We start from the raw sequence: 72089 nt of genomic DNA, 5'->3' as shown, positions 1-72089 counted from the left end.
CATTCCATGTCAGTTAATGGATCTACTATTTATCAAAAGTTTAGTTTTAAATGTTTTTTTCTTTTTTTAGGCCTCAGACTGCTATTAAATTGTATTTTATATTGGGAATCAGCACCATGACATCAAAATATAATCTTTCCAAGAAGGGTATGCAAGTTTTAAATATCATGATTGTTTGCTATCACATTTTACTAACACTCTAAACCTTTAAACAAAAAAGATGGACTTGACTTTTCTTTCCTTAAACGTTAATGGTTTAAATAGTCCAGGGAAAAGACTCAACCTATTAAAATACTTGAAATTAAATAAAGCACAAGTAATATTTTTTTACAAGAACCCCACTTCAAAATAAATGATAGCTTTAGCTGGGACCCAAATGAATACCTAAGATTATCCAACTCCTCATACACTAAAAAAAAAACAGAGGTGTTCTAACATTATGGAAGAAAAGCGTTATCTCCCCTCAAATGTTATACAATTAGGAAGATAAAGAAGGACTTCTGACAATAATAATAATAAAATTTAGAGACAGAATTTGGACACTGGTCAAGGCCTATTGGTTCCCGGGAATTGGGGTAACAACAATAAAAAAAACATTTAAAACTCATCACTAACAATTCTAAAGGTAGCCTGATTTTAGGGGGTATTTTCAACTGTTTACTAAATGTCCCAGAAATTACTAAATGTCTCAGAAATTACTAACAAGAGACCTTTTCGTATTACTCCTATAGGGAAAACTCTCAAAAAATGGGCAGAAAACTTACAGCTATATTATTTATTTTATCTCAGAAATGATAATTCATTAAAATTTTCCCACTTTGATTTTAGATGCAGGACTCAAACCAGAACTGATAACATTTTTATATCCCAAGACCTAAAAACAAAAATATCCCACTTTACAATTGTCACGTGCCCTATGTCTGATCACAATGCACTTATTTTTAATCTTTAAACAGATTTAAAAAAAAAAAACTTTCTCTCACTAAAAGAATACCAGCTTATATTACTAAATTGAAACAGTTCAAACCTTGGCTTGATAGAGAGATATAATTTTTCTTAGATACAAATCTAACCAGTGAAGTTTTGTTTGTGTCTTTCGGCTTTTCCTGGTTAGGGGCCACCACAGCAGAACTCCGGTCCGCTAATGATTGGCAGTAGATTTTTACATATTGGCTTGCCGGTCCTAATGCACAACCTTCAACGAAGGAACGCTCATTCACGCATGTTGCCACACAGAAGACGGTCTAACTGAAAATCGAATGGGCAACGTTTAACTGTGAGGTGACAACACTACCGCAGCACCACCACCGCAGATAGTAATTCTTTGGGATTCGTTGAAAGCCTATTTATATGGCAAAATTATTGCATGGTTTAATAATAAAATGAAGGAATGGGAGTCTGAATTATGTAATATACAAAAACAAATTGTATTAATTAATAAAGATAATGCTAAAATCATTTCACACAAGAAAAAGGAAACTGAATCCTTAAGAAATATAATGACATTTTAATTCATAAAACCAACTTGGCCCTAGAAAAATTAAAACCTAATTCTTTCTCTGTATCTCTAAAATATATACGTAATCTAACAGTGAGAGTGTAAAGAAACTCCATTGAAAGCAATATTGTAAATGTGCTCCATGAAGGGAGAAATAATAAAAAAGTTTCTGACATTAGTGATATCTTAGATGCCTTTAAGTATCACTTTTTGGAACAATACAAAAACAATGACTCTCAACATGAATTCACAGACCACAGTCTTGACTTCCCAGAATTTAAAAGTCTACCAGAGAGTTTGATTAATGAGATTCAGAAAGAAATCTCCCTAAAGGAAATTAATGAGAAAATTAAAGAAAGCAAAAGCAATAAATCATCGGGCATAGCTGGTATTATTAATGAAATATATAAGCTTTTAATATACTCTGCTATATCACTCTTACACAAAGCCCTGAATGAATCTTATTTACAAGGTATAATTCCACTCTCATGGAAATACTCATTAATTACTCCCATATTAAAAGAAAATAAAGATTCTCATATGTGTAAATCATATAGGCCAATTTCTCTGATTAACAATGACTATAAATTATTAATGTCTATTCTAGTTAACAGATTTAAGAAATCATTAGCCCATCTCATCTCGGAAGATCAAATGAGATTTATTTATAATAGACATACTCAAGATAACATTCAAAGAATTATAACTACCATAGATATCTTAAATAGGGATAATCAAGAGGCTCTTATAATCACTCTTGATATTGAGAAGGTCTTTGATTCATTAAACTGGAAATATCTTTTTAAAATTCTTGAATCATACAAATTCCCTACTCAATGTATTACTTTTATAAAAAATATTTATTATAACTATTTAGCATATGTAAAATTAGGTCCATTTATGTCAGAACCTATCGAAATTGCCCAATGTTTCCAATTTTATTCACTTTAGCAATATAACCCCTTTCTTTGGCAATTCAATCTGATCCTAAAATTATAGGCCCAAATATAAATAATCATTTTAATTCCAAAATAATGTTATTTCCAGATGATATCTTACTTACTTTAATAAACTCTGAAGAATCCTTACAGGAATTAGACTTACTAGTCAAAAAATTACTATATTTCTGGCCTAAAAATCAGTAGTTCTAAATCTAACCATATGCTTCTAAATAAAAAAAAATCTTAACGATAATACTAATTTGACTACTAATGAAATAATTGGGAAGCAGGTTTCTTCATTGAAGTACCTAGGGATTGACCGACCTAACTTTAAACACAAACTATAAAAACATTATAAGCACATTAAACATTTTCACAGAGAAATGGAATAAATTACATCTAAAATTTGAAGATAGATTACAATTAATTAAAATGATCTTATTGCCAAAAATAAATTACATAGCTCTTTCTATCCCTATATTACCCAGTAAAATCTTTTAAAAGAAATAAACAAAACTCTATTAAAATCTTTATGGTATCCTAAAAAACATAAGATAGCTCTAACTAATCATATTAGACCATGGGAACTTGCAGGAATAAATTTCCCAGATTTAGAATCCTACATTAAAGCCTCTAACCTCAGAACAATATTAAATTGGATAGACCCCAAATATTCCTCAGCTTGGAAATCGTTACATACAATTATTATCCTAAATGAAAATAAGCTAATAAAAAATTACAATTAAGCAAATTAAGTAACACACTTTGGTATGTACTCTGTATCAATATACAATACAATACTATTAAACGTACTAATCTAGATTATTTAAATCATATCTATAAATCCTTTAGAAGTTTTGTAAATAACAATATTGACATTAAACTATGGATCCAGCTTCTATTCCCCTTTAAAACTACAAAAAACTTTTTCGATAAAGTTAGCTTAGATACACTCAGCTACTGGGAAAGAAAAAAATATGTGCTGGTATCATTGCACAAAGAACCTAGTTGTACTAGATGCACACAATTTGATCAAAGAGTATGATCTACCATCATCAGACTGGCTAGTTCTCAATAGTCTGCTTCCATTCACAGAAGATTTGTGCAGAACAATACAGAGCTCTTCCTATAGCTCATCACCCAAATTTATAATTCTTATGTATGAAATACTGCATGGTGAACTTAAATGGAAAAACTTAATCTCAAAAATTTATAAAATTGTTATTACTTATAAAACTACTCCTAATCAAAAATTTTGGGATTTTGTTACTAAAGATTGCACATTGTCCCTATCTCCTACGAATAAATCAAAAATTTTACACTCTCTTAAATTAACCTCTAATTTATAAATATGGAAGATTTTTTCGGGAAATTTTTGCATAGAGGTTTGTACACTCCCAGTAAAATTGCTAAATTTAACTCCTCTGAACAGGTGATATGTTGGAGATGCTCTCTAGAATGTAACGCTGATTGGTCTCACATCTTTTATGATTGTTCTCACATTAAGAAATTTTGTAATGATATTGAAAATTTTCTCCAAGCCATCTTTACTGATTCCTTTATATTATCAAAACCTTTAATTTTTCTGAATGTAAATTAATCTATTGTATTGAATAACAAAAATAAATATCTTCTTTGGACAATTCTAGCAGTAGCCAAAAAATGTATTACAAGAAGATGGAAGTCATCCTTCACTCCAACCTTACAAGACCTCATGACCTTCTAGGTTGAAGTAGCGTCAATGGAAATAAAAGTTAAAGAATCAAGAATATACCCAAGAAAATGGACTAACAACCCTTGGACAAAAGTTCTATATCTTATTCAGTCATTGAATTCAGATATGTTTCCATCTAATTAGTCATATTGAAAGTATGAATGAATGAATATTGTACCCTACTTTACATTTTGTATCACTTGTTGTACCCTTTATTTTCCTTCTTTTTTTCTCCTTATACAGTGCTTGAGGCCTTTGTAAAAGTTTTATCATATTTTGTTGTTCAAATGATTATTATTGAAAAATCAATAAAAAAATAAAATAAAAAAAAGAGTTTGTTACCTTGTATGCCTCAAAGAAGCTGTATGGTAACATGGGACTTAAAAGATCTGTGAACTTCTCTAGCTACATTGCATAATCAGTTATCTGCATCAAGTCTATTTACTGTTGCATTCTTTAGATTTTCAGATACCTATCTTGAGCTTGTATATCTAAAATACATAGGTGGACACTACAAATATAAGCAATTATGAATCTTTCCTTGTTCTCTTCAACTTCCAAGTCATTTTGCGTGTGCAGATGTCTCATAATGTCCTTTGAGGACAGTTCCTATGAGAGTAAAGGTGCAAAGTCTGTGCATTTTTAGACCACCATAGTGATGTGGCATATCAATAATTTTGGGATCACAAGGTGATACTCCCTATACAGGCTAAGAATAAAAAGCAAGAGGAACTCATATAAGTTTAATAACATATGTGGTGTATATGTGAAAATGTGTTTTAGTACAATGTTAAGCTCTGAAGAATTTTATCTCAAAAGCTTTGCTATTAAACTTATTTTTACATCACTTTGTGAGTTCCTTTCGCATTTTATGCTTGGACTGTTTTGTAGAACTCTATACTAGGTGTTTACCAGTTTGTTTTTTTGCCCTGACTGCAGTGGTGGTGCAGTAGTAGCGTTGTCACCTCATAGCAAGATGTTGTCCCGTTTGATTCTCAGCTAGAGCGTCTTCTGTGTGGAGGCATACGTGAATGGGGTGTGCCTTCATAGAAGGTTGTGCGTCAGGGCTGGTAACCCGGTACGTAAAAATCCACTACCAATCATTAGCGGACCAGAGTTCCGCTGTGGCGACCCCTAACCGGGAAAAACCTGAAAGACACAAACAGGCTAGATATGAGCACTTGAGAGTCAGCACTTCAGCATTACTTAACCCTCCAATTGCATTACATTCTATCAGAGCAAAACATTTTGACGGATCTTCATTAATATAGTGTACATGAGTAGGTCTTCAGATATTGATCCAGTTCTGGGGAACACCTCAAACAAATCTTTTAGTCTCCTTTCCAAACAAGCAATGCATACTTTTTTGGTATTCCCTTGCAAGGGCATTCTCTTTATACATTCCACCCTTTCTATTGCTACCAAGAGTATTTAGAATGACTCCAAAAAATATGATAAATCCCTTTTGAACCAGGCAATATTGGTTCCCCCTTTTATGAAAGCAGCCAAAGGCAATTACTACAAGTTTCCTCACTATCTGGATCTACTCACAGAGCACAGTGGGAGTTTGACTCGCCCCGTTCTATTGCATCTTAAATTATCTGCCTGGGGTCTGATATCTTTTATGTACCTTTATTTTTGAGGACATGCAGCAGGTTCTAAAGGAGATAATAAATCTTGCTGCCAGAAAATCTTATATTGACATTCAGAAGACTTTTTCTGGTTGGTGCCTACCTAATTACCAGGGACCTGTCTGGATTTCTACTACTGGTTCTCTTGAATATTTGTGTGAGTTACTAGCCTTTAGGCTTTGTACCACTTTAAGGTACATCTTGTGACCAGTTCAGCATGCCTTCCCACATATACTTCTCTTTCCTCAGTGTTTTCTTTGTAAAACAATTTCTGATAGAAGTCTTTCACATGAGACCACATTGCCAACTAGTTGCTTCTTACTGGGATCTTAACTTTCTGCTGGAAGTGTTATCCACATTTCCATCTGAACTGGCACATCAGGCACCTTTAAGGTTCATTACATGGAAAACTATTCATTTATTTGCTCTGACATTTGCAAGACTGGCATCAGAGTTGCAAGCTCTCTTTGTGGGTAAACCCTACCTGGTCTGTGTTTGTGTTAGGATACCTGTAAAAATACATCCTTCATGCATATGCCCAAAGTTGTTTTAGAGTTTCTTTAAATCAGACCATCAATCACACTGTTTCTATCCTAACCCTCAGAACTATGGCGAAAGGAATCTTCATAGTATGGACATTTTCACTTTAGAAATGTCAGTTGGCTATTTATTTTCTATGTTGGGACTCAGGAAGGACAACCCATACCAAACAGACAATTTTCAGTTGGTTGCCCCTGGCTTTTGCCTTTTGTTGTGCCCACCACGATAAACTATTTCTAGGCAGTATTAAGGCAAACACTCCATGGGCCTTGACTTCTTTAATGGCATATTGGAAAGGCATGGACTCTAGAAACTTTCCTGAGGCAGCCATGTGGTCCTGTACATATATGTGTATATGGAATTATATACTGAATTGTTTATTTGGATCCAAGACTGGCTTTGCTAGGACCAACCTTTAGGGGTTCCTGGATCCATATCCTTCCTCCTCCAAGGTTGGATACGTTATGGTATTCTATCCATAGGCTACTGCAGCAGTGGGAATAATGAACATAGTACAGTTGTGTAAGCTTCGCTTACCCATAACAGTAGATGTAAAAATTCCAAATTGCTGCACCCACCCACCGTCTCCTTAGTAATTTATGGTGATATTCCTTTTTGGTTAGTTCTAGATGAGTATGCTACTTCCTATCTAATTGGCAAGAAAGTCCTAAAGATTTTCCATTCTGCTGATTTTCCCTCTTCACGGCTGGTCAATCGGCAAAGTGGATCTGTGGGAGGGAGGGATCCAGAGCTTTTTGTAGATGGCTGGTTGCTGTCTTGGGCAAGACATAACCAATACGTTATTACAGCAGAGAAGAAGTCAAGCATCTACTGTTGTAGGTAAGTAACTTATACGACTGTACTTTTTTCAGCACTGGAGAATGTTTTTGTCACACATTGAAACTTAAGCTGACAGCCATCCTGCTTGCCTCTAAGAAAGCAGATAGATTGTATAAAGATCCTTAATCTTATATTTTTATATAGTAATCCCAGATCACACCAGCAGCTATTGTTCTAGTGAAGCCAATTGCTGCTAAACATCTAGCTAATACCAATTCCTCGCCTTTTGACAAGGATGGGAATGATTTTGATAGATGTAGGGGAATGTGTCCTATTCTACAACACTTATATTTAGAATTCTCAACTGTCAATCTTGTATGTTTAAAGTTTATGTTTGCTTCTTTTGAGAGCTTGAAAAATATTGTGGCATCTCTTTCCTCTTCTGAGGGAAAATCGTTCTTATGTAACAGTATTGTTTCTGTCTCTCAATTGACTACCCACTGTTTGAAATGTGCTTATGGTTCTGCTGATGCCACTTCCAGGGCTGCTGCCACTGGAACTATCATGAGATTTGCTTGATTGATTAGTTATTCAGAAGATAGCAAAGCCAAAATTTTGAATTATTCCATAGATGGAAAGTTCGTTTTTTGACCATCTGCTGAAGAGGTCCTTAAAAACTGTGATGAGAGAAAGAGAGAGAAGTATATTTAGGTAATATTTCAGATTTTTCATCCTTCCTTCCCCAAGGTTACCATGGAATTTAATGCTACCCCTACAACCTTTTTCAAAAAAACAAAATAAACACAGCAAGTGACTGGTAAACAAACCTTTAAAAAGCAATAGCAGAGTGGTTCTAAAAAGAAAAAAGAATCCCAAAAACAAAGGATAGTCTAGTAAGTCTGAATGACTATTTACAAGACTCCCCCCTGTCTTCCTGTCCTAGCAAACCCTTAATTCTTCCAGAAAGTCTTAAAGTCCATTTTTCTCTCTTAGGTAACTGATAGTTTCAGACAGATGGCTTCTGAAAGAAATCCATCAACGTTACAGATGGCAGTGGGGGGTCTCTCCCTTTTTTTTGAATGATTCCCTCCTTCTGCCAGACCAAATACTCCTTTTCCCTCCTGTCATTCAGCATATGCTATCTCAGGGAATGATTGAAGTGGTCCTTCCTCCTCAGTTAGGAGTGTTTTTTTTCTCAAGAATGTATAGACCAGTTATGGACTTTTCCTTTCCAAAGCTGTTTGTGATAGTGCCCAACTTCAAGATGGTATCCCTTCAGAACTTCTAACCTCTCATTCCCCATTTGGGTTTTCTTGTGACCTTAGGTTTAAGAGATGCATATCATCATATTTCTATATATATCCAGATTTTGTATATTTTTTAAGGTTTTCTGTGACTAGATCACATTATTGGTTCTCTGCATTTACCCTTTGGTCTAACCACTACTCAAAGGTATTCACAAAGTTTCTTGCTCCTGTGCTAGCCTACTTCAGACTGCAAGGTATTTGCATTTTTCCTTATTCAAACAACTTGCTTATCTTTGCAGAGTCTTTTTCAAAGTGTCAGGAATCTCTCACTTGGATGATTGGGGTTCCTGAAGAACATATATAAGTTTTGTCTGACTCTTTCTCACAAGTTTGTTTGGCTGAGGTGTCTCCTAGATACCTCAGTTCAAAGCCATATTTTCTACAGGAAGAAGTAAATCTGTATCTGGAGCTATTCCTGAGCTTTTCTACTCAAACGTCTGTCTCAGCAGTGTAATTTCTCATGGTTCTGCATCTCATGGCTTCTGATTATCATGATTCATCTGGCATGACTTCACAAGAGAAAAAAAGCAGTGATACCTAAAATACGTTTTGTCCCAACATCAACATCCTCTGACATTTCTGAGTTTGTAAAAAAAGTAGATTTTTTAGTGGAGATACCAAATTTCTCAGAATCCAAATATCTGATTTCCCTTCCAGCTCCAGCACAGTCTGTAACAAGAGATGCCTTAGACTTTGCTTGGGGAGCAGTGTCTTTTGGAATAAAAGTGCAGGATCTTTGGGGAAAAAAAAGATCAAATATGTAAACGTAAAATAGATGTTGGCACGTAGAAATGCTCTCAATAAGTGTTTACTGACAACACCACAGTGATGTGGTACATAAACCAGGGGAACTCGACCTTATCCTCTGTCTAGACGAGCCATGGTAACCATGGATATGGCTCTTCATTACTGTCTCACGCTACAGACATCTTACATGCTACTGTCAGAGCAAAATTGTGTGGCAATCAAGCTGAGCAGGCCTAGACAGACAGATGGAAATTGAATCAGAGTATCTTCCAGGAACTGATCCAGCTGTGGGGAATAGTGTTCCATTGGCAAAAATCTACTTCAGGACCCCATGCAAGCAGGCCTGGAAGATGCATGCATTTTTCTTTGGATAAGAATGTTCCTGTATACTTTTATACTATTTCCCCTAATATCTGGGGTCATTCTGAAGATTCAGAATGGCTCTTCCAAGATCAGTGTAGTGACTTCCTTCTAGTCCGGGCAACAGTGGATCTCCCCTTTTTTTGGAAATTGCCAGGAGCAATTAGTTCCTCACAGACTGGACCTACTGACACAAGACAGAGCATTGGATACATCCTGACCACAAACAACTGCAACTGCTTGTATAATAGAATCTTAATACCTTTTAGACAGCTATTTTTTGAAAATGTGCAGTAGGTATTAAATGAGACAAGAAAGCCTGCTATTAGGAAATCATGTATTAATAAATGGAAAAGATCTTCTAGTTGGGGCAAAGACAGGAGCCAGTACCCTTTCATGACTAGTATTTCTATTATCTTCTGGCCTGTCTTAGTTCCTCCATCAGGATTCATTTGTTGACCATTTCAGCATGTCAGCCCTTGGATCCTCCTCTTTAAATGCAATCTCATATGAAATTGTTTTGAAAGGACTACTGCATAGTAACATTCCTAGAAAACAGGTGGTTCCTTCTTGGGATCGTATTTCTTTAAACACCTTTATTAAATTATCACCTAAGACATAGGCACACATACATCAGTAGAAAAGAAAACAAAGCATATTAACAATTTTTCCATTTACATACATTATACATTGCATATATATGTTTCTTTATAACTGCTGTCATTCAGTTCAACATTACATAAATTGCTGAATTCCTACCTTCCCTTAAACCTCACTCCTCCTGAACATTATTCTGCATATACTGTTCCCACAAATTCCATTTATTTCTATGTAATTTGCTCCTTCACTTCTCTAAAGATCCTTGTTCCAGTTCTTTTATCTTTATTGCAATATGCAATACTTCAAATACAATTGGCTTAGATTTTCTTGGGATCTTAATTTTGAGATGGGAAACTTTTTTAACACCTCTATTAAATTGTCACTTGTGACACAGGCAAACTTTCATCTATATAAAAGAAAGCAAGCTATATTAACATGTTTACAGATACAAACATTATGCATCACATATACTCTTCTTTCCAGTATACTCAATCCAACATTACAGAAATTGAACAATTCTTGTCTTCCATTAAACCTCATTCCTCTTCCAAATTTGTTTCTGCATGTGTTGTTCCCACAGTTTCCATTTTTTCTATGTAATTTGCTCCTACCCTTTTCTAAAAATCCCACTTCCAGTTCTTTTATCTCTCTTACAATATTCACTACTTCAAGTACGGTTGATTTAGACATTGATGTCCATTTTCTAGTAATTGTTTTTTGGCAGTTTCCAAGATTAAACTTAACAAGGCCTTACTATGTCTGGGCAATTCAGATTCTGTATCCCAGCTCAAAAAAAAAAGTGTTTTCCTTAGTTACACCCATTTGTTCGCTCAGTATTTTCTAGCAGAGTACTCTGTACAGATTTTTTAAAGTCTGCCAATTCATCATACTTTACAAATATATGTTCCCAGTTACCTCTTTCTTCCCCATCAAATCTTCAACAGTTGCCATCTACTTGAGGAAAAATATTTTGGAGTCTGCTTGGGGTATATAAATACTTATGGAAACACTTGCAAGCAAAACTCCTGTATCTTCTAGACTTTGTTGCATATTTGGGAGCCATACATATGTCCTCTTATTGTTTCTTTGTGAATTGCTTATCCAATTTCTCTTCCCAATTTTTTTCTAACATCAGCTGATTGATTCTTATATAGTGTAATATTTTATATGCCCTACCAGTTATCCCTTTTCAACTGCAGCTTGTGTTTTAGATTCAACTAAAAACTCTATAAGTGCAGGTCTTTCACTTAGGATTCACCTAGCCCATTCTGTTTGCCTATACTCTGATATCAATCCCTGATATGGAACTCAGTCTCTAGCCTGTAGTCCAAATGTCTTCTTGGTCTCTTCACATTCTATTACATTTTTCTCTCTAATTATTTGTTCCTAATACCTTGATTCCTTTGCCAGTTTCCTCCAACAAATTCCAGCCCCCTCTTCCCAATTCTCTACACCCCCAATTGCAGTCAACCCTATCAACAGAATCTCCTTTCTCCATCCCCATGCTGGCTTAATTCATAGAATACTTTCTGCTACTTTATGAATATAGTATTACATATAACTGTTGTTATCCTCCTTAAGAATCTGCATCCAAAATCCCACACTCTCATTTTTTTAAATTTCCCTCCTGCTTCATTATCATCTATTTCCACATTGAATTGTAACTTTTTAGCTGTATAGCTGTATAGCTGTAAGGAAAAACTAACTCTTGATTCATTTGAACCATCAGGCTGACTTGAGGTTCTTAACATGGAAAAGAGTGTTACTGATCACTCTGACCTCTGCAAAAAGAGTGTCTGAGTTGCAAGCTCTTATGGTGGGTCAGCCTTCTCTCATTTTCCTCAAAGATGGCGTTTCCTTGAGAACTAGTCCATTTATGCCGAAAGTGTCATCAGAGTTTACTTTGAGTCAGTTTATCCATCTTCCTTTCCTCTTCTTCCCAGAACCTAAAAATGAAGGATAAAGAATACTGCATACCTTGGATGTCCACAGGCAACTCAGGTACTATATTGACTGAACAAAATCTTTTAGGAACTCATATCAGTTGTTCATTTCTTGGTATGGTGAGAAAAAAGGACAACCTATCTGAAAGCAGACTATTTCCAAAACAGTTGTTTCATGCTATTACCTTGTGTTGTACCCACCACAGTAAGGCAATTCCAGGCAGGGTCACAGCAGTTGTTCTACCAGGGCTATAGCTTCATCAGTAGCTTTTTGGAAAGGATTGAATTTTAGAAGTATTCTATAAGTAGTAACTTAGTCCTCTGCATACAAAGCACTGTAAATTAGATTCCTTACATAGGTCTAGCACAGGCCTTGCCAGGACCATTCTCCAAGGACTCCTTGACCCTCATCCTTCCTCCTCCCATTCGGTCTAAGTTATGGAAATGAAAATATACCCATATGGCTAAGGTTACTGCACCACTGACCATTATAATCTGCAGAGTGTAGTGTAAGTAAACTTATAACAGTAAGTGCTCAAATGACCACTGTTGTACTAGCAGCTGCTTCCCTCCATCCCCCTTATTTTTGTGTTTTTATTGCCAAGGTGAAGATCTGCATTTTTACTTTTGTAACATTGACCTTTTCAAGGCTTTAACTTCCTTCTTTCAGTTGGCATGAAAGCTCTGAAAGGCTTTGTACCCAAACCTCTCTTTTTCTTCAGCTCATCCCGAAGTGAATAACTGTTTGGGCGCATGGAAGTTGCCCTAACGGTTTGGAAGTCGGCCAGTTGTTATATCCTGTGCAGGATACAACCTGTATTGCTAAGGGTACTGCAGCAATAATAATTTGAAAATACACTGTATCAGTAATTTTTCTTTACATAACTGTACTTTCTCCTGGTTATGTAACTATTAACAGGGAGGGTTTGCTGATTTTTTATTAAGCAGTTATTTTCTGCATTGAATGCTTTAAGTTCTGTGTCTTCTCTTGACTACTGGTTGTAAAAGAAAACAAATTCCTAGCACATTCTGACACTGATCACTGATATACAGTCAGAAGAGTGTTGTGGAATATTTTTCTTCAGTGTTTTCTCCTCTTACTGAAGATTTTGAGTCTGAGGAAGCTGTTGATTCAGTTTTCCACATGGAACATCTATCATTTTCTGAGTCCTTACTCAAGTGAAATATATTTTAACGAGAACAGATTAAAATGTTTTTCCCAGCAAAAGTAATATAACTTGTGTTTTGTTCACAGCCTACAGCTGTTCCTTTAGGTTTCTCAGCCTTAGAGGACTATTTTCTTAAAAGCCTGCAGCCTCTAAAAAGCAGGGGTGGCTCGTGCTATCGGACTGCCGGACTGCAGCCCTCCCACCTAGAAAAAAACAAAAAAAATCTGTAAAACAAAAAAACAAAAACAGAAGAAAAAAAAAATCACGAGTCCTGATTCTCTGCGCATGCACGGACAACTCAGACTGCCTTTATCAGCAGTCCGGATATGGACAAAGAGGTACCCAGCAATCATTGCTGTGAGATACCAGAAATTTGTGCAGTGATGACCGCTCAGAACAGAGGAGCTCCAGACTGCTTCAGCCACAGTCAGAACCAATGAGGAGAACTGAGCTGCTCTTGCGGGACTTTCAGTGCACAGGCTTCGTGGATTACTGCTGGACAAAGGCTTCAGGTAGGTGTTCAGATTGTGGGCTTGCTTTGTTCGCTGGATTTGGATGACTTCATGAAACCGGGTAGGTGTTCGTTCGGTCGCTGGTAGGTGAAGGCTTTATAAAGCTGGCTGGAGTTTGGGCTTTTATACTGCTGAACAATGGGTGTGTGTGTGAAATGCCCCTGTTACTATATACTGGTGGCTAGAGAGAACAAATGGTGGTGGGTAGAGATACTCAGGCTTGAACCCTTTTCCTTGTATGGTAGGTGTTAAGGACCTGAATTCCCTACCCTCCACCATTTGTAAAAAAAAATTGCAGATTTTTACCACATATTTGATCTGATCTGTTCCTCATAATATCTGTGGTTTCTAAATGTTGCAATGCTTGATATTTGATGGTGCAGTGGTAGCATTGTTGCCTCCCAGCTGCAGGTTCTCAGGTTTGATTCTTGGGTGGGGTGCCTTCTGTGTGGGGTCTGCATCTTCTCCCTGTGTTTGTGTGGGTTTGCTTTTGTGTCCTCCCGTGTTACAAAGACATGTCTGCATTATTTCTTCCCGGGCCTCTGCTAAAAATTGTTTTTTTGTTCCAAGTCAGACTTTCCTGATTAACAAATGTTAAATAAAATTGACAGGCATTTGAATTTCAGACTTCAGGTTTCTGAATGTTTAATTCCTTACATATTTGATGGTGCAGTGGTAGCATTGTTGCCTCCCAGCTATAGGTTTTTCTGGTTTGATTCTTGGCTGGGGTGCCTTTTGTGTGGAGTCTGCATCTCATCCCTCTGTTTGTGTGGATTTGTTCTGGTGTCCTGCCATCTTACAAAGACATGTGTCGGCAGTATTTCTACCTGGGCCTCTGCTGAAAATTGTTTTTGTTCCGTCAGAAGTAAAATTGACAGGCATTTGAATTTCAGACTTCATATTCTTCAGAAAATACATAGTAACACAACCTTTTATAGTTTCATAGTTTCATAGTATAGTACTAGGCTATCTGCCCTAGGGCATTTATAAGCCTAGCCATAGTGTATGTGGCTTTCGCCACCCCATGTAATGATACAAAAGTGTACAAATTAAATTTAGTTTACTGTGCCTCTGTCTAGTAATGACACAGAGATGACCCCTGGGGTAAACCTACGATTACCCATCCACTCATCAAGATTTCTCTTGAAGGGAGTCAGTGAGGGGCTCTGCCTAACATGGACTGGGATCCTGTTCCAGAGTGCGGAAAGCCTCTGGGTTATGAATCTGTCCCTCCAGCATGTCCTATTCATATTTGTGCTGAGATTTAGAGCTTTATCTCTCGTGGCTCTGATGGATTTGGATTTTTTGAGGTGGAGCATGTCCATTAATTCCGGATTGGACATGGCCTTGTACGTCAGGCACAGATCACCTCTGAGCAGGCGGTATGCTACTGAATAGAGCTGGAGCTTCTTTAGTCTGGCAGCATATAACATATGTTGGAGACCCTTGATCCTCTTGGTAAGGTACTTTTGCGGTCTCTCCAGCTGCTGCAGGTGCCGGGTGAGGTACATACCAAATGGGGCATTGTACTCAATCATAGGCCTGATAAGGGAGGAATATAGTGGTACAATGACATCCTTTGATCTGGATGTGAATCCCTTCATGATAAGGTGGTTAAGGTAGAAGGTCTTTCTAACCACTTTGGCGATGTGGGTGTCAAATGAGAGGTCACTGTCAACTTGGGTCCCCAGGTCCCTGATTATTTTTTCCGTACTTAATGGATTACCACCTATGTGGTAATTTGTGGGTACTTTGTTTTTCCCAAAGGGGATGACTATACATTTTTTGGCATTTAGTTTAAGGCCATGACTCTGGCACCAGTCGTCTGTTTCTGTAAGGCCCTTCTGAAGGATGCATGTGTCAGCTGGTGTATCGACTATGGCACCTAGTTTGCAGTCATCTGCAAACTTTGTCAGCCACAACCCCCCTATGTTTGCCTGCACGTCTGAGAAATAAATGCCAAACAAGAGGGGTCCCAAGACAGAGCCCTGTGGGACTCCACTTGTGACTGGCTTAGAATCTGACATAGCTCCAGCTATTCTAACTTTGTGGGTTCTGTCCTTTAGCCAGTTTGCAACCCATCTTGTGACATACGGGTTTACATTTAAGCTGTTGAGCTTGTCTATGATGCCTGAGTGGGGTATTGTGTTGAATGCTTTTGCCAGATCCAGGCAGGCTGTATGAACTGCTTTGCCTTCATCTATGGCTCTAGTGACTGTTTCAAAAAAGTCCACCTGGTTTAAAAGGCAGGATCTGCTTTTTACAAAGCCAAACTGGGTAGAGTCAATTGTCTGTAGGTCCCCAATGTCTTTGTTTATGAGTTCCATAATGATCCTTTCCATAGCTTTGCAGACCAGGCTGGTCAAGCGTATGGGGCGGTAGTTTCCAGGGTCTGTAGAGGCTCCTCCTTTGTAGAGTGGGACCACTGTTGCTGTACGCCAGTGTTCAGGACATATCCTGTAGTAAGGCTAAGATTAAACAGCATTCTTATGTGCGGGTTTAGCTCCTCTAGGAGTTCACGTAGCACGCAACCTGGGACACCATCTGGTCCCATGGATGCTGTATTTTTAGCTTTGCTGAGAGCAGCTCTCACCTGGACATCTGAGATGTCAGGGAGGTTGCATTCAGCTGGGATAAATATTTCATCTTTTGGGGGAGAGGGAGGGGAGAAATTTGCACTGAACCTGTCTGCCAGTATGTTGGCAGAATCTGTGGGTTCAGTGTATTTCTTGCCATTATGAACTAACTCTGAGCATATCTGAGGGTTTCCGCCCAGGTTTCTAACATAACTGAAGAAGGCCTTGTGGTTATCTTTAGTGTCCTAAGCGATTTTTCTCTCAAAGTTGGCCTTTGATGATTTTATGAGCAAACTTAGTTTTTTGCTAGTGCTGATCAGAGATGCCTTCCCTGTATGGGATTTTGCTCTGTCTTGCAGTAGCTTTTTTCTCTTGTTATAAAGTTTGTTTATGGCTGGGGTCCACCAGATAGGACACCTGCCTTTGGTGGAAAGAGTCTTGGTTTTATTTGGGATTGCATGATCCATGCATTCTTGGAGATGTCCATAGAAAGCATTTGTGAAGGATTCAGCAGTGTGGGATGTGGTTTCCACTGGCCCAGGGGGCTTGAAGGCACTATGGGGGTCGCAAGAGCCTTAGCCAATATCTGGCAGCCCAGTGGTGACAGGTGCAAGCCGTCCCTTGCGAAGCAGCGTGGCTTGTCCAGCATGTCATCCCAAGCAGACAGACATTGGATCCCCCTAGAATGACACAAGTAACTGAGCCAATTATTAAAGCTGATTATCTTGTCTTTGCATTGTGGCATCATTCTTGGTGAGGGCAAGATGGTGCACAGGGTCAGGGTCATACCGGCCTGAGCTACATAATCAGAGAGCTCCTCTATGTCTCTTTTCATGTAGTCCAAGGAGGTACATCTCAGGTCATTCATGCTGGCATGGACAATGACGGAGTCATATTTGTACTTGCTTTGGAGTGACCTGAGTGCTTGTGTTACGTGGCAGATCCTAGCACCCGACAGGCAGCTTACCATTACCCTCTCTTTGTTCAGCCTGGTAAGGGGAATGTCAGTGTGTCTGACTATAGAGTCACCTATTACTAGTGTATCAGTCATGGTGTTTCACCTTAAGGGCTGTGATTGTTTGGCACACTGACTTTGTGTACTATGTGTTGCATGTGCAGTGTTTTGAGGTGGTGTTTTCTTGGGTGTCTGCTTTGGGAGCCTCTGTTGTTTTGGTAAGTTTTTTATTAGAGCCTCCGAGTATGTCTTTGTGTTTTTATGTGTTTGGTTTGCAGTTGTGGTTGGTTTATGTGAGACTGGGTTTGTTGTGTGTGTGGTTACCTTCTCCTCATGTCTGGTCTTGCTAGTCCTGTGTTGAGAGAGTTCAGCCTCCAGTTTGGCTATATAGTTGCATCTCTCACATGTGTTTGTGTTTGTTGGGAGGAGGAGAGGGTTGTCTGTGTACATGAGACAGTTGTAACATTGTCTCAGGATTCCCAGATTAACCAGCTGAACTGGAGAGGACATCAGTAATATACCACTCGACATGCCAGAATAGTATAAGGGAGTGATGTGAAACTGGGTCAGAGAGGACTTTGGAGGGAAGTGGGTATTAACAAGGGTTGTATGTGGATGTAGTGCTTACGTTAGTTTAAGGGTGCTTCACTTGAAAGAAAGGTCTTAGGAGCAAGTGCTAGGCTTATAATATAGCGAATAGACTGATTTTGTTGAAAGTAGAGCTTTCTTAAGGGAAAAGCTGAAGTGCAGACTTGGCGGAACCAGGAATAGTTTAAGCCTGTTTAACTGGCGCGTATCTTGCAGAATCACAAATCGCGCAAACGCGGATTTTAAACAGGGAACTTCAAAAGAGCTGGAAATGGTCCAAAACGACCAATTACTACAAGCTCTTGTGCTGAGGTCACTCCTTCAGGGACAGATAGGGTGCTCAAGGCTCCCAACTCCCACTGATGAGCAAAGAAACTTCCCTCTATCCAAGAAAGGCAATGGACAACACAGGAACTACACCACAGTCCAGAATACAGCAAAGCCTGTATACTGGTCTAAACTAGTTGAGAAAAGGTGGGAAAACAAGGATATTATTTTGGGGGGGTTTTTTTGTTTTTTGGGTTAAAAACTACACAGAAATGCAGGAAAACAGTAATAAATCAATTACACAGGCTAGCGCACTTTAGTGGGCAGACTCAACAGTTAAATTTAACAAACAAACTTTCAACCAACTGTAACTTAAGTGCAGATAATGTACAATGCAAAAACAGGTAATAAAGCAGTTTAAACTTGTTCAAAGTAAGAAAAAGAAGGTCTCTCAGGTAAAAACAGCAAAAAAATACTTAGATCAGGAAAGTAGTCGCTTTTCTCAGTTCTCTGCTGCTAGCACCACTCTGCAGCACCACGAGGAGCTGTTTCTGAGAAGTATAGCCAGAAAAAATGCTCAGAGGAGGATTTTAAACAGGGATCTTCAAAAGAGCTGGAAATGGTCCAAAAGGACCAATTACCCCAAGCTCTTGTGCTGAGATCACTCCTTCAGGGACAGATAGGCTGGTCAAGGCTCCCCTCTCCCACTGGTGAGCAAAGAAACTTCCTTCTATCCAAGTAAGACAATGGACAACACAGGAACTACACCACAGTCCAGAATACAGCAAAGCCTGTATACTGGTCTAAACTAGTTGAGAAAAGGCGGGAAAACAAGGATTTTTTGGGGTTTTTTGTTTTTGTTTTTTGGGTTAAAAAGTACACAGAAATGCAGGAAAACAGCAATAAATCAATTACACAGGCTAGCGCACTTTAGTGGGCAGCCTCAACAGTTAAATTTAACAAACAAACTTTCGACAAACTGTAATTTAAGTGCAGATAATGTACAATGCAAAAACAGGTAATAAAGCAGTTTAAACTTGTTCAAAGTAAGAAAAAGAAGGTCTCTCAGGTAAAACAGCAAAAAAATACTTAGATCAGGAAAGTAGTCGCTTTTCTCAGTTCTCTGCTGCTAGCACCACTCTGCAGGACCACAAGGAGCTGTTTCTGAGTAGTATAGCCAGAAAAAATGCTCAGAGGCGGATTTTAAACAGGGAACTTCAAAAGAGCTGGAAATGGTCCAAAAGGACCAATTACTACAAGCTCTTGTGCTGAGGTCACTCATTCAGGGACAGATAGGCTGGTCAAGGCTCCCCTCTCCCACTGGTGAGCAAAGAAACTTCCTTCTATCCAAGTAAGGCAATGGACAACACAGGAACTACACCACAGTCCAGAATACAGCAAAGCCTGTATACTGATCTAAACTAGTCGAGAAAAGGTGGGAAAACAAGGATATTTGTTTTTTTTTTGTTTTTGTTTTTTTGGGTTAAAAACTACACAGAAATGCAGGAAAACAGTAATAAATCAATTACACAGGCTAGTGCACTTTAGTGGGCAGCCTCAACAGTTAAATGTAACAAACAAACTTTCAACCAACTGTAACTTAAGTGCAGATAATGTACAATGCAAAAACAGGTAATAAAGCAGTTTAAACTTGTTCAAAGTAAGAAAAAGAAGGTCTTTCAGGTAAAAACAGCAAAAAAATACTTAGATCAGGAAAGTAGTCGCTTTTCTCAGTTCTCTGCTGCTAGCACCACTCTGCAGAACCACGAGGAGCTGTTTCTGAGTAGTATAGCCAGAAAAAACGCTCAGAGGCGGATTTTAAACAGGGAACTTCAAAAGAGCTGGAAATGGTCCAAAAGGACCAATTACTACAAGCTCTTGTGCTGAGGTCACTCCTTCAGGGACAGATAGGCTGGTCAAGGCTTCCCTCTCCCACTGGTGAGCAAAGAAACTTCCTTCTATCCAAGTAAGGCAATGGAAAACACAGGAACTACACCACAGTCCAGAATACAGCAAAGCCTGTATACTGGTCTAAACTAGTCGAGAAAAGGCGGGAAAACAAGGATTTTTTTGGGGTTTTATTTTTGTTTTTTGGGTTACAAAGTACACAGAAATGCAGGAAAACAGCAATAAATCAATTACACAGGCTAGCGCACTTTAGTGGGCAGCCTCAACAGTTAAATTTAACAAACAAACTTTCGACCAACTGTAATTTAAGTGCAGATAATGTACAATGCAAAAACAGGTAATAAAGCAATTTAAACTTGTTCAAAGTAAGAAAAAGAATGTTTCTCAGGTAAAAACAGCAAAAAATACTTAGATCAGGAAAGTAGCCACTTTTCTCAGTTCTCTGCTGCTAGCACCACTCTGCAGCACCACGAGGAGCTGTTTCTGAGTAGTATAGCCAGAAAAAACGCTCAGAGTAGGATTTTAAACAAGGATCTTCAAAAGAGCTGGAAATGATCCAAAACGACCAATTACTACAAGCTCTTGTGCTGAGGTCACTCCTTCAGGGACAGATAGGCTGCTCAAGGCTCCCCACTCCCACTGGTGAGCAAAGAAACTTCCTTCTATCCAAGTAAGCCAATGGACAACACAGGAACTACACCACAGTCCAGAATACAGCAAAGCCTGTATACTGGTCTAAACTAATCGAGAAAAGGTGGGAAAACAAGGATATCTTTTTGGGGTTTTTTTTGTTTTTTGGGTTAAAAAGTACACAGAAATTCAGGAAAACAGTAATAAATCAATTACACAGGCTAGTGCACTTTAGTGGGCAGCCTCAACAGTTAAATTTAACAAACAAACTTTCGACCAACTGTAACTTAAGTGCAGATAATGTACAATGCAAAAACAGGTAATAAAGCAGTTTAAACTTGTTCAAAGTTAGAAAAAGAAGGTCTCTCAGGTAAAAACAGCAACAAGAAATACTTAGATCAGGAAAGTAGTCACTTTTCTCAGTTCTCAGCTGCTAGCACCACTCTGCAGGACCATGAGGAGCTGTTTCTGAGTAGTAAGTTTATAAGATGAATATTTGAAATTTGTCTTTATTTTTGGGACTGTATTACCCTATGTTTGGCTTTGTCCAGGTTTTTTCTGCTAAGGTTGACAGCTATGGCAAGAACTGAATTCACTGAATATGTTTGAGGGCTGTATTCCGTCATTACTGGGTTTGTCCAGGTTTTTTGTGCTAAGGGGATGACAGCTATGGTGAGAACTGAATTCATTAAATGATAGCCATTTAAGTTTCAGTCTTCCTCTCTTTCACAAAGCAGCTGATTTGGTGTAGCGGTATGTTGCTCTGTTTTGCACAGGGACCTTGGCAGTAAAATGTATGGTGGTAACACAGCATTTTATTCTAGCAACTTTCCAAGATTATACAAGCAATGTTTAATGTGTCCCTGGTTTTTAGCCTTTTGACCCCCCCCCCAATAAATTTGGCTTTTTCCAGATTTCTTGTGCTGCGAAGTTGAGATGCAGTTGAGTATTGAGTAGATTTTACAAGGAGCTGAGAGCTGCAGGGGAAGAGAAGTTTAGTGCTGCTTATGCTAAATCAGCTTGCATTGTTAATAGCACAACAGGTTGTGCACTTGCGTTTGTGCAGAAGGTTTTTGGTTCTACTCCCACAAGGGGTGAATGCTGCCGTACTGAAAAAGTTAAGATACTAACTATGAGCCTGTCATAAATGCCATCCATTTCCTATTGCAATATTACTAGCTTATCATTTTTAATGTAATATAGGCAATTTAGTCCTCAGGGGCATCAGACACTTTATTTTTCGATGAAACCATGAAATATAAAGGTGTTTGCTAGCAGCAACCTCTTCATTAGTTACAGATTTATTTAATGTGGAATTATTTAGATGACTTTTTTACTTCTTCAGAGACTGTGCATATTTACGGATAATGGTGGACTGTAGAATTGTGCATATTTACTGATAATGGTGGACTGTAGAATTGTGCATATTTACTGATAATGGTGGACTGTAGAAGTTTGAGTAGACTTTTATGATGGAAATGTCCTGAACTGGGCAGTTTTGTCATTATGGGTGCATGCATTTTGTTTCATTGTTTACTGGAAAGATGTTCTGAATTGGGCAGTTTTGTCATTATTTGTGCATGCGTTTTGTTTCATTGTTTACTTGAAAAATGTTCAAAACAATAGGAAGGTGTATCAAAGGGCACATGTATGTTTCATATGCAAGGGGCCTATGATTTGAAAACAGATCAGAATTAATCTTTATCTGCCATGGGTAAAATGTATTTTCTTTGAATGTGGGTTTCAATGCTGTTTCAATGAATGTGAGTTTCAAGGGCAGAGAAGTTTTAATGCTAAGTTTGTTTAGCAGATGTCTTAGTGTTTGTGCTGTAAAATGCAAAATAAAACTTTCAAATGAAGTCCAAATCATCATAGAAGTAAAGCAGTATGCACATTAGTGTTTATGGTAAATGGAGTGAAATAGCAAAGTAATGGATCATTGGAATGGCTGCAGGGGGAGGCTCCATTCAACCATGATTTTGTGAGGGGGAAGGGCAGCAAGCTTAAAGACAGCCCCAGCTGAACTATACCTCCCAAATGCCCAGATTTTCAAAGAATTAATAGATTTTTGCTTCTTATTTTTGGTTTGTTCCTCATAAAATGTGTGGTTTTCTGGCAAATCATTTAGGAATTAAGTCACTAAATAATGACACACTGAGTTTCAGACTTCATAACCTTCAGAAAAATGCATGCTAAAGTAAGACCTGTTGTTCTATCAACTGTCACAGTTTATACAAGAGCAATTTTAGTACTGTTTATATGTTCCCCCAATATATTTGGCCTTGTCCAGATTTATTGCATTAACAGGTTGAGAGGTACATGCAAATTGCTTTATAGAATTAGGCATAGCCAAACCTCTCAACTGTCCCTGATTTTGGCTCAAAATGTTGCTCTTCCCCCGAATAATCCCTCCGCAAAATAGCAATTTTGGAAGAAAACATGGAGGGTTTACAATTAAGAAATAACTGTAATAATCAGAGTTATAGATTACTTTTATTTCAGAAATGCATGTAGATTCTTTTATTTTGTCAGCTGCTCAAGTTAGCAGTACTAATATTAAAGTGTCCCTTCTTTGACAGGTTCCCAGCTGTATTGTGTGGCTATTTTATATTTTTACAACACATTTTTGGTCCATTTTTCATAAAATTGTGTTTTTTTGGCAAATTAGTGACAAATCATTGAAGACTGAAGTTAGAAAATAATGACAGACATTTGAGTTTCAGATTTCATACCATTCAGAAAATTCATACTAATGCAAGACCTATTCTATTATCTTTCTAAGTTTATAAGAGTAATATTTAAAAATTGTCCTTATTTTTGGGCCTTTGTCCCACTTCTTTGTATGGCTTTGTCCAGATTTCCTGCTCTGAGGTTGAGAGGTATGACAAATGTGTCAGGGCCATCACAGTCAGCCAGAGACATTTCAAATTGTGACATACTTGTTGCACCCCACTCCCCCATGTAGTGACTCTGAATGTGTCGAAGCAAGGCAAAGAGTAGTTATGCAGTGTAAATGTGCAGAGTATCCCCCCCATCCAAGGTAGACACAAGTACTAGAGTGTCTTTTCATCTGTCCTTGATTTTTGCAGAATGGTCTGGTTTCCTGTCATATTTTTTGTACTGTTGATTTATGCTTATTACTCAAAGTGCCTGTCGCTCTGTGTTTAAGTAGCAATACTTTAATGACCATCAGGTAAGCTTGGCTGAGATCGTAAGATGCAAGTAAGCTTTAATAAGCATACTGTTAAAGAATTGCCAACATTGAAAGCCTTTCTGTTGTTGCCATGAAGAGAATACTTAATTAGATAATGTATAAGCCTTGGGTACTGAAATGCATATGACAGTATTTGTAATAAAGGACAGGATTACATAATTTTAAGAAGCTCATTACACTTGGAGACTTCCAGTCATCTCTGCAGGCTTTACCCATAAACTAAACAGAATGCCAATCATGTGGTCCATAACCTGTACAGTAATCCTTTTAAGCAATGTATCTTGAGCTTATTTCTTGTTTGCTTTTCATTTTTTACTTTGATCATGTTTTCCCCATGAAACAAGTAGATAGTTGCCAGGCAGCAGGTCTTTTTTTTGATAAGAAACATTTTTACAAGTGGGGGCATCAAAGATTTCTACTTTCAGCATGTTACTTGGTACTTTAATAAAGCTGAATATAAATTATAATTAGAACTGCAGTGCAAGAAGTGGTTTGAGTTGAGTGCTGCTTGTTTTTCTTATACTTGATTTTGACTGACATTCCATTAATGTATTTAAAAAGTAATTTATTTTTTCATGCCTCACAACCTTTTTGTTTCCATCTAGATATTAAGTAAGCTGTCATGCAGCCAATGCACTGAAATATTTTTATTCTTCTACACTTCATTTTGTCTTGATTGGAATCTCATAATGATGGTTTGGCACCCAGGGCAGTGTATTCAGTTAGTTTTCTGGTTTTGAGCATAGCTCCTCCCGTTTCTAGTTGGTCACACCCCTTCCCATTGACCCCACCCATTCAGCTGTCTCCTGCAGCCCCCCTTTGATTTGGAGTCACCAGCCACCACTGCTAAAAAGTCTGTTAGGTTATGTAAAGTACCTCGGACTCATAAATTTCTGTTTTGTAATCCTAAAGTAGATTCTGCAGCTATTTCCTCATCTAAAATGTCTACTATTATACAGATTGCTAAGGTTATCTCATTTTCATCTTATAGGAATGTAAAAGCTTCTGATAGATTTTGAGAGAGAACTTATTTTTCTGCCAAAAGAATTTTGAACTGTCAGGTTTACATATCAAAACCTTTACTGATTTCCATTGAGAACACAATGAACTTTCATACAATTCCTTAATTGTGTCTGCTTCTCATGTAACATTTCACCAAAGCTGTTGCTTCTCGGTCAGCTATGAGAATGTTGAAACGTGATTTTTTTTTTTTTAATTTTCCTATTTTGCTAATTTTGCTAAGAAGGTTCTGCTGCTGAGATACTTCCACTCTGTTTCTATACAAGCACCCTTTGTCATAGTATTTTTAATACCAAGGTACTTACAAACTGCTTTTTAAAAAAACAATGGCAATGAGCCGCTCTGTAGTTAGGTACGACTTCCCAGAACCTTCAACAGTACATTTGGCCTATATGACTCTTTGCCTGTCCAGGTTGATCCCTCCCTGGCAGTCTATCTCTCAGTCCAGGCCGGCTGCTTTCCCAGTGACATCATATTATTTCAGTCAAATGGGTATTGAATAGCAGCTTAGAATACAGACAGCTATGGGAGGTTTTCAGGGGAGCCTTCATCCTTCTATAAACCAAGTCTCCCTGTTTCTACCTGTTTTGGAACAAAGATTGTCTTATTGGGTCATATAATTAGTGCCATCAGTTGTGATGGGCAAATGTTTTTATTTCAGGGTCCTTCTGTTGCTAACAGAGAGACAGAACTTGCTGTTCAGTGCTAGTCCTATCCATTCTCAAACTTTTTGTCAGGATTCCTACATTCAAGGTATTGTCCATGCAAAACCTTGATGTTCTTCATATTGATCACTACTGCAATAGCCTAAGCTATACTGGTTATATTCTTCATGGGACAGAACAGTCATCCAGCTTCCAAAATTTCAGGGTGACTTCTATACACCCAAACAGATAGTCAGCTCCAGCTGAACTGACTGAAAAGACAAGCTTGGGTGCCAAGCCTTTCAGAGCTTTCCTGTAATCAAAGAGAGCACTCCTTAATGGATTTCAGAGAACTGATGAATAAGAGATTCTTAATTCAAATGAACTGAGTGAGAATCTTGCCTCCAGAAGCTTGAGCTATAATCAATGACAACTTTTTCCTAGACCAGAGATTGACAGCTACAACCACAGGTAAGCCAGTAGACCAGGACCACCAGAAACCAAAGGCTGACAGGAAACCACCCACAGGAAGCTGGAAAAATAATAACCCAGGCCACCCACAAGGAATGAAGATCAAAGCAACCTAGAGAAAAAGACATCTACACTGACCCACAGACAAATTAACACTATTTTATGTCTTCTAACAAGGACGGTAAAACAGCTGATAAGTTTTGGGGAAAACGTGTATGCTTCTGCAACTTTAATTTTAGAATTTTAAATTGTCACGCTTGTATGTTAAAGTTTATTCTGGCTATATTTGAAAGTATGAGGGATATTTTACTAGCAGTTCTGTCTTGAGAGGAAAAATCTGCTGTATGTAGTTTAGTTTTTTTTCTATTTCTCAGGTCACTACTCATTGTTTAAAGTGTGTCTATGACTCTGTAGATACTACATCCAGGGCTGTTGCCACTAGTACTGTGTTGAGGAGGTTTGCTGAGCTGCATTTTCAAAACCTCCCAGAAAATGTAAAAAAAAAAAAAAAGATTTTGAATTCACCTTGGGATAGAGATTTAGTTTTTGGTCCCTCTATCGCAGAGGTTATCAAAAATGTGAGTAGAGGGATAAGCTGATACCGGGAATCTCTCAGATTTTCCTTATCTAATTTTTCCAAGGCTTTTTCTGCTTCTGTGTCCAATTTTGGTAAGAAGCAAAACAGTCTCAGCAAAATGCTGGTAAACAGACATTTAAAAATCAATGGCAGGGAGGTTCCACAAAGAAAGCAGGACCCACCCCCCAAGAAAAACAAATGACAGTCAAATAAGTCAGTATGTCTGTGTAAGGGATCTTGCCTCCCTTTCTCCTCACCCTGACAGTCCTTTCTCCCGTACAGAAAGTCTGAATCTCCTTTTCTTCCTTTTGCAACAGATTGTTTCAGTCAAATGGATTCTGAGATGACTGATTCAGCAGGGGTACAGATGGCAGTGGGAAGAAATTCCTCCTTTCTAGGCAATTATTTGACATCCACCAGATCAATCCCTCTGTTCCCCCTGTCCTATATCACATGCTTTTTAGAGGTTAATAAAAACATTTCCTTCTTCCCAGTCAGGAAGAGGTTTTCATTCAAGAATGTTTCTAGTGCCAAAGAAAGAAAATGCCTGGAGAACAGTTCTTGACATTTCATTCCTAAACCAGTTTGAGATAGTGCCCAAGTTTAAAATGCATTCATTTAATAATCTTTTTTCCTTTGTTCCTCATTTGAGTTTTTTTATACCTTTAGATTTAAAAAATGCTTATCACATTCCAGTCTTTTCATTTTATGTTTCTGGAGCACTTTACAGTCCTCTGGTTTACCCTTTGAGCTATCCACTGCTCCTGAAGTGTTCACAAAGTATCTAGCTCCAGGAATAGCATATTGCAGGCTACGGAGTACCACAGTTTTCCATATTTCAATGACTTGTTTATCTTTGCAGAGTCTTTTTCAAAGTGTCCGGTACCTCTCACTTGGATGAGAGATCTCCTATGGAGGATGTCATTCCAAGAGAACATTCAAAAGTCTTTTTGGCTCCATCACAAAGAACTGTGTTCCTGGAGTGTCTGGTAGACACCTCAGTACAAAGAGATTTTCTTCTGCAGGAAAAATACTCTTTACTTACATCTATTACAGGGGTTTTCCACTCAGACTTTGATCACTGCAAGGGAATACCTCAGTATTCCAGGTCTCATGGCATCTTTGTTTCTCATGATACTTCTTACAGAACTCCCCTTGAGACAGATACAATGGTATCTGACATTTGTTTGATTCCAGCACCAACACCCATTACCTTTTCAGATTCCAGTTCCAGGATTTGTGAGAAGAAAAATCACTTGCTGGTGACATCAAATATCCATGAATCTAGGTCTGTCCTTCTCCCCTCCTGCTCGAAAGTATTCATTCACCACAGATGCCTCACACTGCTTCTGGAGCAATGTCAAGAGGGGCAAATGTGCCAGGTATCTGGGCAATAGACAGATGCAAGCACATCTGGGCAATAAACAGATGCAAGCACCTGAATGTAAAACAGATGCTTGCCCTTATCAAGGCACTCAAATATCTGAATCATCTTTGGTCCCCAGGACCACTTCAAGTTGTTATAGACAATACAACAGTATTGTGGTATATAAACATGCACAGGAGAACTAGTTCTTACTACCGTAAAGATTAGCCATGTTAGCATGGGATATAGCTTTACAGCATAATTTTATTCTGCAGGCTTCCTACATTCTGTCATATCAAAATTTGTGTGGCAGATAAGTTTTACTGGACAAAGGCAGATTCTCAAGAATGGAAACGAGATCAGGTGATCTTCCAAAATTTGCCCATCTGTGGGAGTTACTCAAACAGACCTTTACTTCTCCTAGCTGAACAAGTGGTTGGCAAAATTCTGCTTAAGGACTCCATGAAAGAAGGCTTAGAAGTTAGATGCCTTTTCTTTTCTTTGAACAGGAATGCCCCTGAATGCTTTTCTACCCTTCCCACTGATAGCCAGTGTACTTCTGAAGATTCAGATGGAATCCCCAAGATCTTTGTAATGATTCCCTTCTGACCCAGGCAACAGTGAGTTTTACTTCTTTTGGAATTGGCCAGGAGAAATTACCACAAGCTTCCTCATAGACTGGATTTACTCTCACAAGAACAGGAATGTTTGATGTATCCTGACCCTAGAGAGAACTTCAGCTGACTGTCTGGATGACAGGGTCTTAATACCTTTTAGGCACCTGTTTACTGAGGACCTGCAGCAGGTACTAATCAAGAAAGCCTGCTACTAGAAAATCATATTTTCTAATCGGTGCCTTCAACATAACCAGCACCCATTCAAGATTAGTGTTTCCCTGGTTTTGCAAATGTTGTATGAATTACTTTTGTCTTACTTCTCTGTCTAGGTCCATCAGCCATTTTGGCATGTCTGCCCATGGATCCCCTTCTTTCAAAGCATTCTCATATCAAAATGTTTTTTGAAAGGGTTTTTTTTTTTTTTGCAAAAATGACCTCCAAGAAAACAAGTGGCTCCTCAATGAGATCTTAATTTTGTATTAAAGATGCTAACACTTGCTCCATTTGAACCAATTTATCTGGCTGACTTGAGGATCTTAACATGGAAAACAGTTTTGCTAGCTGCTCTAACCTTTCCAAGAAGAGTATCTGAGTAGCAAGCTCTTATGGTAGGGTAGCCTTAGCCCATTTTTCCACTGAGACAGCATTTCCTTGAGAGCTAATCCTTTTCTTATGCCTTTAAGCCAAACTGTTCATCTCCTTGTGCTTTTTCCTGAAACCAAAAATGAGAATGAGAGAGAAAGGATACTTCATACCTTGGATGTCCACAGATAATTCAGGTGATATCTTGACAAAATAAAATCCTTCAGAACTTATAATCAATTGTTCATTTCTTGTGAAGGTAAGAAGAAGGTACAACTGGTGTCAAAACAGACTATTTCCCAATGGTTGCCTTGGGCTATTATTTTGTATTATTCCCACCACAACAAAACTATTCCTGGCAAGGTAAACACACATTCATCCAGGGCTTTGGTTTCATCTATGGATTTTTGGGAAGGGTTGGACTCTAGAACTACTCTATAAGCAGCAACTTGGTCCCCTATATATACTTTTACAAAGCACTACAAGCTGGATTCCTTCTCCAGGTGTAGGTCAAGCTTTGCTATGTACATTTTCTAAGGGCTGGACTCTTATCCTTCCATTTACCAGCTATGCTATGGTAATCTCCCCAGAAAGCTTAGGCTACTGCAGCTGGGATCAATATGAAGAACATTATGCAGTTGTGTAACTTACATATCATAACAGTAGATGGTCTAATGATCACTGCTACAGTACCTGCTCCCTTCCTCCATACCCTGTTTTTTTTATGCCATGGTGTGGATATTTATATTTTGTTTTCTCTGGCATTGTCCTTCCAGAGCTCTGCCTCTCTCTCTCTCTCTTTCAGTTGGCATGAAAGCTCTAAGGGGTTTGGCACCCAAACCTGTCTTTTTAGTCAGCTCAGCTTGAGCTGAATAACAGTTTAGGCTAGTGGAAGGTGCCCTGAAGCTTTGAAAGCTGGTTTGCCGATAAAACCTATACAGGATATAACCTATATAGCTTAGGCTACTGCAGCATTGATTATTCAAGCATTTACTGTTATGGTAAGTTCATAGGATCATAGGAGTTTACTAGGCTATCGAACCAAAGGTCATTTCAAGCCTAGCCACTTCATCCAAATGTACTAGCATAAATATGCTAGTAAATACCCAGGACTACATTTAGTAATGATTGCCCATGTCCAGGAGGATTGCGGGTGCTCTCTCCAGTAAGAATTTACCATGTCCCATCCACTCGTCCAAGTTTCTTTTAAAGAGTGTCATAGAAGTGCTCTGTTTCACATGAATTGGTAGCCTATTCCAAAAATGAGGCAGTCACTGGGACAAATCTGCCCCTCCAGCATGTCCTATTTAAGTTGCAGGTCATATTTAGGTCCCTGGAGCAGGTAGTTCTAGTCCCGTTTGATTTAAAGATGTGCAGGAAGTTCATTAGGTTTGAGTCTGAGATTGCTCTGTAAGCCAGGCATAAGTCTTCCCTAAGAAGTTACTTATACAACTGTACTTTCTTTGAGAATGAATCCTTCTTTATGCATTTAGTGGTTCATAGTTTACCTTAAATCAGGCTTTTCATTTTCATGTATTCTTTCCAGAACCTAAAAACAAGGGAGGCAATTGTTTTTTGTCTGGATATCCACATGCATCTCAAATACTGCTTGGGCAGTACAAAATCCTTCAAGAAGGCTGATCAGCAGTTCGTTTCCTTGAAGGTATGAATCAAAAGGGTAAGCGGTGTTAAACCAGACAATTTCCAGATTGTTGTCTCTTGTCATTTCTTTCTGCTATACTCAATATAACAAGTCACTTACAGGCAGTGTTAGGGTTCTACCAGGGCCTAAGCCACTTCTGTGGCTTTTCAGAAGCATTATATACTGAATTCCTTTTTCAGATCCAGATAGGAGATTATCCAGGGGATCCTGGATTTTTGAATTATCATCCTCTCTGTTTTAGTTTTCTAAGCTGTAGCAAGGCCTACCCTTGAGGCTTAGGCTACTGCAACAGTTATCTAGAGATGAAAATAATACATTTGTTTCCTAATAATAGTAGCTGGACTAATAGATCATTGTTGCAGTTGCAGTCTACTCCCTCCATCCCCCTGCTTTTATTTTTGATGTGTAGCCACATTATATATGTGTATACCCTTGTGTATATAGGTATGCTTGTTTTACCTTTCTTAGCATTTTCCTTCCTGGGCTATAGCCTACTTTCTTTTTTGTTTTAAACAAGAAACATCTTTATTAAATTATTACGTATGACATAGGCAATCTTACATTTATATAATTGAAAATAAACCATACCGACACAATTTCAGTTACAAACATTATACATTACAAACCATGCTGATACAACTGTAGCTGCAAACATTATACATCACGTACATCCAGTCATTGTCACTCAGACAATACATAGCTCATTCATACCCTGCCTTCTTTTAAACCTTGTTCTTCCTCTGCATGTACTGATCACACAGTTCTCATTTTTTCCTATGTAATTTACCCGTACCCTTTTCTAAAGATCCCAAATCCAGTTGTTTTATCTCTGTTACCATCTTTGCTATTTCTAATAAAGTTGGTTTAGACTTTCATTTCTATTTTCTAGTAGTTGTTTTTTGGCAGCCATCATAATTAGACTCAGCAAGGCCTTAACAATTTCTATTTTGTATTGCAGCTTAAGCAAATCATATCCTCAGTGACACCAATTTGTTCACCCAGTACCTCTGACAGAGCAGTCTTCAGGGAATCTTTAAAGTCTGACAACTCATTATACTCCCAGAAAATATGTTCTGAATTTGTTTACTTATTTAACATTTGTTTACCGGGAAAGTCCAACTTGGAACAAAGCCAATTTTCAGTGGAGGCCCAGGAAGAAACACTACAGACACATGTCTTTGTAACGTGGGAGGAAACTGGAGTACCCAGAGAAAACCCACACAAACACAGGGAGGACATGCAGACTCCACACAGAAGGCACTCCACCTGAGAATCAAACTGGAGGGCCTCTTGCTGTGAGGCGACAGTGCTACCACTATGCCATCCGGGCAAGTTACCTCTTTCTTCCTAATCGTACCTCCAACATTTCCTGTCTACCTGAGGAAAAATTCTTTGGAGTCTACTCGGGGTATAAAAATACGCATGTAAACACTTCCAAGCAAAGATCCTAAATCCTTTAGACTTTGTTGCATCTTTGGGAGACATACATATATCCCTTATTGTTTCTTTGTGAATTGCTTATCCAATCACTCCCTTATCCTTAGTAACCTCCTCTGATTGATTCTTACAGTTACCATGCAATATTTTATATGTTCTACTAATTCTTCCTTTCTTAACTGCAACTTCTGTTTTAGGATCTACTAAAAACTCTACCAGTGCTGGTCTTTCATATAGGACACCCCCCCCCATTTCTTTCTCTTTGCCTATTCTTTGATAGCAATCCTTGATGGGGAAGGCAATCTCTAACCTGCAGTCCAAATAAGTTCTTGCATCTTCCCATTCTGTTACTTTCCCTCTCTAGTTATTTGCTCCCAATACTTTGGTTCCTTTGCCAGTTTTCTCCAATGACATCTAGCCCCCTCTTGCCTATTGTCTGTATCCCTAATTGCAGTCATCCCTATTGGCAGAATCTCCTGTCTCCATTCCCATGTTGGCTTAGTTCTTACAATACGTTCTGCTACTTTATGAATCTAAAGTTCTGCATGGTTATTGTTATTCTCCTTAAAGATCTGCATACAAAATCCCAGTCTCTCCTTGTTCCTTGAGCTTGCCCCCTGTTTTGTTGGCATCCTTTACTTTGAATTATAATTTTCTGCTAGTGCTATGTATAGGAGCCTTAAATGTTGCTCTGAAATACTCCTTCAACTCAGGTAATCCCATTCTGCATTGTTCTATTGGAAGAATAAGCTTATCCCACTTGACTATTTCCATCTTCCCCTCCCATATAAAATCCTTCAGCTCTCTATTAACTGCTATCCAAAACTTCTCCTCTCGTTGATAAAAATACGCCTGACCAGTGTATAAGACTAAAGGGATTAAAAAAATTTTAACTGCTTGTATCTTACTATCCATATCCATATTACAGTTTCCAGTTTCTCAGTTTTTGTATTATCTTTTGTTTAGTCTCTTCCCACATATCCTTATCTGCCACACTAGAATCATTTTTAATCCATAGTTCTAAATACTTCATTTTATCATTTCCCCATAAATATGGCTATTGCTGAACCAACTGATTTGTGTGTGGGTACATAATTTACCACTAATGTCTTTGTTTTAGCTTCATTCATTTTGTATCCCAAAAAGATCTGAAACTATCTCAATATGTTCCACAACAATGTAATGTCCCTTTGTGGTTTTGTCAGGTATAAAATAATATCATCTGCAAATAGAGCCAGCTTTTCTTGACTACAATACCAATTATATCCTTGAATTTCTGAGTCCTTTATTTCCTTTGCCAGTGGTTCTAAATATAAAGCAAATAACAAAGTGGAAAGAGGACAGTCCTGCCTGGTTCCTCTGCTCAAGCTGAAATTATCAGAGAGGACCCCACCCACTTTAATTTTCACCTCCGATGCTTCATATATCCTCCTAATCACCCTTATAATTTTATCAGGGAAAGCAAATGCTTCCATTGCTGTGCTCATAAAGTCCCAGCTTACTCTGTCAAATGCTTTCTCTGCATCAAGACCCACCAACTATAGTAGTATTTTCTTACATTCTGCTTCCCTCTGGATTATCAGTGTTCTTTTAATGTTGTCAGATATTTCCCTCCCCTCCACAAAACCACATTGATACATATCTATCAATTTTTGCATCACTTTTGCAGTTCTTTTAGCCATTATAGACAAACACTTTATAATCAATGATCTGATGTTGTCAGTTTTCATTCTGTCCTTAACTGTTGGGATTGGATCTGCTCCTTAGATCTGACTTTGCCATTACTAAAGCTTGTGGTCACCAAAAAGCTCTCTAGCTGTTCCCTAACTCATAATGCACCAACCCCTAACATACCTCAGATCTTGTTTGCCACTTTTTTTGTGAAAAGACGTGGTCAGCCTCAGCTCTTGAGTTTCCATTTTTCTATTCTAAATCTTATTAGTATATTTTTCCCTTACCCCTCTTACACGTGGTGCAATTTTTGCCTACCACCACTGGTAATTCCTTTCTACGATTGTTACATGCTAGTATTGCCCTTTCTTTTCTTCCTTTTCCTTTTTTTGTCTGTGCTGCCAGTATGTCTGATAAAGGATCTTCCTGTTTTAAAAAATGTCAAAAATGTGGGCACAAACTGCCTTTTTCAGATGTCCATGCATTGTGGATTTACTGCTTGGGTCCACAGCATCTCCAAGAGGATTGTTTAATTTGAAAAAACTTCAATCCCACAGCAGTAGCAGATAGAAAGAATAAATTAATACTAAAGGGATTGCTTCTGTCAATCTTTGGTGAAGCTATTTCTGGGCCTCAGTCGCCCGAGACTAAAACTAAGGAGCATCTGACTAAGTCTCCGAGACCCTCTGCTTCGTCAACTCTGTCTTCAGAGCTGCCAAAGACAAAGCCAAGACCTGATCCAAAACCAGTTCAGATCCACTCTCCTTTGGGATCTAACAAGAAAATCAATGGAGACAATTTCTATACTATAGATCTGCTGAACAAAAATCAATGGATCCAAGTTCTTCGGATCTCAACATCCTGCCTAGGACTAAATATACTCCAACACTGGACCCAGTACCTTCCAGGGTTCCTTCTCTCCTTTTGGAGAGATATCATTCCAGGTCACCATCCCTTGCCTCATCTCATTCTTCCAGGAGTCTGACTGAGGAAGATGTGGACAGAATGATGAGAATATTCCTCTCTGTGCAGATACAGATGGGTGTTCTTACAGCTCCTACCTTCTTGAGTCAGGAAGTCCGTCCTTCTACCACACCACCACTAGCTGCTCTTCTCTGATCTGTCTGGTTACTTCACAGTCACTAGATATGAACCGTCTAGGTCTATCCGGCTTGGATCCGAAGCTTTCTTGATTGCACTGACTCCAACATCTTCACATCTTGATGACTCTTGAAGCTGAGGCTGCCTTATCGGGTCCAAGGTGTTGGAGTCTCTGCCCCCGGTGCTTTGTCAGTGGATAGCTTGGCACCAATTTCCTCCTTGGGGAAATTGCTCTTGGGGCAGAGGGGGGTAATGGTCTAGAAGCCTGACATCTCAAGGCCAATGTCTTCCTTCTGTTTGGAGCAATCTGCCTTTGAAGTAGTGAAGAGAGTGTTCTCTGCTTTGACAGGATGGACAGATCCAACCCCCTTGGATCTCCAATCTGATTTTCAAATGTCTCTGTGCTTAGAGCCATATCATTCTATGCCACAGGGACAGCCAGCTCAAGGCCCCCAGACCACCAGCATGGCTTTAAAATCTCTTCCGACACTTCATGAGAGCATTCCACTGAAGAAGTCCCTAGGAAAAGGAAGTGCAAGAGGAAGCACTTAGTCTCTGTGTAAGAGTCAGTCACTGAGGATACTGATTTTGATGAGGGAGAAGGGTCCCCACAATCACCTCAAGAAGATGTCTCATTTGGTGACATTCTTGAGATCCTTAGGCAGAGAGGTGGTTGGTCCTCCAGCAGCCCTTTATCAGATGAATCAATATTTATGGAGGCCTTTGGAGCTGGCCCATCAACCTCCTGGGTTATTCCACCTGCTGATATGCTCATTGATTTCATCTGTAGGCAGGTGTTGAAGGAACCAGACTCAGGTGAGTCAATCCCTATGAAGCCAGATCAGATTCTGGCTCCACCTATCGGGAAAGAGTTTTGGAGTAAGTGGGTGCCCATGGATGCCATGGTCATGGAAGTGGTCACTAAGAAGGAACTTGCCAAACAAAGTTCTCTGTTCATTCCCCTAACAGGAAATATAGGATGATGGACAGATTTGGAAAGTGTGCATATGCATCAGCAACTTTTGCCCTCAGGTTACTGAACTATTTGGCACATTTTATGAGACTACAAAGGGACTTGAACAAGGAACTTTCAAGATCTCTTTCTGGGATCATTACTGCTGAAACTCAATCTTCTGTGGCCTCTTAGTTGGCTACCCTCCAATCCATTTCAAATTTGTCCATGAGGCTTATCTTGTATCCAGCTGAAGGTGCCTCAAGGGCAGTGGGTTCAGGCATAAGCTTATGTGATTTTGTGGAGCCTTTCAGGTCCTCATTCATCAGTGCATCCTTAGACAGCAGTTCACTGTTTGACATAAAAATGAAAGACACACTCTCCAGGTGTGAAAAGGATGGAAAGACCCTCTCTGCAGTGGGCATATGGTTTTCATTCCCTCAAAGATCTCTTTCTTTTTAGGATTCAATGGGGTGGTCAGAAAATCTGGTTAAGAAAGTCCCTGGGTCATTTCCAAGACACAGCAGAGATATATCCCCTAGGGGCAGAGGGGGGAACTTCAATGGATGATGACATCCACTCAGCAGAGGAGGTCCTCAAAACCAGGGGTCCAGAGATTCTTTTTCTGACAGAACCTATCAGCACTCCTGAAAGGAGACCCAATTTTCCCCATCTGTAGGTAATCGAGGATCAGCTATCCCTGCACCAGAGAGCCTGGCTAGATATAACAAGAGATACTTGGGTGCAGAGGATTATTTCCAAGGTTATATAATTCCCTTTGCCATTCCACCTCCAACTGTATACAAAATTAACAATGTTGCTCCCAATCAGAGGAAAGCAGCAGCTCTAGAAATGCAAAAGTTGCTAGAAAAAGAGTTATCCAAGATGTCCCACCAGACTAGACAGAATCTGGAACTTACCAAAGATTCTTTTTAGTGCCAAACAAGACGGGGGACTGGAGACTAAGTTTGGATCTTAGCATCTTGAACAAGTCAGTTTGCTATACAAAGTTTTGGATGATAATAATTCAGTTCATTCTACCCTTCCTGGTCAAAGACGTCTGGATGTGCTCGATAGACTTTCAGGATGCATGCTATCATATAAAAATGACAATGTAGAAGGCATTTACACTTCCAGCTAGGATCAAGTCACTATCAGTTCAGAGCACTACACTTTGGACTCACTACAGCCCCAGGGTGTTCACAAAATGCATGCAGTGGTAGAAGCTCACTTGAGACTGGAGGGATTCCGAGTGTTTCCATACCTAGATGATGACTGGCTCATTACTACCCAACCAGGCATCTAATAATAAGAGCAAGAGATCAGATACTTCAGCTTTGTTCTCATCTGGGGATAGCCATAAATTAGGAGAAATCTCAGTTACAACCAACTCAAACTTTGGAATTCAGAGGAACGGTCTTCAACACTATATCAATGACAGCTTCCCTTACTCTTTCAAGAGTGCAGACTATCAGATTCCTGATCAAGAAAATAATTTACAATACCAAAATTTCAGCCTGGTTGATCCTTCAAGCTTTGGGGTCAATGTCAGCTGCCATAATCGTAGTTCCTCTAGCAGGATTTCATATGAGGATTCTTCAATGGATGTTAGCAGCACAATGGTCGATTCTTTATCAACACATGTCAGCCCAAATAAGAATCACTCAGGCATGCAAAGGATACCTTTGGTGCTGGATTCAATCAGATCAAATTCTTCAAGATTGCCCTTTCGTTTTCCCTCAACCCAAGGCTGTAGTGACCACAGATGCTTCCCAGATTAGGTTGGGGACACTTTCTGGTGAAGACAGTCCAAGGAACTTGGTCGCTAAAAGAGGTCAATATGCATATCAATGTTCTGGGCATGACACAGGTGCTATTGGCATTACAAACTTTTCAAGATTGGCTCCCTTTTGAGATAATTTTGATTCAAACAGACATGTCAGTAGTCTGGTACATAAACAAACAAGGAGGAACCAGGTCTTACCCCTTGTGTTGAGAAGCCCTCAGAGTGTAGCAATGGGCGATCTCTTCCAACTGCTTTCTGATAGCAATGCATATTCCAGGGAAGTATAACGTGATAGCAGACAAACTGAGCTATTTGTACTCTACATTTTTAATATAGTTTATTACTCTTTCATTTTTGTATTTATCTGTGAGACTATTAACATTTAAAGACATTACAGAAAGCATCATATTCTTGAAAAATGATTATTCCCACCTTTTATGTATAATAACTTTTTGTTAAAAGTCTAGTACCATCTTTTGTTCTACATGCATGTACCTTTTGCCAGGTTAATCTTTTATACAGTTGTTTCTTGTCATCTCCGTTTGAGTCTATGTCACATGTTACAGAACTTTTTGTTTTATTGAAAATCCTCAAACAAAAATGCAAGCACACCCTCAATGCCCACCTAAAATCTATTAACTCAATAATAACATATAAAACTATGTACATCTTCAAACATTGAAGTTTTACCCTCCCAGTAGGAGCAAATGTTCCAAACTGGCAGACACACACATAGACTTAAGATAGTTTAATAGAAAGGTTGTCCATGCTAAGATACATAATGCCTTTCAGAAAACATTTTCTCCAAGCCATTTCTCTTTATCAGATTGTGCACTAGAGACATGATAACCAGACATAAAACTGTCTACTAGAAAAAAAGCCTTTTACTTGCTTTCTCTTAAAACTTGTTACTAGATTAAGCTTATGGGCTTAACCCAGTCATTCTCTTATGCAAGTATGAGAAAAAGCACACACATTTTCTTTTGTCATGCTCTTTTAACTGGATCTTTATTTATTTATTTTTTCCATTGCAGTGCCTACATTTCCAAAAACTGAACAAGGAGGAAGAGAGAAGAAGGGAGAAAGAAAGAAAAAGAAAAAAAGAGGAGCACCTATTTATATCAGTATCCCCATTACACTTAAAAATAACTGAAAAAACTTTATAACATACATGCAAAGAAAATCACTCACTATTTAAATAGTACTAGTAAGAAAAAATGTTTTACTTGCAGTTAACTTTATCCCTCCTCTCCCCCCCTGAGCATTTTTCCAAACAATAATGACATGGAGTGCATATGCTTTAGAGTACCTACAAGTTTAGCAAATAACAAAAAAGTCCAATATTTCCAGATTTTCTTGTTCTGTCATGTTTCATAAATATAATTATTATTCTGTAATCCCACATTTGCCAGTTTCCAATTTAGTTATTTTATTCTCCAAACATTAATGACATGAAGTAGGGCACATGGTTTAGAGTCCCCTACAAGTTTAACAAAGTCCAAGAAAGTCCAATATTTCCAGATTCTCTTGTTCTATTCCTGCTCATCTCCATCTCCCAAATCCTGTTTCTTTTTCATTTCCAATGTACTCTTAATTCTTCTAGTCATCTCTTGTGCTTTTTTCCTCTCTCAAGCATTTTCCATTAAAAGACTGGAAATAAAAATTCACTGGCACAGTCTCTATGTGGTCTTTTTACTAGAACAAGAAGCAGAATCCCTTTCTGTTTCACAGCTCACTTTTTGTTGGACAAAGTTTTGTATTTCTTCTTTAGCATGTACTTTATCAAAAAATTATTTTGTTCCTACATGGAAAAATAGTTTGAAGATAGCTGGATACAACAGTTTAAATCGCATGCCTGCTTCTCGCCATTCCCTGAATAATGACATAAATTTACTGCTCTTCTTCCTGTTGTACAATGAGCAGTCATTCTCCACAAACATTCTGCTGTTTTCCACATTTAGTACTTTGTCCTTCTGCCACACTTTTATCAAAATCAATTCCTTCTGCTGATAAGATTGCATCTTTTCTATTAACGGTCTAGTTTTTTTTCTCATAGCCAGGTTTGGAGCATTGACATGATGTGGCCTTTCAATTAAAAATTCCTATTGTCGAATACCAGTTCAGTTAGTTATGTGTGCTTTCATAAAATTAATACAGTCTGTTCCTTTCAGCTTCTTGGGTACAGCAGAAAACCTCAGGTTTTCCCTACATGCTCTGTCCTCTAATTCTATTATTTTTTTAAACAGCTTTTCTTGTCAGTCTTGTATTCATCCAGCCTTTTCTTCATTTCGATCTCTGAGTTTTGCAGTTTTATCACCTTATCTGATATCTCTTTAAAGCTTCCTCCATTTTTTCCAGCCATTTATTTGAGTTGATATGCATCAGCGTTTCATTTATTTTAGTTAGATCTGTGTGCAGTTGCCTTACACTGTCCTCTAGGTTATTAAAAGTCATGTCTGGAGCTTGCACTGCGTTTTCTGAACAGCTGGAGTACTTTTCCCATTCAGTGTTTTTTGTCACCTTTTGCAGCTGATTTTCCTTCAGGTCATCTGTATTTCTTTTTTCCTGGCATCCAGGTAGTGCAGTTTCTAGCCAGTTACTGAAATTTACCCAGAAATCTAGGTCCACTGCTTTCTCTGCTAAGTTTCTGTTTTCCCACTGGGAGAGCTAGAATTAAGCTGTTAATGTGCAGCCATCTTGGAAGCCTCAGCTATAGCCTACTTTCTTGAAGCAAGAAAGCTCTAAAGCTTTTTGCACTCTGTCTGATTTATGCAGCTCTACTCAAGCTGCTGACAGAGTACATGGAAATTGCCTTTAAGGTTTAAAAGCTGGCCAGTCGGTCGTATTTTGGCAAGATATATCAGGCTATTGCAACAGTGATCTACTGGAACATCTACTGTTAAAGTAAGTTTTGCTTGTACAACTGTACTTCTCTTCCATGGGGCATTTTCTTCCTTCACACATGAGTCTCATACTGATACATCTAAACACTCCTAAATATTCCTGCTACCCCAACAAATGTGCATCCATTCCCCAATTTATGGCTCGCACATGAGTTATAGCTTCAAAAAAAAATTTCTGCAGTTCCTTTCATAAATATTCTGGTTTATTTTCAGTATGGGAGTAACAAAAAGGTATACAAAAGAGGGCTATAATGTTAATGGCCAATAAGTTTTAAAGTTATGAATTATAAGTCTGTGTATTTTTTTCTGTGTTGGTTGTAATTACAAAAGCATTAAGCACGGACCAGGCTAAGGAATACTGGTTAGCTAACAAAGAGACTGAGAGAGCAGTTACAGTAGCAATGAATAACGCATCAGAGGCACTCAACCAGCTTCTGGAACGTGACTCAGCAGAATGCATAAAGAAACTCTTACCAGGTTACAAGGCAAAGACAGAAAGATGAAGAACATAGTCATCAAACATCCTTTGCAATGGGTGCCAGTAACAACCTGCTCACCAGGAAACAAGACATCAAAGTCAGATGAAAGGAGTACTTCCAGCAGCTTCTGAATGAAGAAACCCCCACAGAAGATGTACTGCCTCAGACAGCCTATGATAAAAGATGAGGAGCCCACCTTATAGGAAGTAAGAGCAGCATAAAGAAAAATGAAATCAAGGAAAGCAGCAGGTTCAGATGAGGTTACTGCAGATACTGTCAAGATGCTGGGTGAGTTCCATTCCTCATTACTTGCTCTGGGTTATTTTATTGCTGATGTATACATTTGGCATTCTGTTCCTTACAGTTTATTCACTGATACCAATGGTAACCGCTGCTTTATGTGATTCTATGGACCCTGTATTATATGACTTTGTGGGTTCTTTCCTTTGCATATATTTTTTTAGTTATTAAGGCTGGATTTCCACCCCATATGTGGCTTGTTAGTTCTATACTTGTTACATGATGGTTGAGCTCCATTTATTAGTGTGGAATTTAAACAGGTTTGGTAATCTGGTAAAGAGAAGGCAGATGTTTCAATTTGTGCTTTGTTTCAGACCTTATTTTTTAATGCTACTGGAAATACATCTATCAGACTTCAAGCATTGTGGTCTACTAAAGGCAGGGTTGCCAGATTTCTGACTGGCCAAGTCATCAGAGTTCCGCATTAAACAAAGGTAGTTCTGTTTTGCAATTTTTTGATTGGCCCGTATACCGGTATACGGGCCAATCAAAAATCGCTAAACACGGAGCTACTTCTGTTTAATGCGGAACATCGCAGTTCTGCATTAAAGACAAGAAGCTCTGTGTTTAACGATTTTTGATTGGCCCGTATGCAGGTATACGGGCCAATCATAAAAAAAAAAAAAAAAAAAGCGGAGGCTGCCCGGGATTTAAACCGGCAGTGTGGGACTCAGGATCAGGCTGCTAATCTCGGGACAGTCCCACCCAAATAGGGACGTCTGACAACCCTGACTGAAGGGATTATAAGCCCCAGGAGTATTTTCCTCCTTTCCAAATGGTAAAGGTGAGGGGTGTTACGCTATTCTGGTGAAAAGATATGTTTCAAATGTCTGACTTAATAAGAGATGAGGAGGGTAGGTTCATCTTGGTAAAGGGCATTGCATTAACACTGATAAGTGTATATTTCCCATTCCCCATACTCCCTGGCCAACCTGTTGAGAACCTGGGTAGCATATCATGAGGGGTTGATTCTGTTGGGGGTGTGGTGGGAACTGGAAGCTGACAATGTCCCTTGGAGAGGTTTCTTCTGGTGATCATAAGAGAAACATACCCAGCAAGGGGAAACTTATTAGTTAAGCTTGCAAAATTATTTGAGTTGTGTAGAACAAAGCATGTGTGTATAACTTTAAGAAGTATTTCTAGGTGTAGACACGTGCATATAAATAGTGAGTAAGTGCAGGCAGCAGTGCCACTTTGAGACAACAGCCAGAGTGTTAACATGTATGAGTGTGATAGTCTGTTTACAAATTTATGTAAGTTTAAGTTACTAAGCCTCAATCCAGATGTGTTTGTATGTAATAAAGCTGTTTGAACCAAACCCACAACTGTTCGTCTGTTTTATCCTGACTGGACAAGCAACATAGTATCAGAACCAGGATTGAGAGTGCAACCTCTTCAAGCCATGAGGTGCAGAGTTGATGATGAAGCTATATTGAGCAGGTTGGGTGATATAGTGCTCAAACGATCAAAAAGGGCCAGAAATGAACTTCAGGTAACCAAACTTGGACAAATTATTTATTTTGCAAAGAAAATGAAATGGAGCATTTGTAAGGCACAAAACACATTATTAATCAAATGAGTAGCACAAAACACAGTATTAATCAAATGAAAAGCATAAAACCCATTATTAATTCACTTCCATCTTGTATACCTTCCCTATATTCCTCCTAACACATCCTATCCTTCCCACCTCTCCCTACCCTTTCATTTCCTATTTCCAAATTAGACAGGACAAAAAGACTTATTTCCAGTCATGTCAACAAAAATACCAAAACAACCCTCAAAAATTCTGGCAATCAGTCAACCTCCTCCTAAACCCAGGAAAACCAACCACCCCTTCCCCAACAACTGACAGCACTACTGGCTGTATAGCTACACAATTCAATACCCACTTTATTACCTCCATCACCTCACTGCTAAATAACAAAGTCATTTCCACACTTACCTTACCCCCCCCTCCGGCCCCAGTACTCCTTCTTTCTCTCTTACACCAATCCCAACTAATTATATTCAAAACCTCCTAACAAATAAAACCAAGTACTCCTGCTGAAGATCAGTTACCTGGTGAATTTCTTAAACTTGTTGCTATATCTATCTCCTATCCTGTATCTATTCTTATAAACCACTCCATCTCTGAACAGTATGTCCCCCTTTGGAAAATATCTCATGTCATACCCCTTCACAAAGGAGAACCCTCTACCGACCTTTCTAACTATAGGACTATAGCTATACTTTCTCCACTTGCCAAAATCTTAGAAAAATGCCTACACAAATAGACTCTAGACCACCCTCTAGCACATAACCATCTGTCTTCTACTCAGCATGGCTTCTGATCCAAACACAGCACTAACACTGCCCTATTAAGTTTCATCAGTACTGTAAACCACCTAACCTTAAAAACAATAACCACATTGCCTCTGCCACCTTCTTTGATATGTCAAAAGCCTTTGACACTGTATCCCATCAAATACTCCTAAACAAACTTGCCTCTCTCAATTTCAGCTCTAATATACTTCAATTGTTCCATACCTACCTCTCCAGCAGTAAACAAACCACCTTATGGGAACAAAAACTATCTCCTCTTTTGCCCATCTCTGTTGGTGTTCCTCAAGGCTCCATCTTAGGCCCACTCCTCTTTGTTATCTTTACCAATGATCTCTATAGAGTAGCATCACCTTCCTCTATCATTCAATATGCAGATGATACTTCCCTTATTTTCTCTGCACCTTCAATAAATGAACTCCAAGCAAAGTCTCAGACTGCACTTAATAACATTGTAAAATACCTCTCAGACCACCAACTGATTCTAAACCCAAACAAGCCCAAACTTATGATATATTCAAATTCATCCAATAAAAACAACAAAAGCATCTCTCTATCTTTGCCTCTAATGGTACAAAAATTGAACCTGTCAAATATACTAAACTCCTTGGTGTTACCCTAGACGGTAACCTAAAATTTGACAGATACATTGCTTTAACAATCAAAAAAGTCCACACAAAGTTAGGTGCTCTCTACAGGGCTAAACCATATCTTACTAACCATGCTAGGACAGCTACAGCCAGAACTCACCTACTTTCCACCCTTCTCTATTGTTCACAAGTCTTCACAAACCTTCATAAATCTGATCTTAATAACCTCGAAGCTTGCTATAATAAAATTGCCAAATTTGCCACTAACCTTCCCCATAGAGCTCATCACTGTATAGCCCTTCAAAAACTAAACTGGATTGAGCTCCCAAACTTACTAGCCCTAAACCAACTAATAATAGCTCACTCTATTATTTATAACCCCAACTATTGCCCAGCCCTGTCTAACCTTGTACAACCCTACTCCAACCTTACCTCTCAGGTCTGCTGAAAAAATCTTGCTCAAAGTTGCCAAAACCCACAATGCTTATGGTGATTCTTTATATAGCTATTCCATAGCTAAAACTTGGAATTCCCTTCCCCAGCAATTGCTATCTATAAGTAATACCCACAGTTTCAAACAGCTCCTTACAAATTATTTCTCCAGTCACTGGCTATGCTCTTGTACTACCCCTGGCTAAGCAAACAAACTTCCCGTCTAGTGTGTTCTCCACTTATGCAATTCAAATACTGCTTGACTCTGTTGTTGTTTTGTTGGCACAATATTAGACTGCTTTTTTTGTGGCTTGAAATGTGACTTTTTAATTTGTATTAACTTGATTTTTACACTTTACTATGTTTTTATATATATTTTCATAAAAAACTTTTGTAATACTGTAACTAGCAATATCTGAGTATAAACATTGTAAATATTTCTGGGGGCTTTCTTCCTGGGTCTCCACTGAAAACGGGCTTGGGTTTTAGCCCAGTTGGACATTACCCAGTTACCAAATGTAAATAAATACAATAAATACTATCACTATTTCTTTACCATTAAATAAAAACTATAATAACTTACATTTAACCTTGACATCCTATATAAACTATTATTTTTATCAAATATAAAATTGTTTGTATTAACTCCACTGACTTTACATTTATAATACCCTGTTTTGATCCTGAAGCAATGGTACATGATATTGTTTTTGAAATTTTTTGTCTGTATCTATGTATATGTATTCGCATGGAACTTTTCTCCCTGGGCCTCCATTGAAAAAGGGCTCACTCTGGCCCAATGGACTATCCCAGTTAACAGACTGCAAATAAATAAAATAAAAATAATTAAACAAAGTGTTTGAAAGCAAGATGTTTGATAAAACTATCAGAAATATTTATATGGGGCTCAGAATTACCCCTGGTTTACATAATGAGCATGTTTAACGTAAAACGAGCTCAAGAAAAGTACAATGAGCATAATAAGAGATTAAATGGGCATAATGAGTACAATAAAAGGGCAAAATAAGCTTAAAGAGCAAGGGCAAGGTGACTGCATATCTTTTAGTGAACAACCGTGTTTTGGGCATAAACTATTTTGCATTGATCGGAGCCATTCAAAGCATAACTAGAGTTGTTCAAAGTATCTCAGAGTGTGCAAAGTGTTTGCAGAGTGTATGCTTTATTATGGTGCAATTATTTCAGAGTTTGCTGTGTGCAAAATACAGTTATTTTCCAAAGTACAGTCAAAGTGAAGACATTTCAAAAAAAGTTTCTTGTGCTGTGTACATTTATTCACAGAGTGCCACCATTTCAAAGTGTTTCTTACACCGTGCAGATTTATTTAGCAAACTACAGCCATTTTGAAAGGTTCTTGTGCTGTGTACAGTTTATTTGCAAAGTGCATTCATTTTGGTGTTTCTTCCTCTGAGCTTCTTCTGTTGTGTACAGTTTGTTCTCATAGTACAGTCATTTCAGCCATTTCAAAGTATTTCTTACACTGATAAAGAGTAATTTCACAAAGTACAGTGATTTTAAAGTGTTCTTGTGCTATAGGGACTTATTTGGCAAAGTGCAGTTATTTCAGAGAGACTGTTTTGCTATTGGGAATAGTTACAAGTTCTGGCATATATTTATGTGTGCATGTTCGTACATAATTCCAAGCACCTTCACTGCTGTGTGTTGACATGGGAGAGGCATTTCTCAGACCCAGTCCACTTGTGTTTGATCATAATATTGCAGATAATTGGAGAGTATTTGAGCAGGAATATATTTTCATACAAACAGCTTTTTCTGACAAAGATGCACATACAAATGCATTCATTTTGCTTAACTTAGCTGGGTCAGAAGCCATTGAAAGAGACCATTCATTTGTGTATGCACCAGCAGTATATGCAGAAGAAGGGAAAACTGCCATATTGTTGCCCCGGCTGAATCAAGAGATGAGCCTGAGTGCTTGAAACGTAAATTTAGAGAAATGTGCAACCCCTAGACAAATGTTACATTAGACAAGCACCTGTTTTATACAAGAGACCAAAAGCCAGGTAAAACCTTTGCAGCTTATATCACTCACTTGAGAAATAAGGCTAAACTGTGTAGATTTGGTGATTTGAAAGATGAGTTAATAAAGGACAGGCTTGTGTGTGGTGTTAATAGTGCTACAGTGAGAAAGATTTTGCTTCATGACAGTGATTTAACATTGAGAAAAACTATACAGATTTGTCAAATCCATGAGCTCACAGAAAGGCACACAAGTATGCTTGCAAGTGATAAGAGCTTAGTTTCAGCAGCCTCTAGAGCAAGTGTAAACAGCATGCAGCATGTGGCAAGCAGAAGAAAGCCTAAGTGCATGGCAGCTGCAGCCCCTGCAGGTTTTCCTGGGAGGATCCATAACTTTCTAGCAAGTTCAAAGCCTAGCTCACCAAAACGGACAATATCAGTGCAGTATAAGGGTGAGTCAGCAAAATCCAAGTCAAGTCTTATTGTTACCTGTTGTAATTATGGTGCCAATCATGAGTCTAAAAGAGAGAAGTGCTCAGCATTTGATCAGCAATGCCATGAGTGTAAAAAATGGAACCACTTTCAAAAGTTTTGTAAATGAAGCAAGCCTCATTCAGTTATTAAGAAAAGTCATTCAAAAAAGCAGTTGATCGTGCAGAAAGCTGCAGCCCTTCTTTCTATGTAGATGGTGTATCAGTGGTTGGTGAAAAGGTTAATGCAGTAGATTTGTTGGCAAAGAATGAAGTTTGTACTGTCCTGCTCAATGGCAAACCCATGGAGCTCAAAGTGGACACTGGCTCAATGTGTAATGTAATGTCAGCAGAGACATTTGCTAGAGTGAGAGCTGGTGAGCAACTTCATTTGGCTAATTGTGTGAAGCTTGTTGCTTATGAAGGTGAAAAGGTTCAAACCCAAGGTTGAGTAGTGCTTTAATGCTGTTCAGCTGGGAACAGTTACAGCTTGCAGTTTTATGTAATCAGAAGACCTATGCAGTCATTATTAGGTCTCAGAGACAGTTTAAGAATGCAACTGCTTGCTTTTACCAATGAAGTTCATCATGTAAGCACATGTCCCAGTTCCAGCTTCAGTGATGGTATTTTCTCACAGTATGCTGATGTGTTCGATGGCAAGCTAGGCAAACTTCCAGTTGTGTACTCCATGACGGTAGACCTAGAGGTCAATCCAGTGATCAGACCAGCAAGGAGAGTTCCAATAGCTATGCAGGACAAAGTCAAGGTTCAGTTAGATAAAATGGTGCAGCAAGGTGTGATTTGTCCAAACACAGAACCAACTGAGTTGGTGTCTTCCATGGTAGCTGCTCATAAGAAAAGTTCAGATGAAATCAGAATATGCATTGATCCAAGAGACTTGAACAAGCCATTAAAAAAGACCTCATCGTCATATGCATACAGTTTAGGAGGTTGCCACCCTCATGCCAAGTGCCACAGTTTTTTCTGTCTTGGATGCAAAAAGTTCATTTTGGCAAGTAATGCTTGATTGCACATCTTCACTACTGACTTCATTCAGCACACCATTTGGTAGATACAGATTCCTAAGGATGCCTTTTGGGAAAAATTCTGCCAGTGAAGTCTTTCAGCATGCAATGGAGCAAATTTTTTCGGGCTCTCTGTGTGCTATAATAGCTGATGATTTACAGGTTGATGGTAACTGTGAAGCAGAGGATGACAGAAACCTCAGAAAAGTTCTGGACAGAGCACATGAAGTGAACCTGAAGCTCAGTCCTCTGAAATGTAAATTCAGGCTACCAGAAATTACATATGTAGGTCATTTATTTACCAATACAGACTTATGACCAGACCCTTTCAAACAAGTGGCAATTCTTGAGATGCCAGCTCCAGACAATGTCCAATCCCTACAGCATTTCCTTGGTTTGGTTAACTATTTGAGCAAATATATCCCTGACTTTAGTGAATTATCAGCACTTTAAGAGAGCTGACATGTAAAACTGTTGCCTGGTCATGGTTAGAACAACATCAGAAAGCATTTGATAACCTCAAACAGCAAATTGCCAACCCGCCTACATTGAGATACTATGATGTCCATAAACCAGTAGTTCTTTCCTGTGATGCTTCAAATTTCAGTCTTGGTGCAGTTATTCTTCAAGAGGGCATACCTGTTGCCTATGCATATAGAACTCTTACCCAAACTGAGATGCAGTATGCTTAAATTGACAAGAAACTTTTGGCAATTGTGTTCGCATGTTTGAAGTTCCATGATTATATTTATGGATGAGCGATCCAAGTCGAAACTGATCAAAAACCTCTAGTCACTATTTTAAAGAAACCTATGCATACCGCTCCAGAAAGACTGCAAAGAATGATGCTGAGATTACAAAAGTATAATTTCAAAATGGTCTAAACAAAAGGCAAACTTCTTTATTTGGCTGATACCTTATCCAGATCACCCAGAAATAACAGAGAATAGCTTGATGCAGATAATTTTGACTTTGATGTCATGGAAGTGCATAATTTTTCTACCATGAGACTTGATAAGCTAAGAGATCATACAAAGACTGATCCAATTTTGCAGAAGCTCAACAACTTCATTAATGTTGGATGGCTGTCAAAGCAATCTTTTGTACTGCCAGAAGTACGACCTTATTTTCCATACAAAGACGAGATGCTGATGGAAAATGGTATTATTTTCAAAGGTCTAAAAGTAATTGTTCCTACTTCCTTACAACATGAATACATTCAGATTTTGCATCGTGGCCACCCAGGTTCTGAAGCTACCAAAAGAAGGGCAAGAGGACTAATATTCTGGCCTTCTCTGTCGAAAGACATTGGTAAAGTGCTTTCATCTTGTTCAGTATGCAATAGTACTAAACCGCATTTGCAAAAACAGCCACTTCAGCTAAACCAGATTCCTGAACTATCTTGGTCAACAGTAGCCACTGACATATTTGAATGGAACAATCAGCATTACCTAGTGTTGGTAGACTTTAATTCTAACTGGTTTGAGATTGATTTGCTACCTAATCTAACGTCCAGTGCTGTTATTGTTAAGATGAAACATCATTTCTCATTCCATGGTAGTCCACACAAAGTTATTTCTCTACGGTACCCACTTTACTAGTCAAGTATTCTAGAAATTTGCAAAAGAGTGGGACTTTATCCATATTACTAGTAGTCTGGAATACCCACAGTCAAACGGCCTTGCTGAATGTGCAGTACAGAGTGCAAAGCAATTACTAGAAAGATCAAAGCATGACAATACCGATATCTTCTTGAATTTACTTAATCTCAGACATATACCCCAAGACAACCAACTAGGCTCACCTGCTCAGAGACTTCTAAGTAAACCAGAACAAGATTAACTATCAGTTCTAGTTTGTTGGCACCTAATGCTAAAAACACCAGAGCAATCAAAGCCCAACTTTTTACCTCATTATATCCGAGTGACGCTTCCATGTGCATCTGCAGTTAACTCCTACCGACACCTCTAGGCTTCAAATATTGCTTGTTAATATTTGCAGCAATAATTCCAAACCATGCTATGTACAAGGTTTTAAAAGATTTCATCTTAAAGCTTACATAATAGCAAACTCAACTCCATTAATATTTGACCTCTGTCTAGTACAGGTAAACAGATATTAACTGTTTTTATGATATTAATTTATATAGATATAATTTTTACATTTTTCTAAATATCTCAACAACCAAGTAATGCAGGCAGAACTCATTAGCATCATATAAAAGCTGTCAGCTAAATTAATAAAATGCTGCTGATAGTATGTGTGTAACTTTAGTGGTTGCAGTGATATTGTAATTGGTTTACAAAATATTACAAATGTAACAGTGTTTTGTGTGACTTATAAAATTAATTTTAAGACCTAGAGCCTAACAAATACTACTACTATAAAAATAATTTGTGGTGAAGAGTTTGCCATTTATACTTCTTTTATAACCCCTATGGTTCCAGACATATGAACATTTGTTTGAAATGTGAGGACATAATTTGATTCTGTCAAAAGGCTTAGCTCTGCCCATTGGAAGTCACAGTGCAAACTTCCTGAGTGCCATTGGAGTGAATGACTTAAGAAGCTTTCATTTCAGAAGTCCAGCTATGATAAAACAAACAGATTTCTTTGTCTCTTGAAAGAAGGATAGACACTGAGGATGCAAACGGCGAAATGCTTTGATGGAATTAGTCAAATAAGAGGTATATGTACCGAATTGAGATCCTACTTAGTGGAATCTGAGGGTATAGAATACAGGAGAAACCGCAGGCATCTTCTTCTGGTGTCTGAACTGATATCACAGCATTGTACCTGTGATACAGACTCTAGATCTCAGAGAACCCTGACAATGTTCATACTGAAGAACATTTCTCAGTATCCATTCTCATTCCTGATAATGTCCCAGATGTCCCCAAAGTTGAACATTCCTTGAAGACATTCTCTGTTGCTAGATCCAATTCTGATTTTAATGTTACATGATCAGGCCATATTTCTAGACCTAATGTAAAATACACAGCAACCTGGACATGATTGTTTCATATGTGTATTTTGCATGATTGCATGTCAAATAATTAGTTCTATATAATTGCATGTCAAAAGATCTTTTCTGTATAATTGCATGTCATTGAATACTGTCATTTGGTGTATGATCTATTCCTCAAAGAGGGAGGATGTAGAACAGAGCGTGCATATGTAACTTTAAGAAGCATTTCCAAGTGTAGGCATGTGCATATAAATAGTGGGCACGTGCAGGCAGCAGTGCCATTTTGAGAGAACAGCGAGAGTGTTAACATGTATGAGTGTAGTAGTCAGTCTGTTTACAAGTTTATTTAAATTTAAGTTATTAAGCCTCAAGCCAGATGTGTTTGTATGTAATAAAGCTGCTTGAACCAAACTCACAACTGTTCGTCTGTTTTATCCTGACAGGTTGAACGACATCCATTCTTTATTGGGGTTACCTGCAAATGCTTTCATCTATTACTCTTAGATTTCATTCTTGTTCTAGAATTCACAAAATTTTTATCTCTAAGGAACACGCTTATTAGGAAATGTCCAAGCAAGTGGCTCCAATATTCTTCTCAGATCATGCCCCTTTGAGATTACACTTGAAGCTTCTAGATCTAATAGTTGACAGGTATTGGAAAGTTAACTTGTCTTTATGTAAAATACCAGTCTTTGACAATATTTTGAGGAAACGCTTTTGCATTTGGCAGGGGTTAGCTAGTTTAGATAATGTTAATATAGCTTTGTACTGGGACAAGTTTAAATCTCATTTAGCAGAAATTATTACATTTTAAACTAGAATAACCTTAACTAATAGGAAAGCTAAGTTACATTCTCTTCAAGAAAACTTTTGCCTCCTCAAGTTCAAGTTTGTAATGGTATCCATGGAGCTGTGGCTCTGATGCAGAGCTTTAGGGAAGGATTGGATGACCACTTTGAATTTAAAGCTGCTCAAGCATAGAATGCATTAAAGCATAAGCAGTTTGATTTATCTTCCTCAAACAGCAAATATTTAGCCTTTCACCTAAGTAATCAAGTTGCTAGTGCATCTCTAAATCAGATAAAGGACCCAGGCACTGGTATGTTTTACACCACCCCTTTGGGCATCAGTGCTGTCTTAGAGAAATATTTCACTGGGGTTATATTCTGAAAAGGCTGACTCCCAGGTGCTTTTAAGAGATATAGATTTTCTGCATTTTGAACCAACAGACTGCCCTTAGTCTTACTACCCCTATATCCTCTCAGGAGATTGCAGATACATCTATGGAGAAAACACCTGGGGCAGATGGGATACCTGTGGAGATTTATTTGAGATCTAGAGAAAGGTTTCTAGAAAACTTTAGCCAGTTGGATTCTGCAGGGTATTGCTCTTCTCCGATTTCGGTAGGAGGCAATTCTTGTGTTAATATGCAAGCCAGTCTGGGATACCATCCTTCCTTCCTCTTATAGGCTTATATCTACCTTAAACTATTGTTATAAGTTACAAAAACAAACCCAACTGCAGCAACCAAACAAAACTGTAAAACTGTAAAATTCCCAAAAGCAGGCAGAAGGCAGCTCGATATGCAGCTAAATCCAAAAACTTGATGAATCAGCACGTAATCATACCAAAAAACTTTATTGCAGAGAAAGAAAGTTAGCGCTTTCACAGTAATACTATACCACTTCTTCAGACAAACATGAATGGGGACAGAATAACTTATATACAAATGACATCATCTCAAACAGCTTAACAGCCAATAAAACAAACATTCATGCAGCCACATTCTCAGCTTAAAGGCATATGAAGTAGATAATATTTACTGGCATAAAATCTGATAAAAAATAAAAAATAATAATAAAAACATTAACACAAATAAATAAAACATGAAAAATATTCATAAATATATAAACAAACAACAGTAAATGCCCTACAGCTGGTTATTCCTTAATACAGGCTTAATGGGGACATGATCATTCAACCCCATAGCTAGGTGTGCCCCCAACCTCAAGATCCACTGCAACTCGACCTCCTCAGTACGAGTCTCTATATTACCATCATATATTGTTGTTCTAATCCTGCTCTGAATTCAAATTCCTCATCTCTCATCTTATTTTCTACTTCTCTACATTTTATCAGTCACCATCAGCAACTTCAGCAATTTCATGCAGTGTGACCAGAGTTTGATGGCTCTACCCACAGTTGTGAATGTACTCTTTGTTCTTGTACACTGGCACTGGAATGCCTATTGTCCAGTCATCTTGGGGTATGACTTTCTCTCCATACTGCTATTAGTACCCTATGGAGCCCTTTCTCCCCTAACTCACTCAGCATCTTGAACATATCTGCTGTGACCTCATATGAGCCTGCTGCTTTCCCTGATTTTATTTTCCGTTGTGCTGTTCTTAATTTTTCTAGGGTAAGCTTTTCTTCCTCTTTCATTGTAGGCTGCATTTGGTGCAGTACAGCTCCTGTGGAGTTTTTTCTTCATTCAGAAGCTGCTGGAAGTACTCCTCCCATCTGCCATTGATGTCTTCTCAACTGGTGAACATGTTGCTGCTGGTACCCCTTATGACGTGTACATGATGACTGTCTTATGTGTCTTTCTGTCTTTGCCTTGCAACATGCTAGAGTTTCTTTATGCCATCTGCTGATCGACTTTCCGGAAGCTGGAAGAGTACCTCTGATCTCTTGCTCTTTGTTATGGAAATGGCTGTCTTAGCCTATTCTTTAGCCAACCAGTATTCCTTCTTAGTCTAGGCTATCTTTTCTCTCTCCCACTTTTTCCTGCACACCTTCTTTTTTGATAATTTCCTGGACTTCTGCATTCCATCACCAGCTTTCCTGATGTACCTTATTTCCATACCTGGCTCTGCTGCATATCTGTTCTATAGTCCTCACACATGCTGTTTTGGGGTGCTGACATTCTTCTTCTACAACTCCCCCCTTTCCTCTTTTTCCTGAGGTGCTACAGCCCTGAATATTTCCTTGACCTTCTGTGCTTTCACTCTAGTAAACTTCCAGATCTTCAGCCTGGTCTTTGTTGACCTTAGAGCCTTTTCTGACCCAGCTTGCAACTGATTGTGGAAGCCATTGATTTCTGCTGTGGGCTGACTGTTTCACTAGGGCTGATTTTGCAATTACTGATTCTACTCCACTGCCCTTTCCTTACTAGGAGGAAGTCTTTCTAAGTTGCATGTTGGCCACACTTGTATCTGATCTTGTGAGTTTCTTTCTTGCTGAACCATGTATCGGTCACCATCAACCCATTTGCCAGACAGAAGTCTAGAATGACCTCTCTCTCTTTTTGTTGCTGCATCCATGTGGATAACCAGTCAGGGTCCATCTGATAATGTGATTATCAAGGCAGATTTTTCTCTTTCGGGTTCTACAATGCTATCATGCAAATGATCTGCTTTGGATGCCATGGTCAGTTTCTGCAGTGGGATTCTGTCCACACTCATCATCTGGGTGGGGGTAGACTTGCAGACACTCGTGGTTATCTGTGAACGCTGTAATAGCTTCATCCTTCTCTCTTCTATCACTGGTCTGGTCATTCATCCTTCTGCAAATATGTATTTGGGTATCTAGCCAAATATGGATGTAAGTCTGGTTAAATGGTTCCAATAACCCCAGGGTAGACCTAAATCTGCTTTTTGTTATATTTAGTTTTGGAGTTTTAATTATTAACTATATGCAGTAATGCTTGAAATATGTAATTCTTATGGATCAATAACCTGTTATTAACCTATGAACCTACATAACTGTAATTCTAAGGCATAGGCCACATTCAATTTATTTAGTGCCCAAACATAGTGAAAAAGTTCAACATCTAAATAATAAACTACCTATTTTTATTACATCTCAGCTATTTGAATATGCTATACATCTTTCCATGTTAATCTTTCTAGAAGATTACCCGCTTGCAGCTAAAGTTAATACAGTTTGCTGGCATATTTTTGTAAAACTAAGGTTGCTGCCTTTTGCCATGGCAAAAAAAGAAATGAAAAAAAAAAAACAGACAATAACCGCATCCATTATACCCCTTTCACAACCATCACACCCATTTTGTGAGTAAATGGGAACATCACTGGCAGTAGGAAGATTTTTTTTTAATTATCCACACTTACTTAATTGCATCTCATTACAGTTATGCTTTTGTTTAAAAAAAGATGTAGAAGGTGATGATTTACACACTCTGGCATCCTGTTTATGCTGCCAAACAAAAAAAAAAGGAATTTCTACAGTATTGCCCAGACTGCCGGACAAACGTTTTGATTTCCAGATGGTTAAAAAAAAAGAAGATAGGTGGCAACTATATGTAAAACTGCTGTATTTTACATTGCTACATGTATATATTCCACTACTTGCTGTCTTTATACTTGTAACAGTGTTCACATTCTGATGACTATTAGTAATGTTTATGTTCTCCTGTTGGTTACCTTCTTAATAATAATAACAATGTCTATATTCTGATGTCAGCTTTTTGCCAAAATGTCACATTTCATAACTGAGAAAGTTCTCAGGCAGTTCACTTACCCAGTTAACAAAACAGATCCACAGTTACTAAATTATCTGTTTACGTCTGTATTGCCTTTCCAGCTGCTAACTTATGGTTTTGTAGAAAATTACTTATCAGTCCATCCATCCATCCATCTGTTCTCTGATAACTGCTTTACCACATTTAGGGTTGCCAGGGACCCATGATCTGTCCACCCCCAAAAAATACATGCACACCTGCAAGCGGTTTTGCTAATTACCAATCCACAGCATGCTTTCAGAACATGAGAGGAGAGAAAAAATTCACTTTGTGAAAACACAGATAGATGTAGGGAGGTCATGCAGACACTGTTCAGAAGGTGCCCCAGCCATGAACTGAACTGGAGGGCAAGTACTGGGAGAGGCAGGAATGTTAACTGCTGTATCACTGTATCCCCTACCAACTTACTTCAAGTTACTAAATCCATTCTTTATGACATAATGTTACTGCTCCATAACCACCAAAACAGTTTTGTTGGCCTGAATGCAACAGTAAAGTAAAATGTAAAAAAGTCATAGGTATTCAGAAGATTTGTAGCTGAAACCCTGGTATGTCTTTAAATGGTTATCTGCATATGTCACCCAGCTGGTCTTACCTTACTGCAAAACAATACATTAAATGCACTGTTTCTGCTGTATCTTGTGATAGGTTGCCCTGACTTCATTTGAGCAGATGTCTCTTCAGCTATTCTCCCTTGTCACCCTTGAGACATATACTGCATTTCAATTAATTTCCTTAAACTAAGTAGCTCTGTAGAAACACAGCAAGCAGTAACCCAGTAACCAGTCTAATAAAAACAACTCAAAGAATAAAAAGTATTTAACATTAACTTTTGATTACATTGTTGCTGAATAAACAGGTGGTGTTTTGTACATTGCCATAGCTCAGGACCAGGTTCTTTTCTGCAGGGACTAACCTTTCTCTGCTAAGCTGTACTGCAAGCTGATTTACTACACTTCCCACCCACCACCATATAAATAAGTTTATTGACCAAATCATATATCACCTCACCCACAGCCCCACTCATACCATAAACTGTTGTGACCAAACATGTCACCTGACTCTTCACTACCCAAACCAGTCAATATAGCCCACCAATTAAAGCCTAATAAATAATCAATTAATTTAAAACCAGACAACAACAATCTTTTTTCCACATCCTTCTCTTATTAGCCTCCTACCCAGTAGGTACATCCCAATATTTTTTGTAGTTCTCTTCCTCCCATTTCTTCTCTATACTTTTTTATACAACTATTTCACACATCCCATGATGTATATTCATCTTCCCCTAATAGAAACTTTAGCCATCCTAAGCCAATCAACTACTTATTAAATATGCCCTATGAACACTCAAACCAAGTCCGCTAGAAAAAAAACAACTTACCCTCCTCCTGTCAAGAAAAACATCTCCCTAATCTGGCCATCTCTCTTTAGCTTAGACAAATCATACTCAAAAATATTTATTAGTAACCTACACCAAAATCAAAACTTCACACTCCAGTGCAAAAACGTACCTAAACTACTCCATAAACGGTTTACCTTCAAAATGTCGAATGCCGTAATGTCTAATATTCATTTGGTTGAAAAAAAACATCTAAACCCAAAACATTGAATGATCAAAATGTCTAAAATCATTTAGTTGAAAAAGCAATGAGATCACCTCTACTATTGTGCCCCCCACACCCCCTACTTAAATATACCAACTCCGATATCGCACTACAGCGCAGAAATGGGCAAATTTGATAATTTTGACATTGTGAGTTTAGACTAATTTTATTTCAACATTTTGATCATTCAATATAGTGCATTCAACCAATTCATTTTCAACCATTTAGCATTCAACATTTTGAAGGTAAACCCTCCATAAACTCAAAAAGTCCATCACTCATCTTAGTCAACTAATCGATAGTGGAAATGTACACTGCAACCCTGGCCCAACTCTAGTCCCACTATACAGATCCAACACCCAATTTACCCAAATCCCCTGCATAAAAACTCCCCTCAACAATCCTCTAAAATGCAACAAATGCCAGTTTCTTCTTCCAGTGTAAAATATATAATATCAATGCTGCAGCATCTGCAATAAGATATCACAGCTTAATGCATGGATTGAATTCCATCAACCCCACATCCCAGTTATCACTGAAACCAGGTTAAGACCTATAATTAAAGATAAAGAGATCATTCCTCCAGGTTACACCATCATTAAGAAAGCCTGCATAGCAAAACAGGCTGAGAGTGTGACCATCATCTTTCAAGCCACCTTACAAACCCACCTCCCAACTAATCCAAACACAGCAATGAAGAAATACTAATAGAGAAACCTCTACATAAACAATCAAAAATCCATAAGCATACTAGCTGCCTTCACCCTCCCCCCCAAAAATACAAAGAATACTGAAAACATACTTAGGCATTTATCATCTTCTTTCAACCAAGAAACTATCCTGCTTGGTGACCTTAAAGGGACAATCCCATTGTTTAAAATCCGGGCTGAATTTAGTCCAACCAAAGCCATACCCACTTTTACAACATCACATAATTCCTGCCCACAGTGTCGGTTTACTTTAATTATTTTGTACATCCTCTTTCCCAGTCTCTTTTTTTTGTTCCCATCTGGAATGAAACTTTCAATTTCCATTCCTGTCAATACTCATCAGCAGCAGAAGTCTTATGTTCATAAAATTTAAGGAGATTACATGTGCATCCTCAACCTCTTAGTGCTAGAAGTCTGGAGAAACCCGGACAAAATGGGGGGACCAAGGCTCAAAAATAGGGATAGACTTTAAATATTGCTTTGCTAGAATAACAGGGTTTGTGTTAACACACATTTTTCATGAAGGATATGACGTCTGAAACTCAAACGTATGTCATTAGTTAGTCACTTCAATCCCCAGAACATGAAAGTGATTTGCCAGAAAATCACATATTTTATGAGGAACACACCAAAGATATGAGGCAAAAATCTGGATAGTCTGTGAAAATCTGGACAGTTGAAAGGTAAGCTTGGAGTAGAACTGTGGAGCTTGGACTCTGAATGACCATCATTATTTTGCACTCACTAAGCAATGCTGTTTAGCGAGTGTAAAATAAAAAAAGAAGAAAAAAAAATAAAACTGTGTGTGTGTGTGTGTGTGTGTGTGTGTGTGTGTGTGTGTGTGTGTGTGTATGTGTGTGCATGCATGCAAGAACGAGCAAGATCAATCCAGCTGTTATTTTATACTCGCTAAGCAGCTTTTTAGCGAGTGTAAAAGAAACATAAAAAAGTGTGCCTGTGTACATTTGTTTTTCTGAAAGTGTGTGGATGTGTGTGCGTGGTTCCGTGAATGACAGCAGAAGTGTGTGTGTGTGTGTGTGTGCGTGTGTGCGTGCGTGTGTGTGTGTGTGTGTGTGTGTGTGTGTGTGTGTGTGTGTGTGTGTGTGTGTGTGTGTGTGTGTGTGTGTGTTTGTGTGTGTATATACACTACTAGCATTAATATAGAATATTTTTAAGCCCTTAGCTTCCATTTATCAATAGTTGTTCAGTAACAGTGTTTTGGTTAGGCCAGTGTTTGAATACACATTACACTTAACTAGGTTTGAATTTTTTGAATCGGCCCCACATCTCTCCTAGTGTGTAATGTATGAAAAAATGTTTGCAGTTTCTGTGCTGTCATATCTGTAGACTGAAGTAATGTGCACGTGGCAGTAATAGTACATTTAGCAAATATGTATATGTAAGTAATGCATGTGAACGTTGTGGCATTATTGTGGAATAACCATCTGTCCAGAAAGTATTCTGAGAGCCTCGTTGTTTCTAAGAGTTCCATTATTGCCTAATAGTGTCTACCCGGAACAATATTATTATGCTTAGAAAATCGGCTACCTGAATCATCACTTTGTATGTTTTAATATGCAAATATTTATGTGTTCCTATGTTCATAGGATCATGGGAGATTACCAGGCTAATGGCTCTGGGGCCTTTACAAGCCTAGCCAAGAGTTTATCCCCAGAAAAGAAACAACAATCAGCACCCATTACCCCCTGTCAATGAGGGACACAGGTGGAACCCCTGAGACAAATTTGTGTTTGCCCATCCACTCATCAAGGTTGTGCTTGAAGAGGGTAAGCAGCGTACTTTGCTTGACATGTATGGGGAGTCTATTCCAGAGATGGGTCAGCCTCTGGGGAACAAACCTATTCCTCCAGCAGGTTTTGTTAATGTCACATATTAGATTTAAGCCTTGTGATCAGGTACTATGTGAGGAGTTAGACTTACGGATATGAAGCATCTCTTGTAGAGCAGGGTCTGAGATTGCCTTGTAGGTGAGACATGGGTCACCTCTGAGCAATCTGTATGATACAGAGTAGAGTGATAGTGATTTGAGCCTGTCCACATAGGACAGGTGTTGGAGGCCATGGATTCTCTTTGTGAGGTATTTCTGTGGTCTTTCCAGTTGGTGCAGGTGTTTACAGAGGTACATACCAAATAGGGCACTGTACTCAATTATTAGCCTAATGAGGAAGGAGTACAGAGAGGTACTAACCTCCTTTTTTCTGGATGCAATGAGATGAACCAAGTAAAAGGCTTTTCTGACCACTGCTGCTACATGATGTTCAAATGTGAGATTGTTGTCAACTTCTGTATCCAGGTCTCTCACCACAGGTTGTGTGCTTAGGGGGTTGCCGCTAATATGGTAAACAGCAGGGGCCATGTTTTTGCCGAATGGTATGATAATACATTTTTTTGCATTTAACTTAAGGTCATAACTTTGGTACCAGTCATTTGCTGCTGTGAGACCCTCTTGAAGTATATTAACATCATTTGGGGAGTCAATGACAGCACCCAATTTAAAGTTGTCTGCAAACTTGGTCAGCCACAGGCCTTTTATCTTTGCCTGGACCTCTGAGAAGTAGATGCCAAACAATAGGGGTCCCAGGACAGATCCCTGGGGGATACTACTAGTGACAAGTCTGCTATCGGAGGTAGTGGTGCCTATTTTGACCTTGTGGGTCCTATCAGTGAGCCAGTTGGCCACCCACCTGATGAGATAGGGATTTACACCAAGTTCTGTTAGCTTTTCAATGATGCCTGAGTGGGGGATTGTGTCAAAGGCTTTGGCCAAGTCAAGGTAAGCTGTGTGTACTGACTTTCCTTCGTCCAGTGCCTTGGTGACAGTCTGAAAAAAGTCAATCAAGTTCAATAGGCAAGATCTGCCCTTGACAAATCTGAACTGGGTGGGGTCAAGTACTTGGAGATTGCCTATGTCTTTGTTTATGAGGTCCATAATAATACGTTCCATGGCCTTACAGATCAGACTTGTCAAGCTAACGGGGCGATAGTTACCAGGGTCAGTAGTGGCACCACCTTTGTGCAAAGGGATGACAAGGGCAGTTCTCCACTCTGCTGGAATGAAGCTTGTACTTAGGCTATGGTTGAATAGGATGCTCAATGAAGAGGCTAGTTCTTGATGGAGATGTTGCAGAATACAGCCGGGAATACTATCAGATCCCATGGAAGCTGTGTTCTTTGCCTTGGATAGGGCCTTTAACACTTTATCTATGGAGATGTGAGGTGAGGGGCAAGTATCAGTGATGTTGAATGGGCCTTTAAGAGGGGAACAGGAGGGTGAAGTTTGCACTGAACCTGTTAGCAGGTTGGCTAAGTCAACAGGATCAGTGTAAGTGGCACTGGCAAGAACTAATTTGGAACAAACCTGGGCTTTGCCATGGAGGTTTCTGACATAACTGAAAAAGGCTTTGTGGTTAGCCTTTGTTTCAGAGGCTAGTTTGGATTCATAATTGGCTTTGGAGGTTTTCACTAGTGATCTAATTTGCTTGTTGAGGCTAAGGAGAGAGTTTTTCCAATTTGGAATTTGTGCCTTTTTACCCTTGGACAACAGTTTCTTCCTTTTGTTATAAAGCTTGTTGATAGACGATGTCCACCACATAGGTTTGTGTTTCCTTGAGGAGCAGGTTTTAGTTCTGTTGGGTATGGCTGAGTCTATGCATTTGTACAGGTGCTTGTATACTGCACTGGCATACTGTTCAGCATATTTGTCTGCATCTTCTGAGTAGGGCAGTGGTGTGAAGCTACTGATAAAATCCCTTAGAAGGTTGTAGTCAGTTTTTGAAAAGTTGGGCGGGATAGACACTTCAAATGAGACAGACCGATGGTCTGATCTCACCAGCAAAGAACTTACTATGGGGGTGGTTCAGCAGTCACCCATGTTGGTGAGAACCAAATCTAGAATGCTATTTCCCCTTGTGGGGGATGAGACAAGCTGGTCTAGTGCATTACAAATGATGAAATCAAGGAATCGTTGGGTGAGTGCACTAGACCAAAAATAGTTCACCCAGTTTATGGTAGGGTAGTTGAGGTCACCAAGGATCAGGGTGTTAGGGGGTACCTTGATGGACTCGAGTAGGTCCAGGTAGGAGGAGTGGGTGTCCTGAGTTATGGAGGGTGGGTCTGTAGCTGGCTATAACTTGTATGGGTGCCTTCCCAATTGTCAATTGCACCTGGAGAAGGTCTAGTGCATCATGCTGGCAAACCATTCTAGAGGTGTGCTTGTCCTTAATGAAAATAGAAACTCCAGCACCCTTAGTCTTCCCGACCTCATTTTGGGGTTGGAATGTGTGGAATGAGGTATAGCTTGGTAAGGCAGGGGTGCTCTCAGCAGCCTTGAACCAAGTTTCTGTGACTGCACAGATGTCAGCATCTTCCAATGCTAGAGAGCCTCCAGTGAGTGCATTTTCAGGTTAAGGCTCCTAGTGTTAAGAAGCATGGCCTTCAACTTGCTTTTTGACAGATCTTGAAGATTTATCTGTGAGGCATTGCCTAAAAAAGGCACAATGGAGGAGGCAAGAGCCTTGGCTCGAATCCTGAATCCCAGGGGTGACAAGTGGAGGCCATCTCTGACAAAGCATCGAGGTCTGTCAACCATGTCATCCCAGGCAGACAGATACTGGATCCCTTTGGAATGACACCAAAAACTAAGCCAATTGTTGAAGTCAATTATTTTTTGTTGGTATTGTGGTATCATTCTTGGTGAAGGTAGGATGCTGCTTAGGGCTGGGGTCATACCTGTCTGGGACACATACTCTGACAGCTCAATCATTTCTCTCTTTATATAGTCCAGGGAGGTACATCTCACCTCATCCAAACCAACATGAACAATGACAAAGTCATACTTGTACTTGTTGTGGAGAGACTTAAGTGCATGCATGATGTGGCAGATTCTGGCACAAGACAGACAACTGACTGTGACCTTCTCCTTATCAAGCCTGGTGAGGGGGACATCAGTGTGTCTCACAATTGAGTCACCAATGACTAGTATGCTTGGTTTAATATTGTGCTTTATGGGCTGTATGAGTTTATTGTTATGCCTTATGGGCTGTGTTTGTGAGACACTGGTGTGTTGTCTGCTGTCTGTGATGTGTTTGGTGTTGTGTGTGGAATGTTTGTGAGTGTGTTTTGGAGGTATCTGCTGTTTAGGTAAGATGTTCTTCATGTTTCACTGTTGCAGTTATCACATTTGAGTTATCTGCTTGCAGTAACCCCTCAGTCGGCCTGATTAACAAAGTCTTGAGTCCTGCGTCGGTTGCTGTCTCTTCTTCCATGACGTCAGGTCATCAGGGGTATAAAAAATGCAGCCGATGCCATTACATCAGTCTTTCTTGCCGTGCAGTGCCTGAAGCAGAAGTGGTTCGCAAGTGCCAGTTGGCTGACTCCTGAAATTTTTGTTTTCGAGTTTCAGAACCAAAGTTTTCAACTAAAAGCTAAGTACCCAGATGGGGAAACTTTTTCTTGCTCTAAACTGATGTCAGTAAAAGTAAATAATTGCATTTCTTGTGGAAAGCAAATACCTCATAAAGATTTTCATTCGTATTGTATTCCTTGCCTAGGCCCTGACCACAACATACCTCGCTGTCGGTTTTGTGCCTTATTTAACCTGAAACTATCTGTCTTCGGTATGTTTTCGCTTCTAAATATTTTGGTGCTCGGTTCAATTATACTGATATGTCTTCGGTAAGCCATCCGACTACCGACATTCTGAAAAAACGCAAAGATAAAGACAAAGACAGGCCGCCTAGGTCCAAAGCTGCCGACGACGCTTCTCCTAAGGCAGTCACCAGTTCACTGATACTCAGTGAGGTGCTTTCGCAGCCCCTGATACCCGCTACTTCAGATTCGCAGGCCTCTACTGAAACCCATTCAGAGTCCGGTATGCAGCAAGATGCTTCAACTGTGGAACCTGCGGATGTCTCTACCTTGGATGGGTCCAGAGCTGCTGTGCAGGCACCGGCTTCTGAGGGTGTATTCAGGCCTACTGACTTGCATATTAAACCGACGCCATCTTCCACTTCAAGGCCTAAAACCCAAACCATGCCTAGAAAACTGACACCCAGACCACATGGTCAGGCCTCTATGCCTAAAAAACAAATGATAAGAATGGTTGAAGACCTTATTACCATAATCAGGGGAAGCCAACCTTCCCCCTCTAAGAGACCCAGGACTGAGTTTGCTTATGATACTTCTGACCAGGATTCTGAAATTTCTGTTTCCTCTGATGACCAGGTTTACTCTTATCTACCTATGAGGATTCTGATGCTGAGGACTATATTCCCTCTGCTTCCCCTCCAGAGGATTTATCTTTTGGTGAAACCTTGCATACTCTCAGGAAGCATTTTCACTGGGAAAGTCAGGATATCTCTGATTCTAAAAAGAGGCTTAGGGATTTCTTACTCCTGCCCCAGCACAGGCCTTTAGCCATTCCTCCTGTACTAGACGTTGATGATGCTTTTTCGGAATGTAGCTTGGCCCCTGACTCTTTACCTCCTGCTCCTAGAAAACCTGATAGATATTACAGGGTTCCTGACTCTCACAAGTTCCTTTTCAAAAATTGTACTGCGGATCCTGAGACCATTTCACAGGGACCCAAGAGCATCAAGGCTACTACTGTCAAAAATCCTACCCCCTCTTTTAGAGACTCCAGGGCGCTGGATGGATGGGGTGAGAAGGTATACACTTCTGCAACTTTGGCCATTAGGGCCTTAAACTGCCAGTTTCATATGTTAAAGTATCAGCAGCATATTACTGAATTACTTAAACAAGAAATGTTGTTGATTCCTGATTGTGATGAAAATAAGGATTTACAGGATTTAATGCATTCTGCTGAACAAGTTGGAAAACATACTTTGCAATGTGGTTTTGATTCACTAGAGGCATCTTGCAGGGCTGCTGTAACTGGGTCTGTACTTAGAAGGTATGCCTGGCTTAAGGAGCAATCCTTGCCATATCATGTTAAAGCTAAATTACTGGATGCTCCCTTAAATCAGGACCACCTGTTTTGCAACAAGGCAGAAGAAGTTCTTAAAAAGATGGAGGAAAAAGCTAAATCTATGCAAACTGTTAAAGATTTTTTACAAGTACAACCTCCAAGATTTAGTAGATATTGGCCTTCTAAGAAGAGGTCCTTTTCTGCCTCTTCCAGACCTTCTCAGTCTAAACCCAGATCCAGCAGAGCACCCAGGCTTCAGTCCCAGGGTACGCACAGGACTAAGTAGTGGGGGGGCCTCCACTTCCAGATCTGGGAGTAATAAAACTCCCCCTATGGTAAACTGTCTCAATGACTTCTTTTTAAATCTTCCAAGCACTTCTCAACTGACTGCTCCTTTGGGGGGAAAGATTGCTCCTCATGCAAAGAACTGGGAACTCATTACCCAGGACAAATGGGTTGTAAATATAGTGTCCCAAGGATACAGATTTCACTTCCACACATTACCAACACCAAGCAGTTGGCCAGATCTACCCCCAAATCAGTGGGCAGAGGCCCAAAAGCAAGTACTCTCTCTCTTAAGCATAGGGGCTATTCAATTGGTATGAAAAGACGAAAAGGGACATGGTTTCTACTCAAAACTTTTCCTGGTACCCAGAAAAGACAATTCATGGTGTCCTTTCCTGGACCTGTCTACTCTAAACACCTTTTTGGTGATTCCAAAATTCAAGATGCTGACTCTTCACCAGTTGCTTCTTATGCTAGGCAAAGATGCCTGGTTGGCAACACTAGATTTAAAGGAAGCATACCTGCACATCCCAATCAGGGAATCTTGCAGAAGATACCTACGCTTCAAAGCAGGCAACATGCACTGTCAGTTCTCTGCACTGCCCTTTGGCTTATCTACTGCACCCACGGTATTCACAAAGTGCCCAGCTCTGGTCACTGCATTTTGCAGGCAAAAAAATATTCAAATATACCCATACCTGGACGATTGTCTAATTCAGGCAGAAAGCCAGGACATACTTTTGAATCATCTGGCCTTTGTACAAAGGGTGCTAACTTGTCTGGGATACACCATAAACAAAAAGAAATCACACCTGGTACCATGTCAACAAATTATATTCCTGGGAGCAAGCTTGAATACAACTTCCCAGATGGCTTTCCTCACGCCAGAGAAACAAATTCATTTGACAACCTACTTCAAACAAGTGGCCACAAAAACCCTGCTATCTGCAAGACAAATACTACAAGCCTTGGGGTTCATGGCCTCCTGCATTCTTCTAATTCCGTATGCAAGACTGCATATGAGGAAACTTCAATGGTATCTAAAAAGCCTATGGTGTCAACATTCTCAGGATCTAGAAGCAATGATTCCTATCATACCCTGCCTATGCCTAGAGTTCCTTTGGTGGGCAGAAGCCTGCCACCAAAACAAGGGACTGCCATTCTCACTACCCCCTGCCGTCCAAACCCTAACAACAGACGCATCAAAATATGCATGTGGGGCTCACCTGGCAGTTTTTTTTACTGTTTTTTTATTTCTCCATATCTTTTGGGTTTCTAATACCATGACAGGAATGGATATCATTCCTAAATCAAAGTACAATTAAAATTCATGAAATTAATATTGTTTCATTCTTTGATGTCAGTCAAAAGTGCAAATCAAAGTGCAATCAAAATATGCATGTGGGGCTCACCTGGCAGTTTTTTTTACTGTTTTTTTATTTCTCCATATCTTTTGGGTTTCTAATACCATGACAGGAATGGCTATCATTCCTAAATCAAAGTACAATTAAAATTCATGAAATTAATATTGTTTCATTCTTTGATGTCAGTCAAAAGTGCTCTTCGCAGCACCCTCAATGTGCCCAGTAATGACTCCTCCTGCAAGTCATATGGGGTTACATGGATTGGTAACATATCTAAATACAATTGTAGATTCTTTTTTTTATAAGACCTGTTGCTCCTACTACTATTGGAACTGTCTGGGTATCTTTCTTTCACATTGCTCTCATTTCTGTCTACAGATCCTGATATTTTATGACTTTGTGTCTCTCTGTATGCAAGACTCTGTAACCACTGGGTGTAGTGATTAAAATGATCAATGCTAATTTTGTCTTCTTTTCTTGCACCACTATATCCATTTTTCCAGCATCGATCTTTTCAACTGTTGGTAATGTGTTATTGTTGACCAAAGTGTAGTATTTTCGGTAAAAAGTTGACATTTCTGAGATGTTGACTTTACTGGAAATACTTCCTTCTACATTATTTTAGTTTGTTGTTCTGATTTCTGATATTATTTCTCAGAAATCTGAATACTTGCAGAATGTCGGTTCAAGGAAACAATAGTAAACTGGGTGAGCCCATGCGATATAAACTTCATCATTTTCTATGATGCTTTGTGGCTCATGTTTCCAGTGTTTTTCAGCCACTTCAATGCCATAATGTTTGCACAATCCTCAGTGCAACAGTCTTGCCACATTATTATGCCTTTCAGTACACAGTCCTTCTGCCATTAATATGTCACACCCAGCAAAAAGGTGTACGACTGTTTCCAATTCGGTTTTACAAAACCTACATTTGTTTGTTTCTCCCACATGTTCAATGGACTTTGTAAACCAGCGTGTATGTAGCCCACTACCTTGGACTGCCAATATTAACCTTTCATCTCTTGGTTTGAATTTGCCCCTCCTTAACCATTCCTGCATTTGTTCCTGATCAACATGAGGTTCTTCCAGAAGTTTTCTATATTTGTAGCTATATTTATGCTTTTTCAACATTTCTTGCCTTGTCATCTGGTCCTTCAGCTTGTATTCTTTCTTTTGTTTTTTGGCACATTCAGTTGCTTCCTGATTTCTCTCTACTTCTGGTTTGATTTCCATTTGTGCTTGACGCCGACATGCTTCTGCTAAGTTAAGCATAGCAGTTATCTTAGATTTATTCTCCTCATGTTTCAAAACTTTCACTACATTTGGGTCTTGTGAGGTCAGCAGATATGTGTGGAGTCCCACAATTGCAGATTTATACATCTAATCAATTTCAAGGGGGACCATCCCTCCTTTGGAATGGGGAATATATAATATTGGTATGCACTGATTTTTATAAATCATTTGGTGAGCATGAAACATCCTTCTTATTTTCCTATCTAATCTATCTCACACATTTTGGGGCCAGTCAATCACTCCAAAACTGTAAGATAGGACAGGAAGGGCAAATTGGTTTATAGCTTGGATTTTGTTCCTAGATGTCAGCACTGTTTTCAGAATTAATTTAAGTCTTCTAAAGTATTCCTTACTAAGTTTTATTCGCATTTGTTCATATTTAATTGCTGATCCTTCACCAATACGCAAGTATTTATATATTCCTTCTTGCAAAAGGTCTTTTATATCACATTCTTGTCCCAAACTGATGTTTTCCTGGTGCTGCAGATTTCCTGCTTTAAAGGTTGCTTTTGCACACAAAGACCAAGTGACATTATTACATCATCTGAAAAAGTTCTGACAGCCTGCAGCCTGCAGCTGTCCTTTCAGTTCCTCAGCTGATGAGCTATACAGTTTTAAATCATCGACAAGGAGAAGATGAGAAGTCTTTACACTTTGTTGTTTTCTAGGAGCCAATTTGTAGCCATGGCCTAAGCTGTTTGTTGTTTTCTAGGAGCCAAATTGTAGCCATGGCCTAAGCTGTTAAGTAAACATTTTAATGGGCTAATGGCAAGGCAATATAGCAATGGTGACAGACAGTCACCCTGGAATATCCCACTTTGAATTTTTATCGCTGGGATAATAATCTGTCCTTTATCATGGCTTAATTGCAAAGTGGTCTGTCATTATTTCCTGGTCACTGGAACGTAGTCCATCAATGTAGGATATATCTTATACATTTTTAACCACTCTTTCATCCATGAATGTGGGATACTATCAAATGCTTTTTTTGCAGTCAATCCACGCCATACTTAAATTATTCCCCTTTTTACAGTTTTCCAATATGACTTTATTTAGCAAGAAATTATCCTTGTTCGATATGACCTTCTTTTATTGCCCTTTTGTTCTACTGCCATAATTGAGTTTTCTTCTAAATGACTATGAACTCTGTCAGCATCAATTCCCATGTATAGTTTATACCTCGTCAGAAGGCAAGTTATTGGTCTATAATTTTTAGGGTAGCTTGCAGGTTCTTTCTGAATTAGGAGCATTGTTTTGCCTGTTGTTAGCCAGTTTGGTGTCTGTTTGGGGTGCGCATATAAATAGTTCTTCCTCATGGCTAAATCTTCATGCAAAAATGTTAATACTTTTAACCAAAAGTTAGGTACTGCATCTGGATCTGGGGTTTTCCAATTAGAGGCTTTTCTGAACTTTGTTTCAGTCTCTCTGGCTGTTACTTCATCCCTTTTCATATCCCACACCTTCAAACTTCTTATTCTTTCATTTACGTCTTCTATCCATTTAGCATCTTTGTTATGTTCCACAGGATCTTCATAGATACTTCTCCAAAATGTATCTATTTCCTCTTTTTTTTTGGTGGCCTTTCAATTCCTTTTACCTTAATTACCTAAATTGCTTATTTTGTACTTTTTCTTTATCTATGTATCTTCCAAGTTTTGCCGACTGTGCCAAAATTTTTAGTTTATTTGCGAAAGTGTATGATAGATCCTGGTCTGTTCTAATACTGTCCATTGCTTTTATCTTATCTATCTTTCTTAGAATTTTTGTTGATCTATTCCCTCTGCTATAGTCTTCTAACAAGGACACTTCTTGTCTTAATTGCTTTATAGTTTTCTCTATTTGATACTTCCGTGATGGTATTTGATTTCTCTCCTTCCTTTTGCTCGCTACCCTGTGTTTTTGTGGTACAATTTTATCAGTTATTAATTTAGCAGCATAGTAATATATCTTGTTTACTTCTGTTATATCGCATGGATCTCCATGGACAGTCCTATATAGGTGTACTGATAACAGACAAGACCACCGGTAATGGAACACAACTCTGCAGGGAGCACACACAGGGGGAATGGAATCAACAAGCCCAGATACTTGAACTAGTATAAATGGCGTAACAGAGCATAAAGACATTCAGGTTACTGTCCTGGTGGTGGGGGCAGCTTATCCTGTCAGGATGAAGAGTACAACAGCATATCAAATTACTGTCCTGCTGGTGTGTGTGTGTGTGTGTTTTCAACTTGTCAAGGTGCAAAACAGAAGGGCATGTAAGGTTACTCCACTCCCAAAGAATTTGTTGGCATGCATGCCTGAAATACATAAGTTTATCATGATAAAAAACATTGTCTCTACATTTTTTTGTCAGTTTTAGGGCATAATTGTAGCACTCCATTTACTTCAATGTGGTTCTGGGTCCATGAAAAGGGTATTTCAGCTCAGTATTGTTTTGCTATTCACTAACATTATCACTGCATTGCAAATGAAAGTGAATGTACACTACGCCACAGATACCTAACCAACTTGATCTGTGCTGTGCACACTGTTGGTATACCTTCTGTAATGAGCAGCCCATACTACATATGATATGCAACACACATGGTATAAGATATATGTTTTAGAGAATATATCCTATACACACATCAACAAACAAAACAACAGCACACTTTCATACCTCTCAACCTCAGAACATTAAAAATCGTAGCAGATGGCCCAAAATGAGAGAACCCCGCTTATTTCAAAGTTGAAAGCAAACCATTCCAAATGCTCACACACAGACTGCTAAGCACATTAATTTAAGCAACTGTGATATCAAGGTCAAATGCTTAAATGAATCCCAATACCTGTGCTCTCACCTGATCAGCAACCCTAAAGTACAGTTGTGTAAGTAAACTTAATATAGCAGTAGCTGTTTGAATGTTCACTGCTGTAGCAGCTTTAGCTATATGGGTTGTATCCTGCTAAAAATATAACAGCAAGCCAGCATCTAAAGGTTCAGGGCACCTTACATGTACCCAAACTGTCAGGCAGCTCAGGCTGAGTTGTCTAAAAGATACATTTCATTGCCATGCCATTTAAAGCTTTCCTGCCAACAGAGACAGGGAGACAGAGCCCTGAATGGTCAATGCTCGGAAGAACAAAAAATAAATAACTCCATACCAAAAAAACAAGGGAGATGGGGGGAGGATGTGGCAACTGCAGCTCTGATTTGAACATCTACTGTTAGGGTAAGTTAACTTGCACAACTGTACTATGTTAATCATGTTGATCACTGCTGCAGTAGCTTTAACTACCTAGGTGGATTACCCTAGCTTACGAATTTGGGAGGTGGAAGGAGAATAGCCCAGGAGCCCCTGGAGAATGGTCCTTGCAAAGCCTGTTCTAAATGTACAGACAGAATCAAACTTATAGTGCTTTGTAAAACTATGTACAGAGGACCAAGTTGCTGCTTATAGAATACTTCTAGAATCCAACCCTTTCCGAAAAGCCATATATGAAGTGAAGGTCCTTGTAGAATGCGCCTTGTCCCTGTCTGGAATAGTTTTATTGTGGTGAGTATAAGAAAAAGTAATAGTCTTACACAACCATTTTGAAATAGTCTGTTTTAAGATAAATTGTTCCTCCTCCTTACCTTTACAAGAAATTAACAACTGATCTGAAAGATATAGTTTTGTCAAGATAGTACCAGAGTTCTCTAATGATATCCAAGGTATGGAGTATCCTTTCTCACTCATTTTTGGGTTCAGTAAAGAAAACAAGGATGTGGAAAGTTTGGCGTAAATTAAATTCAGGTAGCACTTTACGCATAAAAGAAGGAATGCTTCTCAAGGAAACCCCGTCCCTGTGAAAAATGAGATAGGATTGACTCACCATAATTTGCAAAGGTCAAAGCAATCAGTAGAACTGGTTGTCAATGTTAAGAACTTGACGTCAGCCAGGTTAGCTGGTTCAAATGAAGCAAGTGATAGCTTTGCTAATAGAAAACTAAGGTCCCAAGGAGGAGCTACCAGTTTTGTTTGAGGCCTTTTATGTACAACCCCTTTCAAAAATATTTTGACTTGACACCTCATTGAAACAGGAGGATCCATGGGCAGATATG

This window comes from Protopterus annectens, chromosome 1.part2, assembly GCF_019279795.1.
Source record: "Protopterus annectens isolate FY-2018-M chromosome 1.part2, PAN1.0, whole genome shotgun sequence".
Taxonomy (NCBI): domain Eukaryota; kingdom Metazoa; phylum Chordata; order Ceratodontiformes; family Protopteridae; genus Protopterus; species Protopterus annectens.
Note: the sequence above shows the minus strand (reverse complement) of the source record.